We start from the raw sequence: 72,089 nt of genomic DNA on the forward strand, positions 1-72,089 counted from the left end.
GGAAGCGAATTACAAGCTCCCAATGGGACCTGCTAAATCCGACGACCTTACTACGTTTTCAGCCGTTACAGTAGCAGAGGTGAAGCTTCGGATCGGTGACCTCCAAAGTAATAAAGCCCCTGGACCGGACGGCATTCTTCCGTGTCTACTTAAAATATCAAAAGACGTAATTGCTCTATCACTTGCTATCTTATTCAACACTTCTCTCTCGTCTGGTCAATTCCCATCCTTGTTCAAAATTGCAAACATTACACCAATTCTGAAGTCAACTCAAGGCCCCCGCGACTGCCCTTCTAACTACCGCCCAGTGTCTTTAACATCTATCCTAGCCAAGCTCCTGGAGGGACTTGTGTTTTCTCGTATACATCTTTTTTTTAATGATCGTTGCCCATTCCATGTGGACCAGTTTGGCTTTCGGAAGCACCGTTCTACCGGACAGCTTCTCACCAAGGTTACGAACGACTGGCTTGTCTCGCTCGACGCTGGACTGCATGCGGCGGTTGTCTGTATTGATTTGAAAAAAAAGCGTTCGATATGGTGAAGCATCAGCAGCTTCTTCTTGCTCTCGCAGCTGTCGGTATTTCGGGAGCGGCCCTGGCCTGGTTCCGATCATACCTTTGTGCCAGACAACAGCGGGTGGTTACCCACACTGGAACATCTCCGTTGGTGGCAATCACTAGTGGCGTGCCACAGGGCACCATTCTGGGTCCGGTTCTTTTTAACATTTATGTACGGAAGCTCCCATTGACAGCAGAGGCCTTTTCTTGCAAGCTCCCGATGTTCGCTGACGACATGACGTTGTATGCCAGCAGACGCACACAAGCTGAGGCCGTCGCTACCGTTACTGATTCGTTATCTGCAATTTCTGTGGATCTAGACGAGCTTGGGCTGCGCATTAATACAACAAAGACTGTAACTTTGATGATTTCTAAGTCTTCTCAACCCCTCTCAACTCCAATCGTTTTTAACCAACAGCCTCTGACTCAAGTGTCTAGCACGAGAATCCTGGGAGTCATTGTAGACAGTGATGTTTCTTGGTCTGGTCACATAGACTTTATCGTTAGGAAGACTTGCACGAAAATTGGTGCTCTTCGACGGTGTTTTCGGCAACTAAGTTTGAAGGCAACACGGCAGTTTATCCTCTCTGTTATCCTGCCTGACTTATTATACTGCTGCTCTTGCTTTGCAATGAAACTATCCGCCAAGGACCGACAGCGACTCTCGTCCGTTTATCGTCGTTCTGTATGCGCTGCTTGTGGCTCGAAACTACAAGATGACGTCATGCCGCTGTTAGCTAGATTGTCGATTGATCCGTTTGAACATTACCTTATTCGTAGCATTGCTAAATTTATCCATGTTAATCATGTCGTTTTCCCTCTCCCAAATCTGACGGACCTTTTCCCTCAAGTTTCAACCGGCCCTAGGACAACAAGAAGCTCTTTTAATGCTGCTATTGCAATATCTAAATTCCGGACAACTGACGGTGTCAATTCCTTTTCAAATCGTGCTGCCCTGTTCTTTAATTCTTTGCCTGTGGAGTGGCGCACCCCGCACCCCACTACATTTGCTAAGCACCTTCAGACCATGCTAGAAGACGCAGCGTCTTTTCAGAAGTATTTTGATCTTCTTTTCAGCAAACTCAATCATTGATCTGCACCGCCTGTATTGTATAACTGTGTTTACTGCGTTCCTAGTTTAAATTCGTTTTTAAAACCATCTCTTTAATTCTTGCATTATCCCATTATGACCATGCTTAAAGACGCAGCGTCTTTTCAGAAGTATTTTGATCTTCTTTTCAGCAAACGGCCTCATTGATCTGCATCGCTTGTATTGTATACCTGTGTTTATTGCTTTCTGCTTACTGCTGCTTTATTGTTCCAAGTATCAGTTTAGTTTAGCTTAAATATCTCTTATTTTTTCTCACCCCACACCCCTCTACTCTGTTATCGGCCCTCTTAAGAGTTGTGTTCATCACTGTTGAGGCTTCCGATGGAAAACGAGAGAGCTTGGAAGCTCAGGGCCCTGCGCTATGCTTTGTTGCCTAGCTCATCGTGCATGTTGTTAGAACTGATGAAAATGCTTTTTCCTTTGATTAGCTACATCATTGTATTGCAAAAACGTTTCAATGAGATACTGAAGTAACGTCTTCTGCATAGCTATGGGACCGGCGCTGACTCAGCCGATCACGGTCGTTCTGGAGTCGACGGGATGTCTGTCCTGACGTTTCCTGGGACCGGCGCTGACTCTGCCGATCACGGGCGTTCTTCTTCTTATTATTATTATACTGACGGCAACTAACATCCATTCTGATTGCATTTATTCGTCTCCCTACTTCGTATTTCTTTCCAGAAAATCTCCCCATACAGCAGGGAGTCGTTTACATAATAAGACTCGCTGCTATACATCTACATGACTGTATATACGTTATAAGGCCAAAACAAAAAATAGGCTTATTTCCGGTCGGCAACCCCTCAAAAAGGAGACTCGGTCGGCCGGAATGAAACTTTTTCTGGATACTTTTTTTTGGTTCCTCAATCGTTGTGGTATTGATGGACAAGAGCACCCACACAGGTACATTGCACATATATCATGACAAGGTTCAATGTCAAAGTTGACTGACTCACTGTTCTTGTACAGCATGTGGTGTATTCCTGTTTTCGTACATCCTGAGAAATCAAGCAAACAGTTCGAGTCCTTCCAGCTCCGTTATTCTAGCTCGTATCGACCCCGGAGGTTTTCGAGCCGACAGCTGAGAATCTCTGCTACCTTGTTGGTGTTTCGACTGTGGAATTCGGTTGAGATTTGACTGAGTTATGACTCGTTCAGTGCACTTGCACACATGGCATTGCCACCGTTTGTATACATTTGGGACCAAAAAAAGTTTCAGAATTTGGGAAAAAGTGGCCCGGTCGGCCGACCGGAAACACGGTCATTATTTGTTTTGGCCTAATTATTATGCTATCGGCCTACATGCGATTCCCGGGCTGGTCGACAGGCGGCCCAGCCAGCCTGCTAGTGGGATCTCGGCCTCGCACACAAATCCACACAAAATGTTACTGCACTGAATGCATTCCCCCGATACACTTCGCATATATACTCATTCTCTTGATGGTACCGTACTCTTGATGGTACGGGACAGGTACGGGATAGCGCCAGGCATGTCGATGGCACAAACAAACAAAAATATTGTGGCCAGCTGTCTTTGCTGGTACGGTACAGTACGGGACAGATACGGGATAGCGCCAGGCGTGACACAAACAAACAAACACACAAACAAACACCAAATTAAAGCTGTGTGGACCCTGGCTAGCGCCAGACGTTACTGAAGTAACGTCTTCTGCATAGCTACGGGAATAAAAGAATACTACTACTACTACTACTACTCGCACTACCTGTGAATCAACACAGGCGGGTGGGACGCAGCCCTCACTGCAACCCACACCTTTCACGTACAAACTAGCACGCCGGGAGCCCCAAGCCATAAAATATTAACTAGTTTGAGTGAAAGAGACAAACAGGAAAAGTCTGGAGAAAAAATTGACTGTCACCACCAAGTTATTATTATTATTCCGGACGTTTAGCAATGCGAAAATTCGAACTTTTCGTGGTGGCGATATTTCGCGAAAATCTATTTCGAAAAAGAAAACTTGTGAGGTTTAGCAACGACTTTTCTCGAAGCTATTTGAATCTTATAGTACCGTACCGTATATGCAGCTCAGTCTCAAACAGGGGGCTGTAAAATTACCACTCCCTGTAGTGAAATGCGTACCGAGAAAAGAGAAAGTTGCTTTCGCAAATCACTGCAACTTCGGGTCCAAGTTTTCGAAGTTTCGACCTTTGTTTCTGTACTCATTCCCAGACTCGAATTTTCTTTCAACCTTTCGCTTTGCTAAACGTCCTTATTATTCAGACCTTTCCCGTTTGTCTCTTTCCCTCAAAACCAGTTAATATTTTATGACTTGGGGCTCCCCGGGTGCTAGTTTGTACGTGAAGTGTGTGGGTACAGTAAGGGCTGCGTCCTACCCGCCTGTGTGGATTCACAGGAAGTGTGAGTTACGAAGTCTGAAGAAAACATTGAACGGTCTCTGCTTGGATGACGACTACACCATAGCTCAGTGGTTAGAGCATCGCTGGCTACAAGCGAGGGTCCCTGGTTCGAGTCCTGGTGGTGACTGTCAATGTTTTCTTCAGACCTTTCCCGTTTGTCTCTTTCCCTCAAAACCAGTTAATATTATTATTAGTAGTATTCAACGCAATATATAAAGTAAGCTGCGCACTCAGTACAAACACCATTAGCAAAACTTGTTTTTATGCAAATAACGAAGCTTGTTCCTAAACGTTTTCGTCGCCATCTCATCAGAGGATTACTGGCAAATCAACAATAGCTCTGAACTCAATATATATACGCACAGTGCAAGTAATAATTTAGACCCTAACTAGCGCGAGAAAATGAGAGCTGAAAGAAACATTACATCAATCAACGATATCAGGTGACAACAGATGCGATAAATTCACCACTAGAAAGTAACCATGCAACCACAAACGAAGAATACTGATCTAAATTCACAAACAATTTCAACGTTAACAAATTCTTTTTCTGCCTACACAAACTCGGCTTGGTGGGAAAAATGTAGATAGACTCCAATACACGCAGATACCTTTGACTACGTGAACGATACCCAACAGAAAAGCAATCATCAGTATAACTAGAACGACAATCACTATTCTGAACAAGATGGTTAGCAACAGAAGATTCATGCACCCTAACACCACTACTAGAACCAGTACATACTTTGGAATTACGTGACAATGAAACCGACCTCACATTCCTTGCCGCTACTGCCAATCCAAACGAGGCCCATGTAGATGTCAGTACCAAAGGCACGTGCGTTACTGGCACTGCCTGCTGCGATGATGCTCCCTTTGACGTTGCAATGGCCGTTGGTGTTGATGAAGAGGAGGAGGGAGAGGAGGAAGATGCTGACGACGACAATGACGACAACGACGGAGACGATAAAGAGTCTGCCAACCTCGCCCTAGAGCGAGTCACTGGTATCGCAGACACACCCTCCGGTGGTTTTTTCGGTGGCCGGCCACGCTTATTACTTGCATTGTGCGTATATATATGTTGGACTCAGTAGAGCGTCCAGCCCCTATATGATGTCCAACCCCTATATAGAGTCCATTGGTCCAAAATCCACTGTACAGAGTCCAAACTTGGAATCAACTGTGAGCTGAAAGTTTAGATGGACATCACTCCCTGTATAGAGTCCAGCCAATTGGCTTCACCCCTATATAGAGTCCATTGGTCCAAAATCAACTGTATGGAGTCCAAACTTTGAAATCAACTATAAAGAGTCTTTATGTGGACAAAACTCCCTGTATAAAGTCCAGCCAATTAGGTATCCCCTATCCAGAGTTCGAAATTAGACATAGGATCTGCTGTAAGCAGTGAATATTAACCAGAAAACGGCCTCTCCCTTTAATCCTTTACATCATTCACTTCTCAAGATAAAAAATAAGTATTGAGGCGCCAATGCAGCCACTTCATTACAATCATGAAAAACCCTACAAACACCATCCTCAAATCAAGTGGTCTCTTCGCAGACGCTGCAAATTACAATACCTCAATCATGTAGTGTTGCCAAATTATTGTGCACGCACACACACACATGCACACACCCACACAAAACCAAGAAAATACCTAGAAAAAAACCAAGAATCGAAAGAGAATATTATAAATGGAGAGCCAAGGATAAATTATTTGTTTTCAAATTATTGTGCGCGTGCACACACACACACAAACTTATACAACGCCAAGAAAACACCAAGAAAAGAGTAGAGACACAATACACACGCACCTCCAATAGCCATGCAAACGTCCACCCATTTACACGGAAAGTCAAGAGGGATAACAAATAATTATACGAAACGAATGCATACGTGGGCGGATGCACGCACGTTTACATACATGTAGTAGTGTAAGAAAGTAACATAGTGCAGTAGTCAGCATAATACTAGCACATGCTGAGAGTGCAATAGCAAGCTTCACCATTGCTCATGGCCATGCAAATGTTCAGCAGCACTCAGTTCCGCAAGCTTCTGAAGATCAGTACACCTGCAACAAATAAATAGCACAAGGATACGCTTATTACCGTAATGCCGGATGCATGGGGGCACACAACTACCAAGTTCTCAACGAATGTGATGCTCAATGCAAATCCATCCACTCAAAGACCTGTGAACAGGTGACGGTCAGTCTTCCCCAAGATGGAAATGCAATGATTTGTTGTCACGAGGCAGTTTCACTGACACAATGTCATTTTTGTGACATCAAAACGGTTACTTCATGGAATACGAGTACATGTATTAGCTTGAGAAGCTTTTTCTTGTCATCGGCATACAAGAAATCCTCCTACTACTACTACTAGTACACTGGCACTGCGTTTGTGGATCCAATTGTATTTGACATCATACTAGAGCCTAGTAGAGGAAGAGTGTCGTGGAGTTCACATAATTATCACAGGGATAAAAATACATTTCTCATGAAATAAAATAATAATTGATGATAGCTAGACGATCGTATACGATTGATGCAAAGTCCTTGCAGTCCTTGAGGACTATTACGAAGTGGTTGATTACTTTTAGGGCATTCATTCAAGCAACATCAAACAAATGCGATACGATCCTTGAAAATGGAAAAAAATTCAAGCATAACGACAGAACAGCAGACCAATCGAAACGAGTAAAAGCTTCCTTACCTCAGTCATCGTCCTGCCATGTAGTTGGACAGCCTTTTGACACGGTGGTACAGGCAGCTCTTGTCCAGTCAAACAGGGTATCCTTGTGGCGTCGAACGAAAGAGAGTGTCAGTGTATCTGACTCGTCAGATTGGAACTGTGCTGAACTTTTCTCGTTCTCCGCTTTCTGCTTTCATCCCTCGCTCTGATGAAACCGTTCAAACGCCTTACTGGCAGCAATGGCCAGCCAAACAGGGGATCCTTGTGGCGTCGAACGAAAGAGAGTGTCAGTGTACCTGACTCGTCAGATTTGAACTGTGCTGAACTTTTCTCGTTCTGCAATTTCTGCTTTCATCCCGCGCACTGATGAAACGTCTTCAGAGAACCACAAGACGTTTTCCAGATTTGATTTTGAACGTCTCCTTATCCTCCTTGGTTACCTCGAGAAAGATTACTGTCAGCAACTGCACGGCAGAACTGGCAGCCATGGCTGAAGTGAAGAAAGGAATGCGCTGCCACGAGGCAAGCAAAACTGAAAAGGTGTTTGTTCTCTTTCGGGCACAACACATGCACACAGGACGGCGTGACTGGATAAACTGGACTCCTGGACCGTGAATAGGGGACTTGTAGAAAAAGTGTACTCCTTATAGGGATTGCGCGGCAGGATGAAGCTGATCAAAACTGAGTGGACTCCTGGACTCTGTATAGTGGATTTTGGACCAATGGACTCTATATAGGGTGCTGGACATCATATAGTGCATGGACTCTATACTGAGTCCTACATATATAATATTGAGTTTAGAGCTAATGTTGATTTGCCAGTAATCCTCTGATGAGATGGCGACGAAAACGTTTCGGAACAAGCTTCGTTATTTACATGAAAACAATTTTTGCTAATGGTGTTTGTACTGAGTGTGCAGCTAACTCTATTTATTGCGTTGATTACATTTTTATCTCCACGTAAGCTTTTTAATTATTTGAAGAGGAGACATGATAGATCTTAGATTGAAGTTCTCAATAATGCCCTGCGGTGTCGCGGCCGTCTTAACAATGTTCTTTGTAATCACTCTTTTTTGCGTGATTGTCTTAAACTTGGCGTAAAACCTAAACGTATTCAGGCCCGTGTTCGTAAATGTAAGGTGCATGACTACATGAAGATTGAGCGAATAATTGTTAGAGATGAGTTAGCCAAGTCGCTCCTTACTTGTGACCGTTTGAAGCGACAGTTTCACCGTATTAATCTTGAGATTCGTGCGTTCCTTAGTCCATGTGATTTCGTTCGGTTTTGTGGATTGATTGGTGAAGTTGATGTAAAGCAACGTCACCGCTTACATGTGAAGTATGCGCACCAAATTGAGCTGCTGAGAAAGGATCGTTTTGGTTCGTTTCATTGTAATGATAAATTCATTATCAATTTGTCTGACTATACACTTTCGTCTGCTGAGAAAGAGCTGCTTTGCCGAGGTATGAGTTTTGGTTTGCCGCCTAAAACTAACCGAGAAGAAGTTATGGCTGATTTTGAGGTATTTTATGATCGCCTGTCCTCATCACTACCGAAGACAAACAGATCAGCGTCGGTGTGTGCAACCTCTCTGGCTGACATTGCGAACCAATACATCCAGTCTAGCAATGACACGACATATTTTACACTAACACGTGAACATTTTAGAGTCCGGAAAGAATTGCGGAGTAACAACAACATTGTAATAACCAAACCTGACAAAGGAAGGGCTACCGTCATTATGAACAAACATGACTACATCACGAAGACACATACCATTCTAAACGATAGTTCGAAGTTTACTGTCATTGGGCCCATTGAGACACATGATAAAACGGCTAAAATAGAGGAACAATTATGCAACTATTTCAAAGAGTTAGTATTGCTGAAGCAGATCACGCAGACTGAGTCGGATTCATTTAGTCCAATTGGTTCTGCGCGACCGCGCATGTATGGCTTACCCAAAATTCACAAGGCTGGTTGTCCAGTTCGTCCGGTTTTGTCCATGTGTGGTTCACCGCAGTACAAAGTGTCGAGATGGATTTGTTGTTTGTTACAGCCTGTTCTCGACATGTACAGTACATAATAATAGTCAAGGATAGTTTTGAGTTTGCCGACTTTTTGCATGATCACGAATTCCCGGAGACATTCTTCATGTGCTCGTTTGATGTTGTGAGTCTTTTCACGAACGTACCTTTGGATTTTACGATTGATATTTGCTGTGATGCTATGTACCGTGGTAATGTAGGTTCTCCTGTTACTATCGAAGACACGTACTTTCGCCATCTTATGAATATGGTTACGACTGGCGTTGAATTTTCGTTTGAGAATGTTATGTATCGCCAGATAGATGGTGTCGCGATGGGTTCACTGTTGGGTCCAGTTCTTGCAAATATATGTGGGGGTTACTGCGAATCATTGGTCCCCAAATGTAAATGGCCTGCGGTGTATTGTCGTTTTTGTTGACGATAGTTGGTCCTACTTTCAGTCTCGGAGCGACGCGCAGGAGTTTCTTGAATTATTGAATAAGCTGCACCCGTCACTGAAGTTTACTTGTGAGTTTGAATCGGTTAGAAAATTGTCCTTCTTGGACGTTCTGGTAGAGAAGTCTGGTATGGGTGGTGTAATCACATCAGTGTACCGGAAACCAACGTTCACCGGCTTGTACATTGTTTGGGACTCGTTTACTGCGAGGTCGTACAAAATAAATCTCGTTCGTAATCTAGTGGATCGTGCTCGTCGATTATGTTCGCCTTCAAAGTTGGATGAGGACCTGGAGCGGCTACGCACTTTGTTTCGTTTAAATGGGTACCCGGAATATGGGATATCTAAATATGTCGTAGTTAGTACACCGGTTGGAGCGAAGGAAGTGTCCTCCGAGGCCACTCCGGTGTATCTTCGTTTACCTTGGAAGGGTGAAGCTGTTTGCCGTACCATGCAACGTCGAGTTCAGTTAGCTGTAGAATCGAACTTTCGTAATGTCAGTGTCCAGTTCGTCTACACAACAGCTCGTGCCTTCATGGTGAAGAAGGATGTCCTACCCACTCTTAAATTATCACATCCTATTTACAACTTCGAGTGCCGGCAATGCGAGGGCCGGTATGTGGGTAGGACCCTTCAGCACCTTGAGGCACGGATCCACCAGCATGTGCCTCTTCACGTTATGCCTGTTGAGGCACGGTCGTCAAGGCCTAGACGAGGTCGTCCCCCAAAGAATGGTGCTGAGACTGGAGGTGCACCCTCGCTGGGGACGGAACCAACTGGGGTGTCGTTGTCTTCTTCATCGGCATCGGCTTGTTCGTCATTGCCTTCGTCTTTACCATCTCTTCCTTCTGTCCCGTCATCACCGTTGGTATCTGCGGTTTCGTCTTCTTTCACCTCCTTGGTACCGTCATCCGGTGTGTCCACCTCCAGTGGCAAAAAGCGTGGCCGGCCACCGAAAAAACCACCAGATGGTGTGCCTGCGGGACCAGTGACTCGCTCTAGGGCGAGGTTGGCAGAGTCTTTATCGTCTCCGTTGTTGTCGTCATTGTCGTCGTCAGCATCTTCCTCATCTCCCTCCTCCTCTTCATCAACACCAACGGCCATTGCAACGTCAAAGGGAGAATCATCGCAGCAGTCTGTGCCAGTAACGGACGTGCCTTTGGTACTGACATCTACATCGGCCTCGTCTGGATTGGCAGTAGCGGCAAGGAATGTGAGGTCGGTTTCATTGTCACGTAATTCCAAAGTATGTACTGGTTCTAGTAGTGGTGTTAGGGTGTATGAATCTTCTGTTGCTAACCATCTTGTTCAGAATAGTGATTGTCGTTCTAGTTATACTGATGATTGCTTTTCTGTTGGGTCTCGTTCACGTAGTCCAAGGTATCTGCGTGTATTGGAGTCTATCTACATTTTTCCCACCAAGCCGAGTTTGTGTAGGCAGAAAAAGAATTTGTTTACGTTGAATTTTTTTGTGAATTTAGATCAGTAGTTCTCGTTTGTGGTTGCATGGTTACTTTCTAGTGGTGAATTTATCGCATCTGTTGTCACCTGATATCGTTGATTGATGTAATGTTTCTTTCAGCTCTCATTTTCTCGCGCTAGTTAGGGTCTAAATTATTACTTACATTGTGCGTATATATATGGAGTTTAGAGCTAATGTTGATTTGCCAGTAATCCTCTGATGAGATGGCGACGAAAACGTTTCGGAACAAGCTTCGTTATTTACATGAAAACAAGTTTTGCTAATGGTGTTTGTACTGAGTGCGCAGCTTACTCTATTTATTGCGTTGATTACATTTTTATCTCCACGTAAGCTTTTTAATTATTATTATTATTATTAAATCCTAATATACACACACCTTTGGGGTTACGGACTCTTTATAATATATTACAAGTATATCTGATAGCAAAAAATTCAAGAAAGAAGTGTTTTCCTGATTACCGAGCGCAGATGAACGACGCTTAACAATACACTAGCAGGGAGAATGACGCTTAACAATACACTTGAGCTATCCAGTAACACCATCCCAATTTTCGGACCAATCTTCGTCCGGGGAGGTGGATGATGTTTCATAATCATTGGGTCTAGGAATAGGGGATAGGGGGGGAGAGAGGGGGGGAGATAGGGGTGCTGGTGCCGCGGCACTGGCCGATGCTGCTCTGCCGAAATCAGGATAAAATTGTTGAAATGGGTTCGGTTGTCTCGTAGGACTTACAATCGGCTTTCCAGGTTCGCCAGGATCATCCAAGAAAGAATTCTTAGGAGGTTTCACCTGAGGCCTGAACGACTGTTGTCCAACTGCTGGTGCTGGTGGTTCCGCTGAACTGGCCGATGCTGCGCTGCCCAAATCAGGGTAATGTATTCCGTAAAATGGTTCAGATGCTCTCGGAGGCCGACCAGGTTCTCCAGCAAGACTATTCCCTTCTTTGTCCAAGACGCTGCGTGCTGCTCCAGCAAATTCAGGTTGTCCAATATCGCCCGGGCTTAAGTAAAGCGGACGAGGGGGTATCAAATCACGCGGAATCGGCGGTCGTGCAGCCGCTCTACCAAAGTCAGGCCCAACCATATCTGGACGTGGTCCACCTACTCTATGAGGCAGATGTCCAGGTAGTCCAGGGTTGCCCCTATTGCGCAAACCAAGCGCTATTGGATCTGCTCTAGGAGGGTTTAACATAGGCCTGGGAGGTGGTGGTTCAGCTCCTCTACCCCGATCAAGCCCTTCTAGCCGTTGTTCAAGTCTTTGGAATGCGGCCAAACCAAGTGGTGCAAGCGGTTGGTTTACTGGTCTAGGTTCTGGTATAGGTAGTCCTTGTCGTCCACCTACTTGCCTTGTCAGTAGGTCCCATCGTTGGTTGTGTCTGTAGTTCTCCCTCCTTTCCCTCCTTTCCACGATTTTATCGATGTCGTCTGGATCGATGTCTTCTTCATCGTCTGCATCGATGTCTTCATCATCGTCTGAATCGATGTCTTCCTCATCGTCTGCATCGATTTCTTCCTCATCGTCTGCACCTGTCAAGATAACACACAATTATAACGAATTGGGCTTTTAGAATCACTCTGAATTTGATTGCTGAACAACATCCTCCAACCTTTGGCCGGGTATTTCCCCCAACAGTCTAATATTTCCGGCAGCAATTCATGGCGATTTTCCATAGCCAACAGATTTTAATATTATTTTGCTTTGTTTTCCAAGCTTTCTATTGCCGTGGCTGGCTCAACGCCCTTGTCTCAGGGGATTCTGTCCCTGCATTAGCTATGTTTGTCACATGTTATGAAATTGTGTCTAATAACAATAAAAATAAAGATCGGCTCGCTCTAGAGGATATTGAAAGACACGAGATCGTTGACATTAACGCCTGGATTCTGTGCGGGGTGAGTGACCATGAGGCATTATATAATACTAGAGCCATCTTGCCATGCCACGATATTAACCAGTAAGAACAATTATACTGGTATGGTGCTAACATTCAACGGCTAGACGCTCAGCCCCGTCACCAGCCGCTTGCAAGTATTTGTCAGCGGATAACATTATAAACCTTCTGCCATTTCTTTTTGATTTTACCTAATTATAGACTCCATGTACGAGTTTATTTTGGATAGCTAGGTAGTTCATATAGAAAAATCGTCAAAATAAAATATGCTTATGTCAAGAATGCGGATTAGACCTCGGTACCAACCTGGAAGCTCCATGCCAATATGATGATGAATCTCGTTAAAGGCAATGTCTCGTATCCTTCTTCGCTCCTCTGGATCCGCCATGGGCTGTTGTAGAAATGGATTATACTACAAAAAAGGCAATGATAACATACAGCTATGTATAGTCAGCAACAGCCAAGGTGACTTATGTATTTCTGATCCTTACTTGCTTGAATAGAAATTGTGAAAGTAAGTTTGAAGATAGTTTATAGTCGCCATGTGCTACTTTTTGCACCCTCGATGACGGCGTGTATTAAGTATGATCGAGTAGTACCTTTGAGTAAGGTCTGCAAAGGACATTATGCATTTGTTTAAATTGTGTGCGTGGTGTTCATAATTAAAGGAGTGAGTTTTTGGAATAGGGCCATACCAGGCCCAAACGTTCGTTATAGCTGTCGGTAGTATTACCTGCACTTGTCTAGGTGCTCCAGCCTCCAATTGCGCTGCAGGCCATGGTCTATGTACTGGAGGTGGTAGCTGTAGCCGTGCTGCCGGGGCTTGTCTAGGTGGTAGCAGTGGTCCTCCTATCTGCACTTGTCCATTTTGTCTGCGTGGTATCAGAAGTCGTAGTGCCGGAGCTTGTCCTGGTTGTCTGGGTGGTAGCGGTGGTCGTAGTGCCGGAGCTTGTCCTGGTTGTCTGGGTGGTAGCGGTGGTCGTATAAGCGCGACTACTCTAGGCCTTCTAGGTGGAGGCGGTGGTGGCGGTGGTGGCGGTGGTGGCGGGGGTGGGCTCGCTTCTCTCTCCGCCGCAGGATGTCTGGGCTGAAACAGGCCTCGTAGTCTTGGCCTTCCAGGTGGTGGCGGTAGGCCCGCTGCTCCCCTTGCCGCAAAGCCTGCCCATCGGTCTTGGTTTTCCGGATGCTGTGCCTCTCTCACTCGTATCCTATCATTGGTCTCATCGACTGTGAGTGCCCAGAAAACACACAGAAATAAAAATTTGGGCTGGTAAGATCAGTCTGAATTTGAGTGCTGAACAACATTCTGCCGATACAGCGTAGACATAGGCTTAATTCACCGGATAGCTTCCCCAACAAAACAATTGAAATACCTCCGACAAGCGAAACTTGGCGAAATATTTTTGACTTGGAGAAAGTCGACACAACTCGCGCTGTGCAATCCAAAACAAAGACTGAAATGCAACTTTGTATTGCTCAACAAGAACATCAGAGACCTAAGTTAGTCCTAAAATAAATACAGCCAGGTTCTATAAAATTAGAACAGGCATGCCATGGCAAAATGTATGGAGAAGCAGATCCCAAATCCAAATATTTGAGATTTAAAGTGGGTTTTTGATCCTTAATTCGGCCCAAAGCGGACTTTGAAAAACCAGCAAAACTTATTCCGATGAATGGACTTTAATACCTCTCCTATGACCCCTCTGAAATTTTTTATGTCGCTCCTGAGTTCTGTGGTGGAGCCACGATGTCGACGGCAGTGATTTCCGCACCATTCGTCAGGATTCAGTGATAAGAACTGTGCAACACCTCCACACGTGCTTGGCCTCCAACCTTTTGGGTGGGTATTCTCGCTCCCAGTCCAAAATTGTGGGCATCAATTCATGGCGATTTTCAATAGCTACCAAAGACGGCTCTCGCTCCGGAAGCTACTGAAAGACACCAGGTCGTGGACATTGACGCCTGGACACTGTGCTCAGTGAGCGCCCATGGCGAAAGATAGAGAGACACAGAGAGAGAGAGAGAGAGAGAGAAGGAGAGAGAGAGAGAGAGAGAGAGAGAGAGAGAGAGAGAGAGAGAGAGAGAGAGAGCGAGATCTATAGAGAACTCCTCGGTTTTTCTTTGACACGCGAAAGCAAAACGCTTATGCTTCGCAGATTAGAAGCGCGCACCATTGTGCTGGTACAGGAGAGACTGGCCTGCCTCACAAACCTCTGACACATGTTTAACTCAGCTGTAGGCTTCCAGTGCATGGGTGCAAGCAGCTACATGTAGGTCGCACCTCGCAGCTAGCCTGCTGGTACCACAAGAAAAAATGGGAGAAGAAAACGTCCCACGTTTCGGTTACCGGAGGTAGTACAAGACAAGCACATAAAGAAACAGTTAGCTGTAAGGATCAGGGTTGTTTTGAGTAGTTTTTCAATGCTGACAATTATACGAAACCTCCTGGCAATTGACAATGTGCAACAATACATGTGCAGCCGGGGTTTTGACGCTCAACGACAGGACGGTCTGCCCATCAAGTAATTGCAAGTATTTGTCAGTAATGGACCACTGCGGATAAAGGTTAAACTTTCTGCCTTTTCTTTGTGATTTTACAAGTTGACTCTCAGTACGAGTTCGTCTGTGAATAGCTATGTGGTTGACAAAGAAAAATCGTCGCAAGAAAATACATTAATGTAAAGCTTTCGGATAAGACATAAGGACTAACCTTCATATTCCTCTGGGTCCACAATCCGCATTTCAACATCGTCATCCGACATGTTCTGCAGTGAAAATCGAACCCGCTACAAAAGAAGCAGTGGTGACTTATGACTATTTATAAACAACAGCACTCAAATGAGACTTTTGTAGTTCGGATCGTTACTGGTTTGAATGCAAAAAATTGAAAGTAAGTTTCAAGACAGTTTTCAGTCGCCGCGGTGAGCTACGGTTTCGATGTGGGCGTATATCAAGTAGCATCGAGTAGTACCTTTACGTATCTGAACCAATGAATGTGTAAGTATTGTGTGTGATGCGTATATAATATGGGGAGCGAGTTAATGACTAATCTGTTCATTCCCTAGTCACAGAGAATGCCAAGTGTCATTGACAGACCTTAGAACATAGCAAAATCAGCGGAAGACAATCGGGATTACCCTTTTGAGCCCAGCTGGGTTTTCTGATTTCCCAGGCACTTGCACAGCGATGCACGCAACCATGGATGGTCGATTTCAAAAATTTCATAATTCACTTACCAGCGATGTAATTTCATGATCTTGAGCTCCCTGAAAAGCATGTGACATCCTCCCTCCAAAGTTAAAGACTAGACACTAAGCAGAAGCAACAGAAGCGCCTCCGAGTCCCTTGAGTGCAGCTCCATTGCGCCTAAACGAGATACACCACCCACAGCCAAAATTTCCTTTGTTTCTTCAGTGTTACATTATATGACTTTTATCATGCCGCTGGACAATCTTCAGAACACTGAAAAAATGGGGCTGTTCTACTCAGCAGTACCCACATAGTATTACTGTATGTCAACCATGAAACGAACTTGCACAGCTTTGTCACCTCCCAGCAGACCTGGGAAATCGCCACGCCGTCACTGCAGGTGTTCATTGACTGACTGCACGAGTGGGGGCGTACGTGGAAAGTGGTGTTTGATCCGACCAAATCCAAGGCCATGACAGCCACCATCATTACATTTGTTCGCATTCAGGGCCGGTCTTTGGCCTTGACTGTGCAATTGGCTGTGCGGCGTGGTCGGCTGCAGCGGCGGCTGACAGCATGCAGGGTTTATTCGCCGCTCCGTAATACTGATATCATACTTAGAGTTCGTCACTCTTTGCAAATTCTTCATCACAGCTTCTTCAAATTAATTTTATCTTTAGTTCGGCTTAAGTCTTTAGTTCCACTTTCTGGCGAGCTGATCTACTCACCTCCCACCGCTTTAGGAGCTGCATCTGCGCCTTGATCCTTGAAGGGTGGTGGCGCTGCTACTGATGCGAAAAAAAAGGTTCACGCGAGACTCCTGCCAAAGGCCGAGTTTTGCGCAAACCACGGCAGCGCCGCAGGCTATTCAAGTAAGAACTAACCGGGGCAAGTGTGTATCAGCAACAAAAAGGTGATGACGAATGATCATGATAAATAAGAGGGTGACAAAACACATGTAGGCACAAGTGGCAGCAACACTGCACAACCAAAATTATTTGAACAACTTTAAGGTAATAACACTACCTTTCTGGACACTCAAATTCGGATTATGAATGCGTTGACAAAATTAAAAGCTTCCAATCTTTTTTAACTACAACACTTAACCATGACGAGCACGGCACGGAACAGAAAAGCAGGAATCAGAATAAGTAAAGCAAATGTCAGTACTAGAGACCAAAATGTACACTGAAGATTTGCTATCACGAAATGAACGCACACAATTTCGACTCCCACACACACCCTCTCACTCACTCTCATCCTCACTCAGCGCACCTTCCCTTTCACTACTCGCATCTAAGATTGCTCCATCATCCGCACCGGCTTGACTAGCTTCCACATTTGCATCGTCCTGCGTCTCATCATCGCCATCAACGCCAGTCGTAGATTCCGTTGCCTTCATGTCAGTCATCGCCCTCTTCGATTGTTTCCTTTGTGTGTTTACTGTGAATTCATAGGTCCGATTGGAATCAGCAGTATATTTGCGCGGTGTGTCATTTGCTTCCTTCTTGTATTATGGATCATAATGCTGTTGTTGTTAAACGTGAAGCTAGTGTGGTTGTAGCTGCCACAGTTGTTGGTCCTTCTATCGAAAGTTGCACTGGGTCCGGTTGGCAAATCACCCGCCACGGGAGCTCTCCACCAACACAGACCTCAGAAAATGGAGGTTCAGGGGAGGCAGAGGTGATGCCACCACCCGAGGCACAGCGTCATGTAAAGCACCCAGGGGTACTGACTCAGGTACTCCCGAGGGCTGCACCAATGGCGATTCCGCAAGCACCTCTAAAGTGCTGCAAAGCTCAAGCCCCTCAAACACCAATGTCAGAAACGGAACGGCAGGGAGAGGCAGGGAACTTACCGGCCATGTAGATAACAGTTGTTTCCTGGTCCTCCCGGGTTTGGGCCTCTCATATCGTGCACCGGGGGGAAGATTGTGTAGTGGCGTATGTTGTTTGATGCGTCTTACAAAAATACCGACTTACACAATGTCGCCAATGAATTTTGTAGATATAAGGACTGAGGTAGAGGGTTGGTAGGACATCCTTCAGCGCATTGAACACACGCATTGTCGTGAAAACTGGCACAAAGGGTACTGCATACTAATTACAACAGAAGATTGAGTTGATCTCGTAACACACTTTCCTGGGCCTTCCATGGCAAACATAGACAGAAGGGACAGCGTGATGGACCAATCAGCAACGATTTCGGTGACTCCTCCATGTACATAAACGTTTGCAACAAGAATTCTGAACAACCATTCTTCAAGAAAGCAGATCGAAGAAAATCAAGCTCGGTCTGTAATTTCCTGGGCGAACAAACACGTTTCACACGGCCCGCGACGTTGTATATACCTCCAAACTCTGGGTTCACATAGGAACACAGACTCATGAAAACTGAATATGGATCGCTCTGACGACTTTCTGGGACACTACCATCCATTTCCTAATTCTCTTTCTCTCATTGAAGCATTGGGGAAAAAACGGTTAAGGTTTCATGAACATGTAACGTTTTAATGTCCTAGTCAAGAATTCTTCGATTTTTGACTCTTTCGAACAATTATATATAGAGCCAATGTCTCAGTCCTTCTTGTCAGAGTTGTGCCATTTGGCGCAGTATAATATCTGGTCACGTTGGTTTACAGTTAGTCAAAGCTCGTGACATTGTTGTCCTCCTCATATTCCTCCATGACCACCATAATTTAATTGGCTCACCATCCGATTTCTCTGTTTGTTATTAGATGTATTTATCTTTATTATCATTTCAACGACCTGACACGACAATCATTAACATTACTTTCAACAGCAGTTCCTTCTGCACCCAGCACCATATTCATTGCTTTTGGTACTTCTAATACTGTATATTTAGTGTTGTGTGGCTCACTCATATACGACACATAGCATCCTTACACAACACATTATAGTATCTCACCCAATCCCGTTTTGTCCGTCTTGATTATGACACTATGGCTCTCACGAGTTTCAAGACTCCGGCATGTTTGTTAGCAAAAAAGAAAAAAAACGCAAATCACAGTGTCCTCGCTATATCTCTAAAGCCTGGTTCACACTAGGCCGATTTTCTAGCCGATACTCCGACACCGACTCCGACACGGAGTCTGCCGACTGTGTCGGATGAGTCGGACTAGCTGTTCACACACAAAGGTGGGCAATTTCGTTTGCACTTTAGTTGTACATGTAGGCTTGTCTGTTACACACGTACAACGGTACATAGCCGCACTGCCACTAGTCAGTAGACGCTAGCTAGACAGCGGAAATGAGATAGTTTTTACACGAGCCACAAAGCCAAAGCGGCAAAGGTGTGAAAGGGCTAGCGTCTAGTACAGTACTAGTACTAGTACTGTAGTAGCGATCCAGTGCAGCCAGTTCACATGGTTCACGGTCTGCACCAACGCTCTCCGCTGTCATGGTGAAAAGCCTACAGTGATTGTTCCGGTGCATGCTCCATCACGCGCAAGCACTAAAATTCGGCCGGCTTTTCGGCTAAATATCGACCAGTCGATACTTGGCCGAAAACTAGTGGGACAAGAAAATCGTCGCAGATTTGTCGGAACCCTGTACGATAACACCGTTAACACTACGCAATTTTCGCCCCGATCTTGAGGGTTTTTCGCGTACGAGTCCATGTCGGCCGGAAAATCGGCCTAGTGTGAACCAGGCATAACACCAATCACCGTGTCCTCGCAATATATCTAACACAAATCCCCGTGTCCTCACACTACTATCACCAAGAACCATGTCCTCGCTTTATCTCTGACATCAATCACTGTGTCCGGCCTATATCTCTAACACCAATTACTGTGTCCTCGCTATCTCTCTATAACAAATCATCGCGTCCTCGCGGTATCTCTATCAACACACCTTTTCCCTTCAATATTGCAACTGCTGCTGGTGCTGTTTTTAACTAGGTTTTTGTACTCTGACTTTAATATTCTTGGCAATAGTATATAATATGTGTTGGTTTATGGATCCTGTAGATGACGACCTGTTCACTAACTTGAAAATGATTCTTCTGAAATATATTTTAATTTCAATCCACAGCCAATCGCTTGTAGGGTGCTAGATGCAGAAATCATTATTCTTTGTTCAATCTGATAAACTGTACAGGGAACATTTTCTATTCAATCACGACTTCAGTTTTTACTCTTTCGTTTTTCGATAAGTCTGTGGGTACGCATGTGAAAGCAACAGGAGATTGTGTTGGAGCACATGTTGCTGCTGCGCCTAGTGCTGTGGATGGTTGTGCTTGCGTTGGCCATGCTGTGTAAAGTGTAATGGATGCTGCTTCTGGACCTACTGCGGCTGTTAATGATAATGATCCGCTACTTCCTCTTCTGAACAAACACGAAATGTCAAATAGAAAAACACACACATTAGCACTATGATTGCGACCTGAAGCAACAACGAAAGAGTCCTATTATTATAAAAAAGTACTTACCTTCTGGATGGTAGAATTTGCAATTCGCTCTATACTCACATCCCCACCGAGTGGGGAAATATCGGCATAGTCTTGGCCTCCCTGGCATATTGCGTATTGACAGTCACAGGTACCCGTGCCGGGGCCGAGGCGTGTGCTGTGGTGCTTTTCGCTACTTCTGTTATTCCTTGTATTGTGTATGTTTGTATTGCCGTGCATCTTACTGTTTATGGTTATTAGGGGTTCGGTCGTGTTTGTGCTCATGTTGCTGCTGCGCATGGTGCTGTGGATGGTCGTGCTTGCGTTGGCCTTTCTGTGTATAGTTGGAGGGCTGCTGTTTCTGCTGTTTCTGGACATACTGCGGCTAATATTGATAACGGGCCGCTACTTCATCTCCTGAAAAAAAACGCAAATTGTCCATGAGAAAACAAAACAAACGTTAGCGTTATGATAGAGATTTTAAGGAAGAATGAAAAGGTCTAAATAACATCCAACAATTTCACTTACTATTATTATTAGTATTATTAAAAGCATGTCCGTTGCAGCTGTGGCAGAAATGATGGCCGCACTTTACCACTAACATGGGGTGGCGTAAAACCACGCTGCATACTGAGCACATTAACTCTCGTGCTGGAGGCGTGATGAAAGCCTCGTCGTCGAAGCCACCCAAGTTGTTTGACGGTCATATCACCTTGGCCGTGTATTCTAACCAAGACGGTCCTTTTGCTGCTGCTATTATTGCTGCTGTTGTTTCTGCTACTGCTGCTGCTAATTGTGCTGCCGGTGCCTCTGGTCCTGCTGGTGGCGCTGCTGGTACTGCTGCTGGTGCTACTGCTGCTGCTGGTACTGCGATTGTTGCTGGTATTTCTGCTACTGCTGGTGCTGGTACTGCTGCCACTTGTGGTACATGTCCTCCTACCTTCGTCGTCGGATGATAGCACTAGGATTGGCGCGTTTGGTCCTGCTCCTGGTGCAGGTGCTGGTACTGCTTCTGGTGCAGGTACTGCATAATCCTCATCTCATAAAGCTAGTATAAGTGGAGTATAACCGTCGGAAAGGTACACAATGTGATTTGCTTCGTACACCACGACATGCTCTGCTGCCTGTGCCGGAGCTGGACCTTCAGCCATCATGCCGATGTCTGCTAGAACGCTGATCGTCCTGCTGGTGTTGGTGCTGCTGCTACTGGTGCTGCCGCTGCTAGTTCTGAAGCTTCAACATTACACTGCCTGGGGTGGGAACGCTGCCATCAAATGGATCTGCTCTTAGGCTTTGATGTATGCTTTTATCACATCGCTGCATAGATCTTTCAAGTCTTGTCGTGACTCGGCGATGGCATAGAGGTTCTCAGTCTTGCGTTTCTTGAGTGATCACCGATACGCTGCAGGTCCTGGTGCAGACTCAGTGGCAGAGTGGTACGTGGCCGGCCCCGCCAGGTGGCAGCGGAACTTGGGTTTTCGAAGTATGCTGCCATAATAACGCGAACTGTTACATCGTCGTCTAGTCTCAGGACATGGCCAAAGAGCCTCCACCTCACCACCTCGCTGCTGTAGATGCAGTTATCAAGAATATTTTTTCAAGTTCATGAAACAGCAGATGCAAACGATGACACAGAAACTCTCGCCTGCGATTACGACTCCCCGCACGCTCAGAAACAGAAAAATACACTGCTGTTTCCGTGTTTTGAGACTTTGATACCACTCTGACATAATGCGTTACTCAAGCCAGATACACTCAAACAATATCATTTTCTTTTTCTTCGAAAATCATGAATCAAACAAAGAACAGTGGTGGACCCAACTGTATAGCCGGAGACTATACAATCTTACATGATTGTGGCCGACTACAACGGGAGACACATTTGGGGCCGAAGTATATGGCTAAACGAGACTAGGGAGACTCGTCCATGGACTCATTCAGATGGTCCTCAGTGTATGCATACTGAACGTGCGCTATGAACGGCTGGAATGTGTGCATGGGCTCTTCTTTATTCACGGCCACAGGTACCCTTGCCAGGGACGAGGCGTGTGCTGTGGTGCTTTTCGCTGCTTCTGTTGTTCCTTGTATTGTGTATGTTTGTATTACCGTGCATCTTGCCGTGGATGGTTATGAGGCGTTCGGTCGTGTTTGTGCCCATGTTGCTGCTGCGCATGGTGCTGTTGATGGTCGTGCTTGCGGTGGCCTTTCTGTGTATAGTTGGAGGGCTGCTGTTTTTGCTGTTTCTGGACATACTGCGGCCAATATTGATAACGGACCGCTACTTCAGTTCTTGAAAAAACACAAAATGTCAATGAGAAAACAAAAGACACGTTAGCGTTATGATACAGACTTTAAGCAAGAATGAAAGGTCTAAATAACATCCAACGTTTTCAATTACTGTCAACATTATTTTCATTGAAATTTTGCTCAGGATTCCCTCGTCCGTGCTTGAGGTCAAGTCCACCAAATCTTAATTTTTTCCAGTATTAATTGCATCCATGTTACTCTCGCGCCAGGACAAGAGTTTCCCAATTAACTGTAAGTCGCAGCACGGCTGGAAAAATGCCTTCCGCTTCTAAGCAGGACTTGAATATGGTTCCCTCTGTTTCTCAATCATGGCTATGCATAATGGGTTACTCAAGTCAGATACAATCACAAAATTACACTCACACAATATCATTTTATTTTTGCTCAAAACAATCACTCAAACAAAGAACAGAGGAGTACCCAACTGTTTAACGGGGGCCTTGCCCCAGACTATAACATCGTAGGTGATTGTGATCGACTACAACAAAAGAAATATTTCAAACGAGACTAGGGAGACTCGTCCATTCGCTCATGCAGTTGGTCCTCGGTGTATGCATACTGCATGGACGCCATGGACGGCTCCGATGTGTCCATTGGCTCTTCAGAGGCCGTGTGCTGCGGTGCTTTTAGCTTCTTCTGTTGTTCCTTGTATTGTGTATCTTGAAATTGCCGTGCATCTTGCCGTGGATGTTGCTGCTGCGCATAGTGCTGTGGATTGTGGTGCTTGCGTTGCTCTTGCCCTGTATGGTGTGAATGGTGTGAGGGCTGCTGCTTCTGGACATACTGCGGCTGAAACTGATATTGAGCCGCTACTTCTACTACTCCTGAAAAAAACACGAAATTTCAATTAGAAAAAAACACACGTTAGCACTATGGTTGAGACCGGAAACAAGATTGAAACGGTCAAAAGAACGTCCAACGTTCTAAACCACTATGGAAGGTACTTACTTTCTGAATGGAAGAATTTGCACTTCTCTCCATACCTGCAGCCCCGCCGAGTGAGGAAGTATCGGCACTGTCTTGGCCTCCCTGACATTTTTTCTGAGTGTTGTCGAAGAGACTGGACGGAAGCGTAAACAGGACGTTACAATGCACAAGACAAACATTTCAGTGTTGTCTTGGACCTTTTATACTTCCGGCTGGAAGGCTACATGATTTGGTGCGGCAACAAACCCGATCCCGTATGCCATCCATACGTTGCTGACGTGTGATAGGTGTTCGAATAGAAAGGAATTATGTTTTCACTACGCTTTGTGTACAATTAGCTTTCAAGTGCAATATTGATTAAAAAAATTAGCAAGCAGGCCGCTATGACCAAGACTTTGGCTCTACGAGCATTTACATTTTACAAAACATAATGGCTTCTCTGAATCGTCTGCTGATATTCAAATAGAGTAAGCTGCACATTTTGAACAACACTGGAATTCCCTTAGTTCTAAAAGCAAAGAAGCTGGCTAAGGAGATTTTTTTAGATAAAAATTACATATTTGGAACTGCAGAAAATACTCGTTGGTTACAGTGCAGTGTGTTCCAAGACTAAAAACATGTTATATTTTTTTACAAAACCACGTCATTCACGAAACTTTGGCACCAAACCCCTTCAACATGCACAATTCCGTTACAATTTCCGGGCAGTCAAATCTGATGTCTTACCTCAGCCAGTTGCTGCTGTAGATGCAGTTATCAAAAAAAAATTCTAGGTCATGAAACAGCAGATGCACACGATGACACAGGAACTCTCGCCGAACATACGATTCAATGCAGTGGCCCAGTTCACTAACACTGTGGACCGCAACCTTGCTAAGCAAATTTTCAAGCTTGCAACAAATTACAGCCCTGAGACCAAGCTGCAAATGAAGGTTCGTCTTCAGGAGGAGGCCAAGAAGAAGACCGAGGGCAAGGAGACTGCTCCTGGCAAGAAGCCAGTCGTGTTGAAGTATGGCATCAACCATATCACGCACTTGATTGAGCAGAAGAAGGCTCAGCTCGTGGTCATTGCCCACGATGTTGACCCATTGAGATCGTCGTTTGGCTGCCCGCTCTCTGCCGCAAGATGGGCATCCTATACGTCATCATCAAGGGCAATGCCAGACTCGACAAGCTTGTTCACAAGAAGACCGCTACCGCTGTTGCCTTCACCGGTGTCAAGACCGAGGACCAATCGGCTCTCAACAACATTGTCGAGGCCTCCAAGAACTACCTTGACCGCTTCGACGAGATCCGAAAGCACTGGGGTGGTGGTGTCATGGGAGCCAAGACCAATGCTGCCATGGCTAAGCTTGAGAAAGCCAAGAGAAAGACCCTCCCATGCACACTCAGAAACAGAAAAATACACTGCTGTTCACCTGTTTTGAGATTTTGATATCACCAACAGGCTAAATTTTGGTCTACATCTGATCTGATATTTCTCAGCCTCACTATAATTATTGCAGCTAAGAGCTCTATCAGTCTGAACTACCAGTCCTGGCTTCGTTTTGGTCTACCTTTCACGACGACAACAACAACAACAACAACAACAACAACAACAGCAGCAACAACAACAACAAAAGCAGTAACAGCAGCAGCGCGGTGTAGGCTACTCCCAGAAGTATGGGACTGCGACCATAGAAGGCGGGAAAAATCATGGAGTTTGCATATCCAGCCTGCCGGCGTGAAGAGCGGTGTTGCTATGGCGAATTCACTCCAACGGTCGAGTAGGCGAATTTCGCTGGTGAGGGTGTTCCATAGGACGGCCCCACGGTGCGATGGACCATGCTGCTGATTGCGCTACTGGGAGGCGGACGCCATGTCCTTGCTGGAGGCGGGCTGTGAGCACTTTGAAACTTGTTCTGGTGGGCTGGGCTGTGCTAGCAACGCCGTATGCAAACCTCAACATATTCTGCTTGTGCAGCTCTTGAACGCTGTAGAACGTCTGCTGTGCGATAGGGGGCAAATTCGTTCGCTGCTTGTGTGCCTCGAGCGGCAATCTGTGTTATGACTGTTACCTCGGCCGGGAAGGGCACTGCGCCAACCGCATTCCCGGATCCAATACACGAGGAGCACGTCGCACCTTCCACTTGCCGAAGGCGCAACTTCTTAGTTCGTATTGTTGTACCTCATGGGGACGAGCAAGTAGTTGTTGGAGCTGACAGCGTTGTTGAAAGCTCCTGGCTCTCAACATTCTTTTAGCACAACTCCATGAGCGACTCTGACTCACGCTGCTACTGGGGGCTTCACGAGGTGTTTGTTGCGCTGGAAAGAACGCGTCTCCTTAAGCTTGTATCCCTGGTGATGGTTTGGCCTGGAGAGCAGCATATAAGTGGTGCTTTTGAGGCACAATCTTTCTCAGGCTACTGAAGATCACCTGATGAGGGGTGAATTCCCCGAAACACTGTGTATTGAGCAGGGAGTGATGCTTTCTTGCAGGTTTGCCGAGTGCAAGGTGCGACGTGCAGCTAATGTGCCACGGATGGGAGTCGTGAGAAAAACACTTTCAGCAATCTTTTAAACGGGGTTGGACGACGAGTGGACGTGAGTTCCTGTGGCAGGGTGTTCCAAAGCTTCACGGCGGAAACCAATGGGCGGCAGTCGCAAGACGTTCGCCGAGTTAACCGAGGAACCTATTTGTACATGACAGCCTGTCACTCTGACGCACTTTACTCGATTTGCTGTGTGATGCCATAAGCACCCTTTTCGCATCTGACGGCTCATATTTCATTTCCACGTGTGTTACTGGGAGGTTGGAGGGCTACTCTATGTTTCAGAAGAGGGATGATGCTGCTAGTGCGGACACGGTGAATAAGGAAACGGAGTTTGCATTTGGCACTTTCAATTACAGGGGTCAGGAAAAGGCGAGTGTATACAGGAGTGGTATGGGACGCGAAGGGTAGATTGGCTACGCAGCGAACACATCGCTTGTCGAGGACAGTGCGCTGGTGCAGCTGCTGAGCCGTGAGCGCAGAGAGGAACGAGTTTGATCCATAAAGCATGTCAGGAAGTATAAGGGCAGTATAGAAGAGGAGCGACTGGCGTTCAGATAGCGACGGGCGGATGGTTCTCAGGGCGGTTATCTTCTGGGAAGTTTTACGTACTATGCTGGAGACCTGCGCGTCCCACCGAAGACAGGAATCGATCTGTTGGCCCAGAAAACGAGCAGTGGTCTGGATGAGAGGCGTCCCGTTGCAGAAGATGTTGAGTTCCAGGGTACTACGGCGTGATGCTTCAATGGCTAAGACCTGCGTCTTGTCGGAGTTTAAAACCACGCCTTTTCCGTGTAAGTAGTCAGCCAAGTTTGACACAGCAACTGATAGGACTTGATTTAGAGTTGCTACGGATCTGCTGGCGGCGTCGAGAAGGATGTCATCCGCAAACAGTTGGGAGTCCATGGTATATAGTGAAAACAGCAAAAGACCCAGTACACTTCCCTGAGGGACTCCACAATCGCATGCAGTTAGGCCCGAGCACTGCCCACTCACCAGAACTACTCTCTGTCGACGTTCCGTTAAGTAGTTCACAAAACAACACAACGCAGTCGAAGATACACCCAAATCAAACAAATCTTGGATCATGAGCTGGTGCCGTACTTTATCGAATGCCTTGCTCGCGTCCACTAGTACTGCTCCAGTATGTAGCTGGTGGTCTGCTGACGACATACAACGGTCCATGGCCAAGGTCAAGGTATCTTCATGGAGTGTTGTGGCCGGTACGCAAACTGATTGGCGGACAAAAGTGAATGGGATTGTAAGAAGTCACACAGGCGTTTGTAGACTATCTTCTCCAAGATCTTCGATGCTATTGGCAGCGAAAATATGGGACGGTAATTGCGAGATGCGTTCTTGTCACCAGACTTAAATAGGGGGTCGAACATTTGCAATCTTCAGGGAGACGGGCACAATGCCAGACGAACGGGATGCATAAATTAATATGGATAACGACGGGGCGAGGGCTGCTGCACAATGCTTCAGGATGTATGCCGGAATACCATCGCTGCCCTCAGCTTTATGATCATCGAGTCTCATGAGGAAGGTGAATACCTCATCAACACTAGTCCTGGAATTCCCGCAAAGGATACCGTGGTGACGGACCACAAGGTAGGCATAGTTGCGAAGGTCTACTTGGATCGGAGACTACTCCACTGAATTGCTCGCTGAGTGCTGGTATACTGACAGAGGGTAGAGTGGAAGTTTTGGTACGGCCGCTGAGCTCGTTTATTGTCTTCCAAGTGCACTAGACAGCAGTCTTCACTAGACAGCAGGAGGTTCCACAGTGCACTTGAAAGGTAGGTCCATTACGACCGCAAAGTGGTCGCTGATGGTACAAGGAAGAACCGTTCTGCTGCCGTGGGGGGCAATTCGGGTTGTTGTGGAACCCTCGTCCCCCGACGCACAGCTACTCTCACACGACACCAACTCTCAATAGTACAGTTTATACATGGTATTGGAAAAGGAGAGATTAGCAAAATGGACACAAGCTACGCAAATTCGAACTAACTAGAAGAAGGAACAACAAACAAACTCAGCTGCAGTCGGACTTTTGCCAGCCGCCGCAACACACGGGATAGCATGCTGCATATGCATGTGCAAACGGCTACACAACACATCCGGGAACTTGGCTACATGCGCAACCGCATAGACCTACGGAACAAAGACACCATGGCTAGATTACCAAACGAGCACAGAATACTAATAGTAACCATGGGAACAGTGCACAGTGGCGTCTACAGTCATGCATAGCTTTCCATTACATTCCCTCCCTGCAGACGCCACTGCTCATGGACAGTACGGAGGCGGGCGTTGCCGGCTGGGGGGTGGACGCAGCGCATAGCGCGGGGTGGCATCGGCCGCGCCACAGTCTAGCTGGAGGGAGATATTGCCGTCATCGCTGTCGTCGCCATTGTTGTCGCCGCTGCAGGACTCCTGGTGCGAACTGTTGGCGTGCTCATCCGGAGACTCCGTAGTTAGCGGTGCTGGGTCTACTTTCAGTAAGTCCACGTTCACTACCTTCTCGCCGCTATCTGCATGCTGGCTGACAACAGTCGACTGAGATATAATCTTCTTCACACGCCATCCTGTCTCGAATGGCGGGAAGAGCTTCTGGTGTCGGCCAGGGCGCCGGAACAATACCGCGTCACCAGGACCATATGGTGATCTGACGTTCTCAGCAGGCAGTGGAGGGCTCGATGCCGACAGCTCTGCTTCCACGATGTCATGCACACGGTCAGCTTCTCTACCCACTCGCTGAATAGGCGAGCATCTTCGTTCACTTCCACAACGATCGTTCTGGATTCCCAGCCCCATAGCGCAACCATTGGTGAAACGGTCGTCGTTGAGTGCGGCCGCGTCCGGAAGTAGAATAGAAGGAGCTCCAACTCTGCCTGCCAGTCTGCTGTCTCTTCCAAGACCTTCCGCATGAGTGTGATGATGGTTCTCTTCATCCGCTCAAAACCACCCTGCAACTGGGGGTGTCGGACCGCTCCCGTCTTTACTCGTACGCCGAACTGGATGAACAGTGCACGAACGACAGCATTCTGGAACTCAGTTCCGTTATCTAACCGCACTTCGTCCGGTGAACCAATTTGCAGCAGATGCTGGTCATCGCTCTCGCTACGCTCTCAGCGTCATGGCGTCGCAGAGGTACCACCTCGACCCACTTAGTGAAGACGTCGGTGCGAACGACCACGCAGTGGAACGGTCCACTCCTCTCATGGCCGAGCTCCAGAGTGTCGTATTGAAGCGCACTGCACGGTCGCGCGGGTATCTCCAGAGGAGCTGGCGGGACCGTCGCACCTCCACAGCTGTTGGCATCGCTACATGCTTGACAATCTCGGCAGAAGTCTTGGCACCGGGCGTTCATGCTTGGAAAGCAACACATGCCGCGCAGCATCCCGTTCATTTACTGTCCAGCTAGTATGTCCAGATATTCGATGGCTTCTGCCAGCACACGAGGCACTAGTGTTTCCGGGATTAACGGCACGGTGACCCTTTCGGCAGCAGGAAGTCTGAAGCTCCGCGACAGGATTCCGTCGTCAATGACAAGTTGGTCCCGCACTTTCTCATATTCCTTCGAGGATAGCTATCCGTAACTCATCAACAGGGGAAGCGGAAGACAGGAGCATGTCCATAATTGAAGAGTTGCTAACGAGAGAAATGACTATCCATGCACCGAGATAAACTCAGCACGTCTAGCAGCCAAGGGGAAGAGACAAGATACACACCCGTCTCAACAACAACAGCGTAGACACAACCAATTCAAGTCGGTCATCAAACTGCTCTTCATCAACGACTCACTTGCCGCTCGTGTCTCACGACGTGTTCGAAAGTTCAGTCCGCATGTTCGTGTTGTCTTTGTGTCTGGTCCTTCTTTTAAGGATATGTTGGTCCGATCGTCGAGTCCCGTACGTGTGTGTCCCCGTGAGAAACAGCGATCGGAGGTGAAGAGAGGGAGAGGTAGGCCAATGGAGTGTCGTGCATGTGATGCGAGTATGGTGGATAGTCAGTGTTTAGTCAAAGATGTTGCCTTTTGTATGTCTTGCACGTTGTGTGCGGCCGGTCAGGGACCGATTCGCTGAGCACTACCGAGAGGCAAGGGCGATGGTGGCGAAGGCTTCCTGGGGCTACAACTATCGTACCCAGCATCGACAATCTTCGAAGTCTTCCAACTTTCTGCCCTTCCTCTAGGCAAAGATTATCGGCAGGGAGGCTTCGCTACCATCAAGGAAACTGCTTGTAGCTATCGAGATAAGGAAACGCAAACCACCAGTCCGCTGCGATGATGGTCCGCGCCTAATTGACTGATTGAATGTCACCGGATCGTCACTGGAATCGACGCCCATCTACTCGAACTACCACTGGACTTTATCACCTGATACGGTAGAGGTACCGGCTTTGCAGTTAGCTAGAGTACGCGTTTGAGGCATACAGCAGGTAATGTCTGACCTGCTGTATGCCTCAAACGCGTACTCTAGCTCACGGCAAAGAAGGTACCTCGACCGTCTACATTTCCTGCTGAGCAGTAGGGCTCGTGCTGTCTTTGGCCGCCCTCCGTGGTCGTCTGCCCGCGACCTGCTGGAGCGCATGGCAGTGTTCCGTGTGGCAGAAGTCTTCAATCAGAAGCTAGTATACCTGGTGTGGCGCTGCCGTTATGCACTGTCAAGTCCAGAGTTGCAAGCCCTGCTAACACCCGCTGACCCCGGCCCTACTCTGCACCGATCTGCCTGGGCCTGTGCGTGACAGTTTCCCATTCGGTTGCGGTGCGGGGGCGCTTTGCTTGCAAGGGTGCTGTATTATGTAATGCCCTCCCCAGCAACATCCGTGCCATTCATCACGCTTGGCAGTTTCGCACGCAAGTAATCCCCTATACCTGTGCCCTGTAGATGCTGAAGACAAGCGAAATCTGATTTTTTCTGTTCTCTTTCTGTTGTACCCGATCTCCCTCTAATGTACCGCTGACTCTACGCTGAAGATCTAAGTGTTTTAATCCTCATTACAATTTTCATATTCGCTGTCATGTTATTCGGTTCTATGCCCGTTTGAATTTGGGAATCAAAATAAATACAAACAAACAAACAACACAGTACCTACACATCCTGAAGTACCTTGCACGTACACTTTATAATAGATCGCCTTCAGCATTCCCACACTTCAAAGTGTTTTTGTAGGTGCTGTGATAGTCTTATCTTCTTTCTTCTATTTAGGTCACCTTACAGGTGATGATTGTTAACTTGAGTGTAAGTGTTAGTATTCTTGCCTTCTTGCCAAATTGTGTCTGTGTGAGTTTTCTCTTCTTTCGATCTGTTTAGGTCACATTATAAGTGATGTTTATTTAGTTTGCTGGCCTTGCCACTTGTGGCACCACGATGTGTTAGTTCTAAAACATTCACCTGCCTGCATTATTAGTCTTTATATTTCGTATATTTGCCTCCCCTTCCTCAATGCCCTGATGATGCCCAATGGGCGAAATATTGGCAAAGTTATTCATTTGTTGCAGCTGAGAGCCTGTTGCCGGAATGGCGGTATTTTCAAGTCCAAGAAATACGCTGCAATGGAGATTTGGAATTCTGAAGAAACGTATTGTAGATACCAACAAAGAATTAATGCTTCTCGCTTGGTCAATTTCTCGCAAACTGACAACAGTCCTTAAGTTTTTCTGTACATATTTCGGTATGTGTTCAACCTAGATTACATAAACAAGAGTGTGCAACTGTGCATATAAGATCAGAAACAGCGCAGTTCGTGCACTACGTCACTTTGATGAGGTCAGTCAAGCTGCAACTAAACTTGTTCGTGTTTCATAGCCCCGGAAATCACCAAAGTTTGCATGATGTTCGACGTACTGTTTCAGGATTTCCGTTTTTTGTGTGGTTATGTACGCTCCGTACATTGTATTGTATTGTATTTTATTATTTACTTGGGCATTCCCAATAGACCTTAAGGTCTTATTGGTTGCCCAAGATGAATGAAATTTTCAAATTCCTGGCGAAATGAAATGGGGATATGATTTGTGCGAAGGGATTCGGGAAGCGCATTAAAGCGGTTAGCACCAAGGAATGAAATAGATCTGTATCTAGCCCGAGCTTGCACAATGGGTAAGGAAAGGGAATAATTTACTTGGCCACGGGTTACTCTTCATCCTCCGAAAAGTAAATTCAACAGGCTATACATTTCAAAAAACCTAAATCAGGACACTCCTGCACCACCGAGAAGGCCGATTCATTCTTCAGTTTGTTAATGGTAAGCGGAAAGTCATCGGGCGACCATATTTGAGCTTAGATAAACGTTTTCGCAAAGCGACACGTTTCCTGTACGCAAAACGAAGTATGAATAATTATGCCTTTTTGACTAACAGTTTTTTATTCATAATTATGGTGGTGAACACGTACCTGGCAATATGGCGGTAAATACACGCTGGACTGTAAGCATACAACAGGAAGAATGGAGATAGATGAAACTACAGTCTAATGTCGATCCTGACGCGCCTCAGCCTGAACAAGGTCCACAGGCGCGAGGTCGAAGTGACGACAGTGAACAGAGCGTGATCCAAGGACGAGAACATGCCAAGCAGCACCGCAGCCAAGCTACAACGCGACTATAGGCAGCGTTGCGTTTGGTGGCCAAGCCATACGCCAGCCTCTTGACTACTACGGCTGCTGCAGGGCCCATCCCAGCACAGGAGGAGAAGACGGTGTGAAGAAGCCATGCTTGACTTCATTGACACGTTCACCGTAACCACGCTTCTTCCCTCCTTCGAACCTTCGGTAGAGGGAGGGGAGAGACTTGGACGGATAGCTTGACGCGTGGGGACAAAACACCCTTGTAACAAATAATGCGCAGTGGCTATCGGTCCAGAACCCTGTCACCCGTAAATCGGCACGGGCATCAGAATCAATGGTTACGCAACTTTTCACCCCAACTGTGGCATGCCACGCCCTTAGAAATGACGTACTGCGCGAATTACGCTCCCACAGGAACCATGCCGAGTTGCACACACTTTTTTTATATTTATGCTTATTTTATTTTTTTATGTTTATGCTTGTGGCTCTATGTTTATAAGCATACTGTTGGGTAGACCCGAGTATCAGTTGTCTGATGATTGCCTAGCGGCATGAAACTCAGAGTTACAACCAACCTGAACGTCCTCCGCTGAGTCTGCTATGCACTTTTTTTATATATATTTTTACTTGAAACCACGCACCCAATTCGTAAAACAAGCAAGAAGGAGGAAATGACAAAACGACAGACTAACAATACATTGACTAAATGGGGCTGCAAATGCAAAGCAGCGGTGGTGATGGGGGTTTATGTACTCTTGGTCGGACAGTATGTATATATCCAACAGTCCATTATCCCAATAGTTTCCACTTGGAGTTTGGCGGCTGTAGGCCCACTTCGTGGCGGAATTCCAACATTACGACGTGCCGCTGAGGCCCAGCTGTACAAAACTCCGCATTCCGCCGTTCCTTGTCCAGCTTTGTTCTTGATACGTATGACATCATAATTGTTACGGATGACACCATGACCGTTATAGATGACATCATGATTGTTATGCATGAGGTGCTTGGGACCAGGCAGTTGTACAAGCCCAAAGAACGCGTACCTCATTTTTCACCTAGAGTTGGAATTCCGCCGCGCAGATGCCCATATAAAGAGTTGCACACTCTTGGGGTTATGGACTCTTGAGATATAAAATATAATATATTGTTGACATGTATTATGATATACTCAATCTGCGGACAGAACTGTTTCATCCTTTGTGGACTCGTCAGCGCAGCACAGAGGAAATGAGGCCGAACCTGATAGCAATGGAAATAAAAAATTCAAACCAGGTCCGAACGTACCATAATCTGATTTGTACTCAATGATGCAGACAGCCAGACTGCTGATATATATATATATCTGATATAGAAAGAAAAAGGACATAATTATGGATACGAGTTAAGAGCAACTCTCCATTACTGTAACTGGATAATATATACAGTCAGAAAGTGCAATAACTAGGCACAAAACTGACAAGAGTACTGAGACATTCAACACATCTCCGTAGCGCTAACCAACAGCATTTTGTATGGCTCAACATCCGAGTTTAAAATATATCTGATAGCTAAAAGAATTCGACTGTTGCTGCATTCAGTTCATTCCCTACGAACTAGAAAGAACCCTACGAACTAGAAAGAATCCTCGTTTCATCCAAAAAGAAAACTTTTCGCATTCAACCATTTCCTATTTGTTTCAAGCAAAATGTGTTTTCCTGATTCCCGGGCGCAGATGAACGACGCTTAACAATACACTAGCAGAGAAGGACGCTTAACAATACACTTGAGCTATCCAGTAACACCTTCCTAATCTTCGGCCCTATCTTCGTCCGAGGAGTTGGATGCTGTTCCATCATCATTAGGTCTAGGAATTACTGGCGATATTCTTTGACCGGGAGGTAGGGGTGCTGGTGGTTCCGAGGCACTGGCCGATGCTGCTCTGCCCAAATCAGGACCATGTTTTCCTGAAAATGGTTCAAATGCTCTCGGAGGGTCTCTCCTAGGCCTTACACGCGGCTGTCCGGGTTCGCCAAGATTTCCCAAGAAAGGATTCTCAGGAGGTTTCACCTGACGCCTGATCGGCTGTTGTCCAACTGCTGGTGCTGGTGCTGGTGATTCCGCTGAACTGGCCGACGCTGCCCTGCCCAAATCAGGGTGATGTATTCCGTAAAATGGTTCAGATGCTCTCGGAGGTCGACCAGGTTCTCTAGCAAGATCTCTTTCTTCTTTGTCCAAGACGCTGCGTGCTGCTCCAGCAAATTCAGGTTGTTCAATTTCTCCAGGTCTTAAGTGAAGCGGACTAGGGGGTTTCAAGTCACGCCGAATCGGTGGTCGTGCAGCTGCTCCACCAAAGTCAGGCCCAACCATATCTGGACGTAGTTCACCTAATCTATGAGGCAGAGGTCCAGATTGTCCAGGATTGCCCATATATGGTCGTGCAGCTGCTCCACCAAAGTCAGGCCCAACCATATCTGGACGTAGTTCACCTAGTCTATGAGGCAGAGGTCCAGGTTGACCAGGATTGCCCATATTGGGCACACCAAGCGCTATTGGATCTGCTCTAGGAGGGTTTAACATAGGCCTGGGAGGTCGTGGTTCAGGTGCTCTACCCCAATCAAGCCCTTGTAGCCGTTGTTCAGGTCCTTGGTATGGGCCCAAACCAGGCTGTTGTTCATCATCTCTAGGTGGTAGCAGTGGTCTTCTTTCTGCAGCACCCCATTCGTTTCCAATCACCCCACCCCGACGCTGAAATTCTCCAGGTGGCATAGGTAGCGGGGGTAGATCAGCGGCTTCCCTTAACTGTCGGTCTCTTGGTCGGTTGAGGTCCATCACGACTCGTCGATGGAACTCCCTCCTCCTCTCCCCCGCTCTCCTCTCCTCCGCTGCATCGATGCCTTCTTCATCGTCTGCATTGATGCCTCCCTCATCGTCTGAACTGGTGCTTTCCTCATCGTGTGCAGCTGTCAAGAAAAAACACCAATATAACGAGCGGGGCTTTTAGAAGCACTCTGAATTTGATTGCTGAACAACATTCTCGAACCTCTTTACCGGATATTCCCGCCAACAGTCCAATATTGCCGGCAGCAATTCATGGCTGTTTTCCATAGCCAGCAGATCGGCTCGCTATGGAAGCTATTGAAAGACACCAGATTGTTGAATTTGACGTTTGGACTCTGTGCCGGGTACGTGACCACGGGAAAGATAAAATTACGTATCTATTATTGCACGATTAAAGAGGTCAATATATGAAATATAGAACGAGTAAAAGACCGAGGTCCCCCAAGGTCTTTTACGAGGTCTATATTTCATATATTGACCGATTATGAGGGCAATAATAGATGTATCACGACATAGCATACCTAAAACTGTTTTTGCTTTGCTATAGGAAGAAAGGAATACTATTGTAATGGTATAATAGTATGTACATATGCCGTTTACATTGGACATTACTTCTGTGTAAACCGAAGTTTTCAGTTGTCTCTTGTAGTATGTTCCCCAAGTTCTTTGACTGAGAATCTGACAGTTTGGGTTCAAATCCTAGCATTTGACTTCAGATTTTTCTTCTTTCAGTTCTGATTTTTTTCTAAGTTGAGGAAAAAGTTCTAAGTCCTCGGGCTAAGTGGTCAATAATAAGTGGTCAATATAAGCGGTCAATTTTTATTATGCTGATATTTGACCGCTTAGAGATCACAAGTTTCTGTGGGGGTCAATAATAAGAGAGTGATAAATTATAATATATATATTAACTGGTTTGAGGGAAAGAAACAAACGGGAAAAGTCTGAAGAAAAAATTGACTGTCACCACCAGGACTCGAACCAGGGACCCTCATATATGCTCAAGTACGTGGACAGCAACTGTTTCGCTCTGTATATATATACTCAATGTGCGACAAAACTGTTTCGTCCTTTGTGGACTCATCAGCGCAGCACAGAGGAAATGAGGCCGAACCTGAAGGCAATGAAAAGTAAATTTTCCAAAACCAGATTTAAACCAGGCCCGAACGTACCTTGCCAGAGTGCTCAAACTGGCAAGTCAGTGAGCCCTGCATAGCGCAAACAGCAAAGGCACTACCCTACGCAAGAGTGCTCAACTGCTACAAGAGCAGGAGCGAAAATACTCAATCTGCGGACAAAACTGTTCCGTCCTTTGTGGACTCATTAGCGCAGCGCAGAGGAAATGAGGCCACATGAACAGTTACTCAAATCTGTGGACAGCAACTAGTTCGCTCCGTTAGAGCTCCTCAGCACAGCTCAGATGATCGAAGCTCAGCTCTTCGCAATGAAATACATTTCCGTGAAGCAAAGCATTTTTATAAAGAGCTGCAAACACCGCCAGTAGTGCTGGAAATGCTCCAAGCAGTGAATGGTGAACAAGGCGAGCGGCAAGAGTTCGCGCTCAGGTAAGTGTATGTATATAGAGAGAACAGTTTTTTGTGATGTTTTATCTTTTTTTCTCTCTCTTGTAATAGTGCTTCAGGTGTGATGTGGCTTTGAAAAGCAGCTTCTTGAAAAGATCTTGGGGTATTTGCGGGGCTGATATTTCATTATCATGGTCAGCAGCAAGCAGAGAACTCTGAATCGCTGTTCCTGTGCTCTTTCGATTTAGTCAGCCTTTTTACAAACGTGCCTCTCAAGGAAACGATATCTGCATAAAGTCGCTATACCATGATGATGAAATGTCAGCCCCGCAAATACCCCAAGATCTTTTCAAGAAGCTGCTTTTCAAAGCCACATCAGACGTGCAATTCAGTTTTAATGGCAATACGTACGCAATGCGAGACGGAGTAGCCATGGGTTCACCCTTGGGCCCAGTGCTAGCCCATATCTTTGTTGGATATTTTGAGAACACAATTCCAGATAGTCATTGGCCCGAATTATATAGGCGTTATGTGGATGACACATTCGCAGCATTTCACCACCGTAAACTGGCATTGGAATTCTCTGAGCGTTTAAATAATCTTCACCCAGCTCTCAAGTTTACAATGGAGGAGGAGAATAATGCAGAGTTTCCGTTTCTTGGTGTATTGATAAAAGCGTTCGTCCACAGAATTGCTCACCACAGTATATAGAGAACCGACGCTCACAGGTCTTTACACCTGCTGGGACTCTTTTGTGACATTAGAAACAAAATAAATTTGATCAGATCATTAACTTTCAGAGCTACACACATCTGCTCGCCATCACTATTACCAGCTGAAATTGCTAAACTAGAGGGTATTCTGTGTTCTAACGGTTACCAACTCACAAGTACTCAAGCGAGTCATGACAAGCGTTCTTGGATCTAGCCCAGATATAGCATCTGCAAACGCGAATCTGCAACGCGTATTATCACAAAATGGCCATGGAAAGGGAAAAATTGCATTGCCTCCCGCAAAAAGATTAAAGCTTCAATTTTGAACTGCTATCCTATAGTATCCTCCATTGTAATTTATACAACCAGGCCCGCATCTAGGTCTATCGCGAAGGATGCTTAACCAAATCTTGAGAATGGTAATAATTATTTAGTTTATAAGTATACGTGGCGCTGTGATCAGACGTACGTTGGTGATACATGTAAGCAATTCTCGGAAAGGATCAAGCAGCTATCCCAGACAAGCTGTACGAGAAACCGCCTGACAAACGTGTGGCAAGTGATCGCGCGATCACCAAGCATTTGCAAGCGCCACCCAAGTGCATCCCGCTGGAACACAACAGCAGCTTCAGTGTCATCACACCAGCCCGGAACAGCGCGCACCAATTGACGCTGAAGGCGCCATACATTCGCAGTTTGAGGCCAGAACTATTTCGACAAAGGAAGTACATCAAGGTGCTGCGGCTGTTCAAGTCGAAACCGGAATGACAACTTTATCACGTGCTTGTTCTGGTACTGCATTCCCTTCATGTGTTGTTGGTCGCATTTTTCGACTGCTCCATACATTCTCATGGTAGTGTAGTGTGAACGTGAGGCGCGTAAGAATATTCTTGCTGATTCTCTACCCCTAGTATAAATTCTTGCTTCGTTTTCGTTCTTGCTCATTCCCATGCAATCACTGATGAAAGTGGGTGAAAAGCTTTTAGTATAATGAAATTGATAACCTTGTTGTTGTGTGTATATATATAATTATATTACTCAAATCTTTTAACAGCAACTCATTCGCTCAGTTAGAGCTCCTCAGCACAGCTCAGAGGACCGAAGCGCAGCTCTTCACAATGAATTACGTTTCCGTGAAGCAAAGCATTTTTTAGAGATAGAGAGGTAGGCGAACACAATTTATATACACACAGCTCGTAGCTGTACTGATGAGGCCTTTATGGCCGAAACAGCTTGCTGTCTACAGCATTGGGTATACACACAACAACAAAGTTGTCAATTTCATAGTACTAAAAGCTTTTCACCCACTTTCATGGTTAGAACTGTGTCGACAAAAGAAGCACATCAAGGTGCTGCGGCTGTTCAAGCTGCAACTGGGCTGACAACTTTATCACGTTTTTGTTCTGGTACTGCATTCCTTTCATGTGTTGCTTCCCGGATTTTTCCACTGCTCCATACATTCTTATGGTAGTGTAGCGAGAAATTGAGGTGCGTAAGAATATTCTTGCTGATTCTCTACCACCAGTATAAATTCTGGCTTCGTTTTCGTTCTTGCTTTTTCCCATGTAACTACTGATGAAAATGGGTGAAAAGCTTTAAGAGATCATGTCTGAGAATACCAAAGTATGTGTGCAAGTGGATCTCTCCGATTTCGCTCAAAATTTGCAGGTAGGTTCCCTTGGGGCGGTGGATCGATTGTGCAAAGCCCTTGATTAGGTTTCTGAAGTGAACCTTGAAATTTGCATACCCCTCAAAAATGGCCGAAATATCACATTATTCATGGGTCTAGAAACGAGTCACGCCACACCGTATACGAACAAGCTATGAACAAAACTCCATCAAGCCAACATTGCCTCACCTTAGAAGAGTTCCTGGAGAAGTACCGCTTAGCCATGCCAGCATCCCAGAAGACGAGGTCCATCAGCCCCCTGACGCCACAAATGATCGTCTTGAAAATTGCCAATTTACAAGCGCTGGCAAAACAGCCAGCTACGTCCTCAATTGGCCAGAACTATACACCGGCAGATAGTAGAACACCTCTTCCAGCGCTGAGGACAAGTCCCCCATCTTATTATTATTATTATTATTATTATTATTATTATTATTATAGACAACACCTCATGGCATGAGAAGAAAATCAGCCAGTACGGGAGATGTTCCTTTTGGGGTTTTCTTGAAATAAACTTTTTTGAATTTTTCCACTCGACCATGCTGAAATACGGCCAAAGCCATACCTGCGCAGGAAAGCTCGCCCCTCCGCGACGTCTCCTCTGCAATTTCTACTCCAACACTACTCCCAAGGCCGCAGAACAAAGTGTATTGATTCTGACAAGGAAAAGCAGCAGTGATCACTTGTCACTCCAAACGACAAGCTTCTCCTTGCGCCACCAATATTTTTTTGTGCGACTGTTGATGCAAAAGTGACTGAAGGCCTGAGCGCAGTTTTTGAATTTTATTGCAAGAAGCACGGTGAAATCACGTGCCTAGTGACGCAAGAATGCCAAGTCGCGTGGCCCACGGCTCACGAGATTTCAGAGTCACCTTTGTCAAGTCCGCTTGTTACTCGCCTTGATCGAACGCCGTTGGTATGGAAGTGATCACACTTGTGTTGTTACTGCGCTCAAGAACACGCTGACCGTGTTGTAGGCCTACGACCCGGGACTTTCCCTGACCATGTAGGTCGAAGACCAGTGAAATGATGATGAAATCACATTCTTAATGACGTAAGAAATCTCTCATGCAGTTCACGCGACAAGTGCGTGCAGCCAGTGCTGCTCGCGTGCCAGTCAACACAAAGGGACCGAGCTAGCCGCTTTTGTCGAGCATCGAAATGAAAACAAGGGACATTTACTGTTGGACAATGTTCGGGGTTGCAGGAGGTAAGTGTGAAAGACGAAAAACTCTCCATGCTGTACGGGGCATATTTCAATGGCTTGCTGCCATTGCAACACTCCTAGGACAGTTTGTGGGGGTTCTCAGCAGTTCAAGCAGGAAATGAAGCTCATCTTACCTCTGCCATCATGGTCTGTTCCGAGTAGCGTTCCAGGCACATTCGCGATCGATGGCCGCGTATCGTGATGCAGGAAGCGTCACCCTACGTCACAGAGCACGCGATCTCTGCATCTTGCAATTAAAATTCAAAAAATGCGCTCAGGCCTTCTATTCAGTCACTTTTGCATCAACAGTCGCACAAAAAATTATTGGTGGCGCAAGGAGAAGCTTGTCGTTTGGAGTGACAAGTGATCACCGCTGCTTTTCCTTGTCAGATTCAACAATACACTTTGTTCTGCGGCTTTGGGAGTAGTGTTGGAATAGAAATTGCAGAGGAGACGTCGCGGAGGGGCTGCGCAGGTATGACTTTGGCCGTATTTCAGCATGGTCGAGTGGAAATATTCAAAAAAGTTTATTTCAAGAAAACCCCAAAAGGAAGATGGGGAACATGTCCTCAGCGCTAGAAGAGGTGTTCGACTATCTGCCGGTGTATAGTTCTGGCCAATTGAGGACGTAGCTGGCTGTTTTGCCAGCGCTTGTAAATTGGCTATTTTCAAGACGATCATTTGTGGCGTCAGGGGGTGATGTACCTCGTCTTCTTGGATGCTGGTGTGGCTAAGCGGTACTGCTCCAGGAACTCTTCTAAGGTGAGGCAATGTTGGCTTGATGGAGTTTTGTTCATAGCTTGTTCGTGTACGCTGTGGCGTGACTCGTTTCTAGACCCATAAATAATGTGATATTTCGGCCATTTTTTTAGGGGTATGCAAATTTCAAGGTTCCCTTCAGAAACTTTGTCAAGGGATGTGCACAATCGATCCACACCCCAAAGGGAACGTGCATGCAAATTTTGAGCGAAATCGGAGAGATCCACATGCACACATACTTTGGTATTCTCAGACATGCTCTCTTAAGAACTATGAATTGGACAACCTTGTTGTATATATATAGAGAGAGAGACACAGAGAGAGAGGGAGAGAGAGAGAGAGAGAGAGCGAGAGAGAGAGAGAGAGAGAGAGAGAGCGAGCGCGAAAGCACGACGGTGCTCCTTCGCAAATTAGGAGCGCCCACGAGTGTGCTTTTTCAGTAGGGACTGGCCCGCCTCACAAACCGTCTGCCTCTGACACATGTGCCACTCACTAGCTCGTATCTAGGCTTCCTGTACCTGGATTAAAGGAGCTAGGTGGTGGCTAGTCTTGTGGTTTCACAAGGAAAACGGGAGAAATATACGCCAAATTCCGCTTGAGGGAGGCTACACAAGATAAATATTTGAATTAACAGCTAGGTGAATGGGTCAAATTTTGTTGAGTTCAGTAGTTGTTCAACGCTGACCAATGCAAGCAAGCTACTGGCAAGCTCCTGGCAAGTCACGATGTTAACCAATTAGACAAAATTATACTGGTATGGTGCTAACATTCAACGGGTAGACGTTCAGCCCCGTTTCCAGCCGCTTGGAAGTAATTGTCAGTGATTGGCCACTGCGGATTACAGTTTAAACCTTCTGGCTTTTCTTTGTGATTTTATATATTGGCTCCAAGTGTTTACCTCATTGTGGACAGCTAGCTAGTGAAAAATCGACAAAAGAAAATATGTTTATGTAAGGAATGCGGACTAGACATAAGTACCAACCTTGATGGGCCACCATTCTTTGATTATGAATGTCGTTATGCACTCTGTCTCGCCACTCCACCATGGGCACTTGCTCCTCTCCAACCACCATGGGCTGTAGTTGAAATGGAGCATACCACAAAAAAAGGCAATGATAACTTACAGCTACGTATAGTCAACAACAGCCAAGGTGATTTATGTACTTCTGATCCTTACTTGCTTGAATAGAAATTGTGAAAGTAAGTTTGAAGATAGTGTTTATAGTCGCCATGTGCTACTTTTTGCACCCTCGATGACGGCGTGTATTAAGTATGATGGAGTAGTGCCTTTAAGTAGGGTCAGCACTTGACATTATGCATATGTTTAAATTGTGTGCGTGGTGTACATAATTTGAGCAGTGAGTTCTTGGAAAAGGGCCATACCAGGGCCAATCAGTCATTATTGCTGTAGGTCGTGTTACCTGCGCTTGTTCAAGTAGTTGTATGAACGGGAGGTTTCTCAATGGGAGGTTTCTCAATCCCGCTGCCGGCCATGGTCTATTTACTGGAGGTGGTGGCTGTAGTCGTGCTGCCGGGGCTTGTCCAGGCTGTTGCTGATGTTCTATTGCCCGAAATTGTACAGGTTGTCCAGGTTGTCTAGGTAGTATCGCTCGTCGATTTAGGTTTTCCCCACGTTCTGCATCTCTCTCTCGTATCCTATTTCCATGTACTGGAGGTTGTAGCTGTAGTCGTGCTGCTGGGGCTTGTCCAGGTTGTTGCCGTGGTTCTAGTACCCGCACTTGTGGAGGTTGTCTAGGTTGTCTAGGCAGTTGTATGAACGGGCGGGGTCCTCTATATCGTACCGGTGGTCCCAATGCCTCTAATCGCGCTGCCGGCCATGGTCTATATACTGGAGGAGGTAGCTGTGGTCGTGCTGCTGGGGCTTGTCCAGGTTGTTGCCGTGGTTCTAGTACCCGCACTTGTGGAGGTTGTCTAGGTTGTCTAGGCAGTTGTATGAACGGGCGGGGTCCTCTATATCGTACCGGTGGTCCCAATGCCTCCAATCGCGCTGCCGGCCATGGTCTATGTACTGGAGGTTGTAGCTGTAATCGTGCTGCCGGGGCTTGTCCACGTTGTTGCCGTGGTTCTATTACCCGATATTGTACATGTTGTCCAGGTTGTCTAGGTAGTATCGCTAGTCGATTTAGGTTTTCCCCATGTTGTGCACCTCTCTCTCGTATCCTATTTCCATGGACTGGAGGTTGTGGCTGTAGTCGTGCTGCCGGGGCTTGTCCAGGTTGTTGCCGTGGTTCTAGTACCCGCACTTGTGGAGGTTGTCCAGGTTGTCTAGGTAGTTGTATGAACGGGCGGGGTCCTCTATATCGTACCGGTGGTCCCAATGCCTCCAATCGCGCTGCCGGCCATGGTCTATATACTGGAGGAGGTAGCTGTATGCGTGCTGCCGGGGCTTGTCCAGGTTGTTGCCGTGGTTCTAGTCGGTTTAGGTTTTCCCCATGTTGGGCCTCTCTCGCTCGTATCCTATTATTGTTCTCATCGACTGTGAGTGTCCAGAAAAAACACAAAAATAATAATATGGGCTAGTAAGATCAGTCTGAATTTGAGTGCTGAACAACATTCTGCCGAAACAGCGTAGACATAGGTATAATTCATCGGATATTCCCCCCAACAAAACATTTGTAATACCTCCGGAAAACGAAACTTGGCGCGATTTTTGACTGAAAGAAAGTCGAAAAACTCACGCTTTTTCAATCCCAAACAAAGGCTGACTCAGCAACATGCAACTTTGTATTCTCAACAAGAACATCAGAGACCTAAGGTAGTCCTGAATCTCTCTCCGCTGATTCAGAGATAGCAGCTTCTTGTGGATTGTCTCTGAAGCCAGACGAAAGTGCCACTAGATCGGATTCAGTTGCAGCTACAATCTAGTCATTGGAAACTGGCACCCTAAGTCTTTCGTGTCTCTCGCACATAGTTGTAGATATCGTCAAGACATCAGTACATCCTGCATTGTATTATCGATGCAATTACTCCTTGCCACACAAGAGGCCAGAAAAGTCCAACAACAGAGAAATACAAATTCAGCCAGGTTCTACAAAATTAGAACAGGTATGCCATGGCAAAATGTATGGAGAAGCAGATCCCAAACCCACATATTTGCGATTTAAAGTGGATTTTTGATCCTTAATTCGGCCCAAATCGGATTTTAAAAAGCCAGCAGACCTGTTTCCGATGAATGGACTGTAGAACCTCGCTCCTGTGTTCTGTGGTGGAGCCACGATGTTGAGGGCAGCCACTCTCCAGGATGCAGTAATGAGAACTGTGCAACACTTTCACAGGTGCTTGGCCTCCAACCTTTTGGCCGGGTATTCTCGACATCAGTGCAACAGTCTCGGCAACATATCATGTGGATTTTCAATGGGCACCAAAGACGGCTCTCGCTCTGGAGGCTAATGAAAGACACTAGGTCACGGACATTGACGCCTGGGCACTGTTCTGAGTGAGCGAACATGGCGAAAGATAGACAGATAGAGAGAGAGAGAGAGAGAGAGAGAGAGAGAGAGAGAGAGAGAGCGAGAGCGCGAGATCAGTAGAGAACTCCTTGGTTTTGCTTTGACACGCGAAAGCACAACGCTAATGCTTCGCAGATTAGAAGCGCGTACCGTTGTGCTGGCATAAGAAAGACTGGTCTGCCTCATTGGGGTTTTGACATTCAACGACAAAACGGTCTGCCCATCAAGTAATTTCAAGTATTTGTCAGTGGTGGACCACTGCGGATAACATTTAACCCTCGAACTACCAAAATTTCAACTACCCTGGAATTACTGGAAGCATCATATGACTCCACCAGACTTAAACATACCTGCTGGGAATTATTTTTGGCAATATGTGTAGAAACAGAAGTCCTTGGGGTAAAGGGTACCTTTTAAAAGGAAAAACCAATGACAGGTCCACTATCTTGGAGACCAGCAGCTGGCAATGCGTGCAGCGAAATCGCGATATCTCGTCAGTTTACAGCAAAATAAAAGAGCTTGCCATGCTCACCCTGCATACTCTGCATTTCAGTCCTATACCCCGGAAATGGCTACTGCTGGGCCAACTTGCTGGATTTTTCTCAGCCAGGTTGGTCATTCTTTGACTGCTGTGATAAATACATTTTACGAGTGAAAGGAGAACGTGGTGTCGCGACTCATAGCAAAGGAATAATTTCCGTTCAACGTCGTGTCCGGAGACGATCTTCGTGATAAAACCTCAAGTTGCAGAGTAATTCCTGGAAACTATTTTTAGGGATTTTACTTGATTATATGGCGTCCATTCCTATCCAGCCGAAGTGCCGTCACCAGATTATTGCGGGTACAGAGGACGCCTTTTGTGTACATTTGCGAAACGAATGCCATGATAATGCCTTCACACAAAGTCGAGTCCTCTCCAATTTTCAGTTTTCCCTCCTACCTTGTGCACTTGATCATGACATGAATCATACTCTGGACAATGAATGCAAATAATGCATCTGCTCCATCTTCCAAATTGTGAATATCTCGGTAAAGCCTGCAAACTTCGGAAGCAACAACCGGTTGCGCGCGTTCGCACTTGCTTGGTGCAGCACATTTTCCACTATCTACCAACTTTGCCAGAGAACCCAGCTTCATGAAGGAATTCCTGCCCGAGTTTTGGAGATTGATGTTCTGTTATGTGTATGGCTCCATACCTTTATCACCACCATTATCCACTCACTGTACTGATACATGGTGATATTTGTGCTTTGCTTTGCCCGTAAAAGAGGCCTTCCCCGCACCATTATCCACTTGCCTCCTCGACTCCGGTCCCATATCAGACTGATCGAAAAGCCGGAGCAATTAGTATTTACTCATCTTCATCTGGAGTATATAACTATGTGTCTCTGTGTTCTGTCACTTCTAATTGCTCGCGCACAATGCATCAGGCACTCTCCTCGCATTCATCCCCAAACTCCTGCCCTAAAAATTTCAAAATCAAATGAAATGCTTTATCGGCAGCGATACTGCGCCTACTGAACATGGCTTCCGCCAGACCAACGTAAACTCAAAGGACGTTCCTAGAATATTATAACTTCCATGGCACTTCATATCGTTATAATATTATGCTCAACATGACATAATGAATCACGTTCCAAACTTAGGACAAACAAAATTGTCTGTTTCGGCAGAATTCGGGATTACGATATTGACAATAACGGCACGTGAAATGTGCATATTAGCGTGTCCATACGTACAAATCACCACCTTCATGGTCCCCAATCTCCTTGCTCCCAAAGATATTCCTCTTCACGTTATTCACGTGTGGTTCTAAGCCAAATTCGCCCTTTTATTGATGCCTATGGTATGTGGAGTCATATGATGCCGCGCGGTTGTTCTAGGTAGCACCCCCTGGCATTTCGGAACTGTACTAAATTTGTGAAAACAAAACCCACTGCCATTAACAAAATTCAAAATAAATAAAAGTCAAAAAATCTGGGGAGATTCTAAGCCCCCATATAACAGCAACCCCATTTTGAAATTCGCAAATGCATCATATCCCTTCGATAGGCATCTATTTGCCTCTCGAGGATCCGTGAAATAAAAATCAATCGATCAAAAAAAATATATGATGCCTCCGGTAGTTCTAGGGTTAAATCTTGAGCCTTTTCTTTGGCTCTCAGTACGAGTTGGTCTGTGGATAGCTAGCTGGTTGACAAAGAAAATCGTCACAAGAAAAGATGTTAACGTAAAGAATTCGGATAAGACATAAGAACCAACCTTCCTCCTCATCTGCGTCGTTGGGGTCCAGATTCCCCATTTGCACATCTTCATCCGCCATGTTCTGCAGTGAAAATGGAACCCGCTACAAAAGAAGCAATGCTGACTTATGTCTATTAAACAGCAGCACTACTCAAATGTGACTTTTGTAGTTCGGATCGTTACTGGTTTGAACGCAACACATTTGAAAGTAAGTTTCAAGACAGCTTTCCGTCACCGCGGTGAGCTACCGTTTCGATGTCGGCGTGTATCAAGTAGCATCGAGTAGTACCTTTACGTATCTGAACGTATGAATGTGTAAGTATTGTTTGTGATGCGTATATAATATGGGGAGCGAGTTAATGACCAATCCGTTCATTCCCGAGTCACAGAGAATGCAAAGTGCCATTGACAGACCTTAGAACATAGCAAAACCATCGGCGGACAATCAGGATAACCGTTTATTTTCATGCCGCATGACAATCTTCAGACAATTGAAAATCGGACGGTTCTACTCAGTAATACTCACATAGTCTTATAAAAACCACGACACGACTTTGCACAGCTTGTTCACCTCTCAGCAGACCTGGAGAGGCGCCACGCAGTCACGGCAGGTGTTCATTGACTGACTGCACGAGTGGGGCCGTACGTTGAAAGTGGTTTTTGATCCGTGGTTTTTGATCCGACCAAATCCAACGCCATGACAGCCACCATCAGACGCGCAGCGTCGGCTGAGACCTGAACTCACTCCTATTCCGTGACACACTGGTACCCGAGATAACACTGGTACCGTAGACAACCAGCTTTTCCCTCCTTGGTGTGAAGGTGGATAAGTTGACCTTTACCGCTCGCATACGCTCCGTGGCCACACGGGTATGCCAACGGCTCGGGGTGCTAAACAGAGCCGCCCCAACACCAACCCCGCTGGCAGGATTACCAGAACGAGGCGTTCATACGACCAGTCATGAAGTATGCGCCTCTCGTGTTGATGGAAGCTGCGCAGATTCACCTCCGGCGAATGAGCAATGTTCAGCGCCGTGCACTTCAGGTCATTGACCCTGGCGCACACCTACCAAGCTTGGCCATCCGCCGTACTGTGGCCTTGCTTGGTTCTAAAAGCTGCATTACCTGACCGGTTCTCCGAATTTGCTCTCCGTATTGCCACCACGCCAATTCCGCTCCTCCTGGCCCAGAACTCGAGGCGAGCATGGTATTGTACTGTCATTGGCCATGGCCACTAGCTCCAAAACCTGCTGCCTGCATCCGCCCTGCTGGCACTGAAACGCTTGTTCCAACACTGCAGCAACAGTGAATGCAACTCCCTCCCCGCCGCTCGACTTATCTCCCCCCCCCCCCACACACACACAAAGGGAATGCAATCATTCAAAACGAACGTGTGTCCCATCTGCGAAGCGCAAACTGACTCTGGCCAGTTGACTCCATATGAACAATATTATGGTTTCGTGTACATAGCACCATGGTTTACCCCGTACACTCGCTGTAAGGGGCCGTTTACATGAGAAAAATAAGCCCGGGCTTATTGGCCTTGGGCTTATTTTCCGACCGTTTACATGACGGTTGTACGGGGCTGAGTTCAGGTGAGTGACTGCGAGTTCTGCGCGCATTTTATTTTTCAAATCGCACATGAAGGCAGTGGTAAATGTTCGTGTCTGATGCAATTTGGATCAAGAAGTGCCGGCTCAGGTTTCTACTGACTTTACAATTGACACTTATTTTTCGAGAAGGTGAAGGATGGGCTAGGACCTTCCACTGGACAAAAATCAGAAGAAAACATACCAAGAAATAAATAAAAGAGAAGCACTGTCCACGGCCACATTCTCTCAGGTTCACGAGGCAAAATCGAAAAATACGAAAAACTCGCTTATAAGCCCAGGGCTTATATTCTTGACCGTTTACACGACAAAAAAAGCCCTGGGGGTTGGATAAGCTCGGGGGACAAGGGTAGGGCTAGTTCAGCTCAGGCGAGCTGAATATGCCCGGCTGACCATTTAAACGCGCGCTTTAAAATGATTGGGTGACAGGTCAAGGCGGGCTTTTCGTAAGTCTAGGGTGAATAAGCCCGGGCTTATTTTTCTCATGTAAACGGCCCCTTACTTTCTTGCAATATTGCTGACCAGTGCATGCCCATATTTTGTTTCTTGGTGCGCGGTTTTTGGCGTGATGCGGAGACCTCAGGTCAGCAACGCCATCAATGCTCCACCATTACTGTTTCCTCTCGGTGCAGGCTTATACTAGTCTCCGTCACACTGTCTTCATTTTTTGTTTTCGAGCTGGGCTTGTACACATAGTGAAAAATAAATGATAATATATTTTTGCAATTTCAAATTTGGACTTCACGGAGAATTTCAACGTTTTAGGAAATAATAAATTAGAGGAAATTAGAGGCCACATGCCACGTACTGCTCTTTTCTCTCCGAAACTCAACACTTGCAAGCCAGATATGAAAGAAGGAAAAACCATCAGTCACACCACCGGGACTCGAACCAGGGACCTTTCTATTCGCGAGCAATGCTCTAACCAACTGAGCTACAGTATGACTCTTATCCACAGTGATAGTAAATTAATTAATCAATCCTTCTTCGATCAGTCCATATCTGGCTTGCATCATACTGGCAAGTGGAGAGAAAAGAGCAGTACGTGACATGTGGCCTCTAATTTCCTCTAATTTATTATTATAATTTATATTATTTAAAGATGAGAAGAAACACATGAGAACGAGTTATACAACAACTATCCACGACTATAACAAGATGATAAACAGTCAGAAAGTGTGATAAAAGGGCACAAAACTGACAGACTACTGAGCCAATCAGAGACCCGAGATCTAGCTCTAATACATCTCTAGTGCGCAAACCAACAGCCTTCCAACTTTGAAGGTTTATGGTTACGTAGCACCGAAGAGGATGTTTAAAACTGGTCTCGTCATCGTCCTGTAACAGTCGGCATTCTTTGTTGCCGAGGGACTTAGCTTGTGCACATTTTCGCTGCGCTCACCTTCCCCTCTTTGGTCCTACGTAGCCATGAACCTTCCAAGTTGGAAGGCTGTTCGTTTGTGCACTGGAGATATGTTAGAGCTAGGTCTCGGATCGCTGAATGTCTCAGTAGCTTGTCACTTTTGTGCCCTATTATCGCACTTTCTGACAGTTTATCATCTTGTTACAGTCGGTGATAGTTGCTGCATAACTCGTTCTCATGTGTTTTTCAAACTCAGCTAGAGAGCCAAGGATTAAAATTAAAACAGAGGACCAAAATTTACACGTTATCCGTTTTGTCCAACACTAACGGTTATAAGCAAAATACTGTTGAGTCACAATGTGTTTCATGTGTTTCTTCTCTTTTTTACATTACTGGCTGATGCTCAATATCCGAGTTTAATTTTTTATTATTATTTTTAAAAGAGGTTGGAGGCGGATAATACTTTAAAAACGATTGTAAGTTTTCGGTTGCAAGAATCCACGCAAACACACATCCAGTCACAATATGGCACTTGACTAAAAAAAGTATCCGATCGTTTTCGGTCACTTCTCATCAAGGATTTTGCAGGGAATGGCTTGTTGTTGTTGATTTTTTATTTTACTTCGCAAGGCCAAAGCTGCTCAAGCTGGAAAGACTAAATCTTCTATAGCGTAAAGATAGTGAGATAACAATAGTCGTGAGAAGGTGGAAAAATATCAAGTTCAGAACGATACAAAACTCGAAGGAAAATTATAATAGTGAGAACAACATGAACAGCACATTAAGTCACATTATTAACACCTCGACGAGGAGTACTTGTAACACCAAAAAATTGTTGCGACAACACATTTTTTTATTATTATTTTTAAAAGAGGTTGGAGGCGGATAATACTTTAAAAACGATTGTAAGTTTTCGGTTGCAAGAATCCACGCAAACACACATCCAGTCACAATATGGCACTTGACTAAAAAAAGTATCCGATCGTTTTCGGTCACTTCTCATCAAGGATTTTGCAGGGAATGGCTTGTTGTTGTTGATTTTTTATTTTACTTCGCAAGGCCAAAGCTGCTCAAGCTGGAAAGACTAAATCTTCTATAGCGTAAAGATAGTGAGATAACAATAGTCGTGAGAAGGTGGAAAAATATCAAGTTCAGAACGATACAAAACTCGAAGGAAAATTATAATAGTGAGAACAACATGAACAGCACATTAAGTCACATTATTAACACATCAACGAGGAGTACTTGTAACACCAAACAATTGTTGCGACAACACATTTTCTTTCTGTAGGCAAAGTTCAGGATCTAATTTACGGATATACAAATCTTCTAACACCGCCAAATGCAATGCTGGTACCAGTTACTAGTGGCGTACATCAGGGCGCTATTCTATGCCCTGTGCTCTTCAATATGTGCAGAAGCTCTTTCCTGCAAGCTGCCGATGTTCGCGGACGACATGACCCTGTATGCCAGTTGAAGGCCGCCAGATGAAGCTGTCGACGCCGTCAACAAGGTACTTTCAGTGCTTGGTCTAGATCTTGCGGGCCTAGGGTTGTCAGTCAACTCTGTCAAAAATGTCTCTATGGTCAGTTCTAAACTCCCCCCGCACCTGTCTGTTCCTGTGATACTTAACAATCAAGTATTGACCCGCGTTGCCAGCACCCGAATCCTGGGGTCATCATTGATGACCGCCTAACGTGGTCGCCTCCCAATGACTTTGTAATTCGCAAAACAGGTGCTACGGTTGGCGCTCTTCGTCGGTCCTTTCGGCAACAGAGCAGGAAGGCCAGGAGACAATTTATTGTATCAGTCAGTCTACCTGATCTTTTGTACTGTTGTTCGTGTTTTGTATTGAAGCTGTCCGCTAAGGACCACCAAAGGCTCTCTACTTTGTTCCGCCGTGCTGTGCGAGCTGCCTGTGGTGCAAAGTCACAGGACGACATCACACCATTATTGACAACATTGGCGTTTTATCCATTTGAACCCTATGATTCTCATCTTTGCCCAGTTTATTCATAGAAATCATATCATCATCCCACTGCCTACCCTAATGGAATTATTTCCACCGATCACAGCACGCCTTAGAGTTAGAAGCCACTCTAATCCTTCCACTTCCATATCTAAGCACCGGACAATGATAGAGTAAATTCTTTTTCTAATCGTGCCGCGATTTTCTTTAATACACTGCCTGCCGAGTGGCGTAGACACCACCGTACCTCTACATTTGCAAACCAACTCAGGGATCTTTTTAAAGACCCAGTGGCGTTTAAGAAGTATTTTGACCTTCTTTTTTGAATCTGTTGAGTTTCTCGATCGTCTTGATAGTTCTTGTACTAAGCTTGAAGTCGACTTCGTGTTTGATTACTGTACTGCTTGATGTCTGGATTCCAATATTTTTCTATTTTTTTCTTTTCTTTTCCTTTCCACTTATCTCGTTGTCGGCCCTCTTCAGAGTTGTGTATATCACTGTTGAGCCATCGGATAAGAAATAAAAAAATACTACTAAAAAGCGAGAGCAATAACGAATGCGTGTGCTAACAATAAACTTGCAAATGGAACAAATGAACGAACAAGAGAGAGAAAGAAGGAATGACAAAGTGATAACATATAACAGTAGTACATTTCATCTAGAGCATTAACGGCCAAGCTTGGCCGCACCAACCACGACACGTTACTTGAGCAATATCAACCCAATTATACGATCTTTCTGTACACACAAATTAGGCTTTGGTGAACTCACAGGAGTGAACACTTCCGTGCTCAACGCAATCCATGTTCGTTAATCACAGTCGAGAAATGTTTTTTTATTCCCGTAGCTATGCAGAAGACGTTACTTCAGTAACGCCTGGCGCTAGCCAGGGTCCACACAGCTTTAATTCCCGTAGCTGTGCAGAAGACGTTACTTCAGTAACGTTTGGCGCTAGCCAGGGTCCACACAATTTTGGTATTTGTTTGTTTGTGTGTTTGTTTGTTTGTTTGTGTCACGTCTGGCGCTATCCCGTATCTGACGGCAAAAAATCATAGGGATGTTATAAATTTTCCAATTCTCCGATTTTTTTCAGGCATATCCTGAGATTCGAACCCGCACTATCGCCCTACATGCATTCCCCATACACTTATTTATTTATTTATTTATTCAACATCTTATGGCTTCCGATGGCAGCCAAAACGGGAAGATGTGGGTGATAGCCAAGCATGGTAAAAGAAGGAGAAGATTATATACATGAAAAGGAAACAGCCGAAAAGTTATATTGATTAGTTTTTACAGTCAAACCTCGTTAGGACGAACTTCAAGGGACTGAACACATTTGTTTGTCTTACCGGGAGTTCTTCTTATCCAGATCTGACAAAAAATCGATATGCATATCAGATGGATTGTATTTACGTGAAGGTGCATGCTGTGGTACATGGGAAGCATGTTATTCTTAGCATAAGCCAGAAACAGGTAAGTACAATGACAAAGTGCATTGAATCACGACTGTGTTGAAAGTTCGTACAACGCACTGATTATTTTGTTCAAAACACGCTTGAAAACAATTTGCACTGTACAATATGACCTCGACTATTGAAAAAAGAAGAAGAAAAAAGGCAGCCAGCGCACGCGCACGCTCGTGGTCCGAAAGTTCGTACTACCGTAAAGTACCGCCAGAGCGCCCCGTCTCACGAGAGCGCCCCACCTTGATTTTACCAGGGAGTAGTACAATATACTACTCCCTGATTTTACAGTCAAGGGAGGAAAATCGTATCGCAGAATGCTACTAAGTGTGTACGATGTGAGAACCTTCGTGTACTGAGGTCACACTTGGTATGCTTTTATGTGGAGCTCGAAGGTAAGCTGGGTACGGATTGACTGCACAATGTGCAATGTTCGTACAAGGTCCGTGTCGTATGACCAAGAGTACATAACCAAAGAGTACATAACCAAGAGTGTGCAACTGCCTGCACAACCTCTATGCTGTGCTGCGACCAGGGAGTAGTACAATACGGTATTGTACTACTCCCTGGCTGCGACGGCAGAACTTCACATCACGTGACATGGTTCAAAAGGTTATGCTGGCAAACAGTGCAAAGTGACCACAAGAGAGTTGTACCCAAAGCTGGGCTGCGTACAACCCAGTATCTATCATGAACTAGAGTGCACGGGTTCATCACGTGATGTGAAGTTCTGCCGTCGCAGACCCCATAGCTGGAGTTGCACACTCTTGGGTTATGTACTCTTGATATGACCTACAGACAGGAATCCACCTCCACAAGGCGGCCACGAAGGGACGGGATGGTGGGGCGCTCTGGCGGTACTTTACGGTACATGTACATGACCACACTGACTTTGTTCAAATCACACTTGAAAATAGTTCGTCTTCGCGAAAGTTCGCTGTACAGAAGTTCGTCGTAAACGAATAATTTTGACTTGAATTGATGCCTGGCCAACCATAGGATTGGCCTTAGTTCGTACTAATGGAAAGTTCGCCTTATCAGTGTTCGTCCTAACGAGGTTTGACTGTACTTGCAAGTATTATTATTATGGTGCACTCAGTCATCAGCAGGCCCTCAGATTCACTTTAAATTCTTTCAATGATGCAGAAGTCTTCACTGAGTCGGGAAGTTGTAGCCATGCACAGTAGCCCTGGAAGAATGGCGATCTTGTGAATTGCGTTGACTTGGCCTTGGGAAGAGACCCTTTGTTTCTGGTTGAGCGGCCCGAAACAAACCAGTTATAAGGCTTTATATGTTCAGGAACACAACCCAAGAGCATTCGATGTACCAATATACAGAGGCAAGTTAGTCGGCGTTGTTCTAACGCAGTAGTCTGAGCTAATAAGTACAACTTGTTGTTGTTGTTGTTGTTGTGTTTATTTTAATTCGCAAACCAAACCGGCAGATCTGCCCAATGAAAAGGTGGCGAATGCAGATAGAAAGCAGTAATAAATGAACTCATTGGAGGGAAAGGAAGGTTTCTTCGAGAACAAAATTTTTAGAACTTTCTTATGATGAACTTCAATGGAATCGGATAAGACCTTAGCTAGGCCACACCAGGCTGTGGCAGCATATTCAAAAAATGGAAGGAGATAAATTTGATATATAGCGGACCGGCACGGAATAGAGAGATGTTTACAATGACTTTTAATATAGCCAAGAGCACGGCTGACTTTATTACAAATGTAATCTACATGAGCCGACCAGGACATGGCTGAATCGAACATTAGTTTGTGCTCCTTTACCGTCTGAATTTCTGTGGGTGAATTGGGAAAGGTGAACTTAAACATTGAGCCAGAATCTGTTAGAAACAGTACTCTGGTTTTTGAAACGTTTGCCTGAAGCCTCCAACTGGACATCCAGGTGACAATCATATTTATCGCGTCTTGCAACTCTGACTCAAGCTGTTTTACAGTGGCGCAAAGCAGCTGTATCGTCAGCAAACAATGACATTCCAGAAACATGACTTGGTAGATCATTAACATACAAAACAAAAAGCAATGGTCCAAGAATTGAGCCCTGAGGCACCCCCGACAGCACGGGTAGCTTTGGAGAGTCTGCTCCCGACACGGACACAAACTGGCTTCCCCCAGAAAGATAGCTGTCTATCCACTTCAACGGTGTGTCAGAGATGTTAAAATATGACTTGAAGCTTCCTCAAGAGACCTCTATGCCACACACTTCGCATTCATACCCATTCTTCCAAGTTGCTTCACGTTATGATCTTGCGTTTGAAAGCCCTATTTGAATATTGCGGGCAGCTGTATGTGGCCAGCTGTGTTTGATGGTACGGTACGGGAGACGGTGTCGTATTACCCTCGATCGTACCTGTCCCGTACCTATCCCTACCGTACCGTACATTCAAAGACGGCTGGCCACAATGCAGATTCAAATAGGGCTTTTTGTATTTGTATTTTGTATTTATATCATTATCTCATGGCACATCATGATGACCGCCAATAAAACTGAGACAAGGGTGAAAGCCAACCACAGCAGTAAAACCGATAAAAGAATACAAATAAGAGGCAAAGAAGGCAAAGGAGGAGACAAACCAGCAGGATATACATGAAACCTATAATTGAGCAGAGATTTTAGCAACAAAATTATCCATCGACGTGCTGGTCTTGGCCTGCGTTGGTAATGTTGCCCAAAACACATAGCCAGCAAAGATCGGGGATCTAGTGAATAGGGTGGAGGCAGCGCGTGGGAGACTGAGTGAGTTCCGGGTGTTCCGTGTTTCGGAGAACCAATTATAAGCCTGCATATGCAAGGGTATTTTATTTAGTAATATTTTATGTATGAGAACACAGAGGTGGTACTTATGTCGAGTGGAAAGGGGACTGATCTTGGCAATTTCGTAAAGACTAGCGGAGGGAAAGCGACGATCTTTGCTAAAATTAATAAGATTTTAAGGAGCATGCGGTTATGGGTTTCTAGCTTGTTCAATACAGTAGTAGTTATGCCACACCAAGCAGCATCACAGTTGTCAAGTAAGGGCAATATATAGCTTTCAAATGCAAGATCATAATGGGAAGCAACTTGGAAGAATTAGTATGTATGCGAAGTGTATCGGGGGATGCGTGCAGGGCGCGATAGTGCGGGTTTGAATCCCAGGTTATGTCTTAAAAAAATTGAATTTTTTTAAAGACCGGGGGATGCATGCAGGGCGCGATAGTGCGGGTTCGAATCCCAGGTTATGTCTTTTAACAAAAAGGAATTTTTCAAAGACCGGGGGATGCATGCAGGGCGCGATAGTGCGGGTTCGAATCCCAGGTTATGTCTTAAAAAAAGGAATTGTTCAAAGACCGGGGGATGCATGCAGGGCGCGATAGTGCGGGTTCGAATCCCAGGTTACGTTTTTACAAAAAAGGAATTTTTTAAAGAATTTATATCATTCCTATGCTTTTGTTTGTCTAGGTCATCAAGGCAAAAAGCATAGCGTAGGGCCCTGAGCTTCCAAGATCTCTCGTTTGGTATTTGTGTGTTTGTGTCACGCCTGGCGCTATCCCGTATCTGACGGCAAAAAATCATAGGGATGTTATACATTTTTCAACTCTCCTATTTTTTCAGGCATATCCAGGGACTTTAACCCGCACTATCGCCCTACATGCATTCCCCCATACACTTCGCATTCATACCCATTCTTCCAAGTGTCTTCACGTTATGATCTTGCGTTTGAAAGCCCTATTTGAATATTGCGGGCAGCTGTATGTGGCCAGCTGTGTTTGATGGTACGGTACGGGAGACGGTGTCGTATTACCCTCGATCATACCTGTCACGTACCTATCCCTACCGTACCGTACCATCAAAGACGGCTGGCCACAATGCATATCCAAATAGGGCTTTCAAATGCAAGATCATAATGTGAAGCAACTTGGAAGAATTAGTATGTATGCGAAGTGTATCGGGGGATGCATGGAGGGCGCGATAGTGCGGGTTCGAATCCAAGGTTATGTCTTAAAAAAAGGAATTTCTTAAAGACCGGAGGATGCATGCAGGGCGCGATAGTGCCGGTTCGAATCCCAGGTTATTTTTTAAAGAATTTATAACATCCCTATGCTTTTTTTGTCTAGGTCATCAAGGCAAAAAAGCATAGCGTAGGGCCCTGAGCTTCCAAGCTCTCTCGTATAGGTATGATCAGTGTAGTTTGCGCAATAATTCTTCAGATCAAGGGGAATTAGCAGGTAAGTGTTCAAATTGTCAAAATGATGCGTTCGAGGGGACAATAAATCAACGCTTCTCTTTCTGTGTGTCTAAGTCTCTCTCTCTTTCTCTCTCTGCTATTGGCGCGTCTTGTTGTGATAAAGCCGAGACCCAAGGTCAGCAGAGCATCCCAGACCACGCCACCACTTCCCTTATTCATGGCTCACACATGACGGATTTACGTGGCTCTAGTAAAAAAAAAACCTGAATGTCATGCATGACTTGCTGTAAGGATTGCCAAAAAGCCACCGGTGCGGACGGTGGCCTGTAAGGACAGCCAATGAGGAATGATTCATCTTCTTCTCGATTTTTGCAACGCAACCAAACCATTTCCAGGTCGATGTGCTGAATCAACCTCAGCTTAAACCCAAGTCGCAACCTTCTGTAAATCACTTCAACGCCGCGCTTCTGGCAAGGTATTCTATTTGTACATGAGCAGGTGTAGTTGCGCTTTCGGTCGAGACGGTGCATTGATAATCCCGGGATGTCGACTTCTGGGTTCGAGATGCTGTTGTCGAGCCATGTTCTGATACTGCTAAAATGTCTAAGTTATGGGCCCGGACAAGCTTGGAAAAAAAGAAAAGGTTATTTTCGCAAACTACAAAATATTATTATGACCAATAGAAAAGAATAATATGTAATGCAATGAGGGGAAGGGTGTGATGAACTTGCTTGGGGCAGAAAGGGTTCGGCAGAGGATTTAGATATGATCTGACTTCACTCATTGCGCTGCTGCTGACTTGAAAAGCCACTCTCTTGCACGACTACAACAGAAAGCACATTTGTGGCTCAAGAACATGGCCAAACGAGACTACGGAGAATCGTTCATGGGCTCGTACATGTAAACCTCAGTGTGTGCGCACTGAATAGGCTCCATGTACGGCTCCGATGTGTGGATAGCCGCTTCTTCATACACGGTCACAGTTATTGGTGCCGTGAGCTGCGGTGTTTTTCGGTGCTTCTGTTGTTCGTTGTGCTCACCCTCATAACCATAAGGATGTGGCTCTTTCTTAGCAGTTGGCATCGGGTGTTTTTGTATATTCCAGTGCATGGTGCCACAGATGACTGTGAATGTGTCCATGTTGCTGTTGCTGCGCATAGTTCAGTGGGTGATGGCGCTCGTGTTGGCCTTGCTCTGCATGGTGTGAGGAATGCAGCACATGAACATTCTGCGGATGATAATCGCAATGAGCCGCTACCTCCTCTTCTCAACAAATACGAAATGTCAATTAGAAATAAGCACAAGGTTGGGATTGGCACGTGAAGCAGCAATGAAAGGGTCTGATTAACGTCGACCCTTTTCTATTCTTGAAGAAGGGCTGTGGCTTCCTGCAGTTTCATCTGTGAAAATAATTCGGGAGGACACAACCATTCCTATAGCGCTGCACATCACATACGAACCAGTTATTGTGAAATTTCTCAGCTTCCCCTGCTGCTACTCAATATCTCTGAAGATAATATGAGGCGGGTCACTCAAATCCATTCTGTTCCTGAAGCCTGGTCGTGTCCCTGGTGGTAACAGTTTGGCATGGAAGCGTGAGATTTCGCAGTTGTCTGCTTTTCTCACACATTCTGTGATTAAACTCATAATGCATTGGCGCATGGGCCTCGGTGCTCCCCTCCTTTAATGTGCTAGAATTACCACCATCATTATTTGGCATGTACCCTCACTTCGCAGAGCACAATGACGCGCTCTTCTTCTCCGTGATGTCCACAGTTGCACCTTCTCTCCCCCTCTGCATAGAGGTGACATAACTCGCATCATTATTTCTGTTTGGCGCTACACTCTGCTTAACACCGTGGCACGCGCCCTCACTTCACAGTGCGCGCTACCTTCCGCTCCTTTGTCTCCGTGATGTGGTAGTTGCACCTTCTCTCTCTCTCTCTCTCTCTCTCTCTCTCTCTCTCTCTCTCTCTATCTCTCTCTCTCTCTCTCTCTCTCTCTCTCTCTCTCTCTCTCTGTCCCCTCCCCCTTCTGCATACTAGGTGACATAATTCGCTTCTTTTTTGGCGCTACACTCTGCGTATATACAGCTCTTGTGTGGCTTCCACGGTAATCATTGTTATTACCTGACGATGGCCGAGTAGCGAAACGTTGTAAAAATAACGGACCTGCTTCGGGTGTGTTGTGCAGCGCTATGGGAATGGGTGTGTCCACCCAAATTACTTTCCCTCTTCTATTGTTATGGAATTACATTTAAATTCTGTTTGGTAGAATTTACACTTCTGTTCATACATGCATCTACGATTTTATTATAACCAATAAATTAAGTTTTAGTCTACATCCTATCTTCTACGATTCGACCCTGACTGTAAATTTGGTCTGAACCGCGCGTGCTGGCTTCGTTTTTGATGTAGCTGTCGCAGCCATCTCTTTGAAATTTGATTTCCTCACGCTGCTTTCTTCCTTGCGTAACGTTGAATCCACAACGTTTTACATTTGTTTTAAAGAATAGACCAATCCCGAAAAGATTATCTGGGTTCGTGAAAGGGGGCACGCGTGCAAGCCAGCACGTGTGAAGTGCATCGTTTTGTATTCAGTTTGTGTGTGTCAGCTCATGGCGGAGGAGAGAGAGACTTTTGCTCGCCGAGCTGAAGCTAAAGGATTTGATGGAGTCCTGCCAGCAGCTAATCAAAGGACCTTCGGTACCTAAGGCAGACCCTGACGGAGTTTGGAGGCCAGATAGCTCTCGGTGAGGAGAGAAACATTCGCGTGGCGATCGACTCTCCGTAAAAAATGCAAGCTACATAGCGCCGACATACTGCAACGGCTACGATTTCAGCTAACTAACGTTACTTCTCGATCTGCTGCTTCACAAAGTTCAACTATTTACTAGTCCTGACTGTTGTAGTCTGAAGCTGGAGTCTCATCGCCCACCTCCAGGTAGCTTTTGGAGCTGATGGATTTCCCGACTTGGACTCCTTCCGCAAACTCTCACAACATTACTACACTGTATGCTGTGTTTCCGCACGCTCGTGTCGACATGTCACCTATACTGTACATACTACATGTACCGGGTCGCGGAGGAGCTTGACGACCTCCGCTGACTCCAGGTTTCCGAAATACTGCCGTCGTCTTCGTTGATGTCGCTGGTGACATTCTCCCCTTGCAGGACGTGCACATAGTTGTCGTCCTGGGGGTAAAGACTGTGTTGTCTTTCGAAATAGTTCTTCAATCACGCTCGCGCGAATGATGTTTCTCATCATGTACTCGTTCCGACGGTGTGACACGGCGATGGTCTTTGGCGGGGCACTGGCTTGGCCAAAACGATATCTTCTTGTGCAATATAACATTGATCGGCTGCAGATGAGTACAGTCACTTCGTGGTTGGTCCTATAGGAGGGCAGCTGCCAGGAAAGAGGCAGGACTCATCGAAGACGAAGCGCTCGCGACAAACAATAGCCCTCGAAATATCTCGTAAGATTTAGGGCCTATCGCTTTGAGCCACAGCGCTCACAGCCTTGCCTACTTCATCAAAGTGAGCTCTACATGTTCGTTGACCTCTTCACACTACACAGAAGAGCGAAACAAGCGAAACAAGGATTACCTCTAAGCATTTCAACTCCAACAGCAGACCATTACCAGAGCGAGAGAGAAAACTACAAAGGGCTTCGCTTTCTGTCGCATCGTCTCTCTTGCATGCAACTTACGAGAAAATCGTGTACTTACCCTCGCATTCACACGCGAACTATCAAACACGTCCTGTGCCGCATGCTGATCAGGTAGTGCCATGTATGTGTTGTACAGTGCACTCTCAGTTGACATGCCCCCTTTCGAACCCAGACAATCTTTTCGGGATTGGTCTATTATTTGCCGTTATGATCCCCATAAATCCTCGTATCTGGCAGGGCAGGACTGAGCATGTTTTAACCTTTATCCTTCCGTTCAATCAAGGACTTGTCCCATCATCACGAAACTTTCGACACAACTGCTGTTTTGTGGTGGAACGTAGGTGTGAAAATAATATTTTAATACCCGGGGCAATGAAAAAGAGGTTTCTTCTGTAACCTCTGTCGCTATCCAGGGTCAACACAGCTCTACTTCCCCTAGCTATGCACAATGAGTTAGATATGCCAGATATACTCTCAAATAAGATTTCATTTTTTTTTTTGAATCATGACGATAACAAAGAACAGTGGTTAACCCAACTGTTTAAAGGGGGCCTTGCCCCAGACTAGAACAGCGAACGTAATTACAGCAGACTACGTCCATAGAGTCATTCAGATCGTTTTGAGTGTATGCATACTGAATGGGCGCCATAGACGGCTCCGAGGTGTCCATGGGCTCTTCGGAGGCCGTGTGCTGCGGTGCTTTTAGTTGCCTCTGTTGTTCCTTGTATTGTTCATTTTTGTATTGCCATGCACCGTGCCTATGATGGTTGTGTTGGGTGCGATGGTGTTTGGGCCCATGTTACAGCTGTGCATAGTGCTGTGGATTGTCGTGCTTACAATGGCCTTGCCGTGTAAGTTGTGATGCGGGCTAATTCTTGACGTACTGCGGCTGATATTGATAATGAGCCGCTACTTTCTCTCCTGAACAAACACGAAATTTCTAAAAGAAAAGAAAAACACACATCAGAACTATGATTGTGACCTGAAGCCACAATGAAAGGGTCTTATTAATGTCGAGCGTTTTCAATTATTTTAAATTAGGTACTTAACTTCTAGATGGTAGAATTTGCAATTCTCTCAATACTTGCAGCCTCACTGAGTGAGGAAGTGTCAGTGAACTGGGGCAGCAATTCGGCTACCGGGAAGTCAATTCCGATGTCTTTTCCCTAACAGTTGGTTCAGAAAGATGTGGTTATCAAGAGTACATTTTTCTACTTCATGCACAGCAGATGCGCATGATGACATTAAGACACAGCATTTCTCGCCTAACACACGATTCAACGCAACCTCAGAAGCAGAAAAAACCCTGCTGTTTCCGTTTTTTAGATGGATTTTTGGTCTTCGTCTCATCTGGTGTTCCCCCCCCCCCCCTCTAACTATGATACTGCAGCTAAGAGCTCTGTGGGTAGGAACTAACCGTCCTCGTTTTTCCAGTATTAACTGCATCCATGTTACCCTCATTCCAGCACACGAGTTCCCTATTAACTGTGAATCGCAGCACGGCTGGAACTAATTCCTACCGCTTCCAAACAGGTCTTCAACCTGGTACCCTCTGCTTCTCAATGGTGGCTATGCATAATGCGTTACTCAAGCTAGATACACTCACACAATATTATTTTATTTTTGCTCAAAACCATGACTCAAACAAAGAATAGTAGTGGCCCCAACTGTTTAAGGGGGCCTTAACCAGACTATAACCTCGTATATAACTCTGGATGACTACAATAGCAGACACATTTGGGGCCGAAGTATATGGGCCAAACGAGACTAGGGAGACTCGTCCATTGGCTCATGCAGTTCGTCCTCGGTGAATGCATACTGCATGGACGCCATGGACGGCTCCGATGTGTCCATGGGCTCAATATTGGCACGATTTATGGGTCTACAAACGAGCCACGGCACAGCGTACAAGAACAAGCTACGAACAAAACTCCATCAAGCCATCATTACCTCACCTTAGAAGAGTTCTTGGGGCAGCACCACTTAGCCACGCCAGCATCCCAGAAGACGAGGGAAATCATCCCTTGACGCCAAATTACAAGCGCTGATAAAACAGCGAGCTACGTCCTCAATCAGCAAACACTAAACACCGGCAGATAGTAGAACACCTCTTCTAGCACTGAGGACATGTCCCCCATCATCCTTTTTGGGTTTTCTTGAAATAAACAATTTTGAATTTTTCCACTCGACCATTCTGAAATACGTCCAAACTCATACCTGCGCAGGAAAGCTCGCCCTTCCGCGACGTCTAGTCAGCAATTTCTACTCCAACACCCCTCCCAACGCTGCAGAACAAAGTGTATTGTTGACTCTGACAAGGAAAAGCAGCGGTGATCACTTGTCACTCCAAACGACAAGCTTCTCCTTGCGCCACCAACATTTTTCGGTGCAACAGTTGATGCAAAAGTGACTGAATTTTTGCGTGTAGTTTTTGGATTTTACTGCCAGAGGAATGATGCAATCACGTGCTTCGTGACACAAGAATGCCAGGTCTCGTAGATCACGGTTCAGCAGTTGTTCCGAGTCACCTTGATCAAGCGCACCTGCACTTGCATGGATCATCCGTTGATCAAGATCGGATCAAGTGCATCTTGATGTCCAGCTCAAGAGCACGCATGTCGTGTTGTAGGCCTTCCAGCCGGGACTTTCCCTCAACATGCAGCACAGAGACTAGGGCGAGTAGGGTCAAATCACGTTGTTCATGACGTAAGAAATCTGCCATGTGGGCGCGCTACATACCCCATGCAACCAGTGTAGGCCGCGCGCTGGTCAACTCCAAGCGACCTTGATGGCATATGCGCATGGACAATGGTCATTCCTTGCTGTTGCAGATCTACGTGGATCATCAGCATGTAAACTAGCCGTAGTTCCTGTTGAACCATGTTCGGGATGAGCGAGGTTAGTGTGAAAAAATGCATCCCTGTTCTTACTGCAAGAGGAAATATCTCAAAGAATTCTTGCCAATGCAATACTGCTAGTGCTATAACAATAGTTTCTGAATGTTCGGAGCAGAGCATGCAAGAAATATAATGCATCTTACCTCCTCCCTCATGGTCCGTTTCGAATAGCGCCTCGGGAACGATCGTGATCATGTGCATTGTGTCGTGCAACAGAAAGCATTATCCTACGTCACGATGCACGTGATTTCTTCATTCCTCTTGCAGTAAAATCCTGTGCCGTGGCTCGTTTGTAGACTCATAATCGTGCCAATATTGGGCCAATATTGAGGGGTATGCCAATGTCATGGTTCCCTTCAAAATATTTCGCGTGGGCTTTGGAATATCGATCTACACCCCAAAGCAAACTTACCTGCAAAATTTGAGCGAAATCTGAGAGATCGACTTGCACATATGTTCTGGTTTTCTCAGATATGCTCTCTTAAGTTCTGTTTGGTAGAATTTACACTTCTGTCCATACATGCATCCACGATTTTATTATAACCAATAAACTAAGTTTTAGTCTACATCCTATCTGCTACGATTCGACCCCGACTGTAAATTTGGTCTGAACCGCGCGTGCTCGCTTCGTTTTTGATTTAGCTGTCGCAGCCATCTCTTTGAAATTTGATTTCCTCACGCTGCTTTCCTCTTTGCGTAACGTTGAATCCACAACGTTTTACATTTGTTTTAAAGAATTATTTGCCGTGATGATCCCCATAAATCCTCGTATCTGGCAGGGCAGAACTGAGCCTGTTTCCGTTCAATCAAGGACTTGTCCCATCATCACGAAACGTTCGACACCACTGCTGTTTTGTGGTGGAACGTAGGTGTGAAAATAATATTTTAATACCCGGGGCAATGAAAAAGAGGTTTCTTCTGTAACCTCTGTCGCTATCCAGGGTCAACACAGCTCTACTTCCCCTAGCTGTGCACAATGAGTTAGATTTGCCAGATATAATCTCAAATAAGATTTCAATTTTTTTCAGAATCATGACGATAACAAAGAGCAGTGGTTAACCCAACTGTTTATAGGGGGCCTTGCCCCAGACTAGAACAGCGAACGTAATTACAGCTGGCTACGTCAATGGAGTCATTCAGATCGTCCTGTTTGTATGCATACAGAATGGGCGCCATGCACGGCTCCGAGGTGTCCATTGGCTATTCGGAGGCCATGTGCTGTGGTGCTTTTCGTTGCTTCTGTTGTTCCTTGTATTGTTCATTTTTGTATTGCTATGCACCGTGTCTATGATGGTTGTGTAGGGTGCGATGGTGTTTGGGCCCATGTTACAGCTGTGCATAGTGCTGTGGATTGTCGTGCTTACAATGGCCTTGCTGTGTAAAGTGTGATGCGGGCTAATTCTTGACGTACTGCGGCTGATATTGATAATGAGCCGCTACATTCTCTCCTGAACAAACACGAAATTTCTAAAAGAAAAGAAAAAAAACACATTAGAACTATGATTGTGACCTGAAGCGACAATGAAAGGGTCTTATTAATGTCGAGCGTTTTCAATTATTTTAAATTAGGTACTTAACTTCTAGATGGTAGAATTTGCAATTCTCTCAATACTTTCAGCATCGCTGAGTGAGGAAGTGTCCGTGAACTGGGGCAGCAAACCCCTCCAGAGTGCACAATTCGGCTCCCGGGAAGTCAAATCCGATGTCGTTTCCCTAACAGTTGGTTCAAAAGATGTGGTTATCAAGAGTACATTTTTCTACTTCATGCACAGCAGATGCGCATGATGACATTAAGACACAGCATTTCTCGCCTAACACACGATTCAACGCAATCTCAGAAGCAGAAAAACCCTGCTGTTTCCGTGTTTTGAGATGAATCTTTGGTCTTCGTCTCATCTGGTGTTCCCCCCCCCCCCCTCAAACTTTTATACTGCAGCTAAGAGTTCTGTGGGTCGGAACTAACCGTCCTCGTTTTTCCAGTATTAACTGCATCCATGTTACACTCGTTCCAGGACACGATTTCCCTATTAACTGTGAGTCGCAGCACGGCTGGAACTAATTCCTACCGCTTCCAAACAGTTCTTCAACCTGGTACCCTCTGCTTCTCAATGGTGGCTATGCATAATGCGTTACTCAAGCTAGATACACTCACACAATATTATTTTATTTTTGCTCAAAACCATGACTCAAACAAAGAATAGTCGTGGCCCCAACTGTTTAAGGGGGCCTTAACCAGACTATAACCTCGTATATAACTCTGGATGAATACAATAGCTGACACATTTGGGGCCGAAGTATATGGCCAAACGAGACTAGGGAGACTCGTCCATTGGCTCATGCAGTTGGTCCTCGGTGAATGCATACTGCATGGACGCCATGGACGGCTCCGATGTGTCCATGGGCTCCTCAGAGGCTGTGTGCTGCGGTGCATTTAGTTGCTTCTGTTGTACCTTGTATTGCCGTGCCTCTTGTCGTGGATGGTTGTGATGGGTCCGGTCGTGTTTGTGCCCATGTTGCTGCTGCGCATAGTGCTGTGGATGGTCGTGTTTGCGTTGTTCTTGCCGTGTATGGTGTGAGGGCTGCTGTTTCTGGACATACTGCGGCTTGCATTGATAATTAACCGCTACTTCATCTCCTGAAGAAACACGAAAGGTAAACAAGAAAGCAACACACGTCAACACTATGATTAAGACCTGAAACAAGAATGAAAGTGTCTAAATAACGTCCAACTTTTTCAATCACTGTGGAAAGGTACTTACTTTCTGAATGGACGAATTTGCACTTCTCTCCATACTTGCAGCCCCGCCGAGTGAGGAAGTGTCGACAAAGTCTTGGCCTCCCTGACATGTTTTCTGGGTGTTGTCGAAGAGCCTGGACGGGAGCGTAAACAGGACGTTACAGCGCACAAGACAAATATTTCAGTGTTGTCTTGGACCTTTTATACTTCCGGCTGGAAGTCTACATGCTTTGGTACGGCAACAAACCCTATCCCGTATGCCATCCATACGTTGCGTGGGTGTGATAGGTGTTCGAATAGAATAGATTTTTCGTTCGAGGAAAACGAACATGCACATGAATCCAAAAAAGAAGAACGCTTCTTCTCATTGATGTTTTCATTTTGTTTTAGTCATTTCTTCACTTTCACCCTGTTGTTGACTTGTTCAGCTGTTTTAAATATTTTTCCACACGTATAGCGTGAGTTCTCAATCTATGTTTTTGCTCTATAAGTTGCTGTATTTGACATTTTTTCCATTATTCCCTGTATTTACCTATGATGAGAACGGAACGAAAACGTTCGGTTAAAAAAATTGGCCTACCTGACTGTGTGCATCGCGTCGGTGTTGACACCTTTCTTTCGAAATTGGATACGCCTCCAATTATTCCTTACAATAATAAAATAAGAATGGCGTACCTCCTCTGTAGCCCTGTCATGATTTTAAAATTTTTACCGCCCACGTCCGCAAGTCCTTGGCTACAAAAAAAATTAAAATCTCTCCAAATCTCTCCTAACCAAACTTCAAATTCCTTTCCAAATTTTCGCCCAAGATGGCGTCTTCAGGGATATGTGACTCCTGTGAACAAAACAACAATATAACTACAGAAAAATGTAAATAATAAACAGTTTCCTCTGAGACAAAAATGCGATAATACTCATAAAAAGGACACACTTCAGGCTCATTACAAACATCTTGAAAGTTTTTGTCTTCACAAGTATACTTTCAAGCCTTCTCATCAGGTGAAATACAGGCAAGGGAAAAGGAACAGGAACAGTGGATTAAATACAGTAAGAAGGTGGTAAAACAGCGCAAAAAAAAGAAAGAAAGAAGATAGCTAAAGTAAACAGCGAAAATTGCAATAATGACACAAAGGTGCAAATGCGAGAAAACTCAATAAGCGTGACATGTAGTGCGACAACAAGAGACAACCACTGGACATACATGTAACTAACGAGGTTTTGACGACCTACGTAACAGCCTAAGTGTGAATTTGATTTGTTTCTGCTTGCAAAGGTTGGGTTCCTTTGTGTGGATGTATACAGCTTCCAAAACATTCAGCAATCTAGCACTGCGTACACTTGACACAATCGAAAAACAATCATCTGAATACACAGCACGACAATCAGGATGCTCAAACAAATGACTAGCAATGGACGACTCATACTTATCAGAACTAACATCAGAACAATCAGCATGTGCGGTGGACACATCCGATTTCACATGGCTAGTCGAGTGGACCCTAGCCGTTGCCTCTGTCTGTGCTTTAGTCGCTGCCATCGCCGCCGTTGCCGATCTTGTCATTCTTCTGGTTGATGCGGTTCCTGTGACTGCCACGCCAGTAGGTGTCTTGTCCGGTTGTTTTTCTGGTGGTCTAGTTAATTGTGAAAATAATAATAATAATAACGTGGGAATATACCAGGAACATCATAACTAGTATAAATTCGGAACGACGCTTCACGCAGCTTCATTATAGCAACTTGTATTGTGGCAACACTGGCCAACACTCCCGAAGATGGTCAGAGTGACCGAAACGTTGAGAAGAAGGAAGAATTGTTCAGCTGTGTGAAGAAGCAGTGCATCTAAGTGTTGGCCAGTGTTGCCACAATACAAGTTATCATAACTAGTGTTATGATTATCTCTTTGTGGGTCTTACTCAATGTATGTGAGGTACAGCCTGGTCCCATAGCTCAGTGGTTAGAGCATTGCTCATGACAAGCAGGGTCTCAGGTTCGATTCCTGGTGGGTCTGGCGAATTTTTCTATTTTCAGGCAGTTCACTTCCCCAGCTGATCCTTTGTATTTGAAGTTCTCCCAATCCGTTCATGCAGCACATGAACATTCTGCGGGTGATAATCGCAATGAGCCGCTACCTCCTCTTCTCAACAAATACGAAGTGTCAATTAGAAATAAGCACAAGGTTGGGATTGGGACGTGAAGCAGCAATGAAAGGGTCTGATTAACGTCGACCCTTTTCTATTCTTAAAGAAGGGCATTGGCTTCCTGCAGTTTCATCTATGAAAATAATTCGGGAGGACACAACCATTCCTATAGCGCTGCACATCACATCCGAACCAGTTATTGTGAAATTTCTCAGCTTCCCCTGCTGCTACTCAATATCTCTGAAGATAATATGAGGCGGGTCACTCAAATCCATTCTGTTCCTGAAGCCTGGTCGTGTCCCTGGTGGTAACAGTTTGGCATGGAAGCGTGAGATTTCGCAGTTGTCTGCTTTTCTCACACATTCTGTGATTAAATTCATAGTGCTTTGGCTCATGGGCCTCGGTGCTCCCCTCCTTTAATGTGCTAGAATTAACACCATCATTATTTGGTATGTACCCTCACTTCGCAGAGCACAATGACGCGCTCTTCTTCTCCGTGATGTCCACAGTTGCACCTTCTCTGGCCCTCTGCATAGAGGTGACATAACTCGCATCATTATTTCTGTTTGGCGCTACACTCTGCTTAACACCGTGGCACGCTCCCACACTTCACAGTGCGCGCTACCTTCTGCTCCTTTGTCTCCGTGATGTGGTAGTTGCACCTTCTCTCTCTCTCTCTCTCTCTCTCTCTCTCTCTCTCTCTCTCTCTCTCTCTCTCTCTCTCTCTCTCTCTCTCTCTCTCTCTCTCTCTCTCTCTCTCTCTCTCTCTCTCTCTCTCTCTCTCTCTCTCTCTCTCTCTCTCTCTCTCTCTCTCTCTCTCTCTCTCTCTCTCTCTCTCTCTCTCTCTCTCTCTCTCTCTCTCTCTTTCTCTCTCTCTGTCCCCTCCCCCTTCTGCATACTAGGTGACATAATTCGCTTCTTTTTTGGCGCTACACTCTGCGTTTATACTGCTCTTGCGTGGCTTCAACGGTAATCATTGTTATTACCTGACGATGGCCGAGTAGCGAAACGTTGTAAAAATAACGGACCTGCTTCGGGTGTGTTGTGCAGCGCTATGGGAATGGATGTGTCCGCCCGAATTACTTTCCCTCTTCTATTGTTATGGAATTACACTTAAGAGAGCATGTCTGAGAAAACCAGAACATATGTGCAAGTCGATCTCTCAGATTTCGCTCAAATTTTGCAGGTAGGTTTGCTTTGGGGTGTAGATCGACATTCCAAAGCCCGCACAAAATCGTTTGAAGGGAACCATGAAATTGGCATACCCCTCAATATTGGCCCAATATTGGCACGATTTATGGGTCTACAAACGAGCTACGGCACAGCGTACAAGAACAAGCTACGAACAAAACTCCATCAAGTCAACATTACCTCACCTTAGAAGAGTTCTTGGGGAAGCACCACTTAGCCACGCCAGCATCCCAGAAGACGAGGGCAATCATAACTTGACGCCACAAATGATCGTCTTGAAAATAGCCAAATTACAAGCGCTGATAAAACAGCGAGCTACGTCCTCAATTAGCAAACACTATACACCGGCAGATAGTAGAACACCTCTTCTAGCACTGAGGACATGTCCCCCATCATCCTTTTTGGGTTTTCTGGAAATAAACAATTTTGAATTTCTCCACTCGACCATTCTGAAATACGTCCAAACTCATACCTGCGCAGGAAAGCTCGCCCCTCCGCGACGTCTAGTCAGCAATTTCTACTCCAACACCACTCCCAACGCTGCAGAACAAAGTGTATTGTTGACTCTGACAAGGAAAAGCAGCGGTGATCACTTGTCACTCCAAACGACAAGCTTCTCCTTGCGCCACCAACATAATTCGGTGCAACAGTTGATGAAAAAATGACTGAATTTTTGCGTGTAGTTTTAGGATTTTACTGCAAGAGGAATGAAGAAATCACGTGGATCGTGACGTAGGATAATGCTTTCTGTTGCACGACACAATGCACATGATCACGATCGTTCCCGAGGCGCTATTCGAAACGGACCATGAGGGAGGAGGTAAGATGCATTATATTTCTTGCATGCTCTGCTCAGAACATTCAGAAACTATCGTTATAGCACTAGCAGTATTGCATTGGCAAGAATTCTTTGAGATATTTCCTCTTGCAGTAGGAACAGGGATGCATTTTTTCACACTAACCTCGCTCATCCCGAACATGGTTCAACAGGAACTACGGCTAGTTTACATGCTGATGATCCACGTAGATCTGCAACAGCAAGGAATGACCATTGTCCATGCGCATATGCCATCAAGGACGCTTGGAGTTGACCAGCGCGCGGCCTACACTGGTTGCATGGGGTATGTAGCGCGCCCACATGGCAGATTTCTTACGTCATGAACAACGTGATTTGACCCTACTCGCCCTAGTCTCTGTGCTGCATGTTGAGGGAAAGTCCCGGCTGGAAGGCCTACAACACGACATGCGTGCTCTTGAGCTGGACATCAAGATGCACTTGATCCGATCTTGATCAACGGATGATCCATGCAAGTGCAGGTGCGCTTGATCAAGGTGACTCGGAACAACTGCTGAACCGTGATCTACGAGACCTGGCATTCTTGTGTCACGAAGCACGTGATTGCATCATTCCTCTGGCAGTAAAATCCAAAAACTACACGCAAAAATTCAGTCACTTTTGCATCAACTGTTGCACCGAAAAATGTTGGTGGCGCAAGGAGAAGCTTGTCGTTTGGAGTAACAAGTGATCACCGCTGCTTTTCCTTGTCAGAGTCAACAATACACTTTGTTCTGCAGCGTTGGGAGGGGTGTTGGAGTAGAAATTGCTGACTAGACGTCGCGGAGGGGCGAGCTTTCCTGCGCAGGTATGAGTTTGGGCGTATTTCAGAATGGTCGAGTGGAAAAATTCAAAATTGTTTATTTCAAGAAAACCCAAAAAGGATGATGGGGGACATGTCCTCAGTGCTAGAAGAGGTGTTCTACTATCTGCCGGTGTTTAGTGTTTGCTGATTGAGGACGTAGCTCGCTGTTTTATCAGCGCTTGTAGTTTGGCGTCAAGGGATGATTGCCCTCGTCTTCTGGGATGCTGGCGTGGCTAAGTGGTGCTGCCCCAAGAACTCTTCTAAGGTGAGGTAATGTTGGCTTGATGGAGTTTTG

General features: G+C 45.7%; 3 protein-coding genes across 3 annotated transcripts; 1 reads left to right on the plus strand and 2 right to left on the minus strand.

Moving 5' to 3' along the window:
- Window positions 1–11,131: 11,131 nt before the first annotated feature.
- On the minus strand, window positions 11,132–13,608 carry LOC135818987 (uncharacterized). Its single transcript, XM_065332148.1, has 3 exons — window positions 13,331–13,608; window positions 12,904–13,009; window positions 11,132–12,235 (listed from the first exon to the last, which is right to left on the minus strand). Exons 2-3 carry the CDS (start codon window positions 12,983–12,985, stop codon window positions 11,235–11,237), a joined length of 1,083 nt encoding a protein of 360 aa, XP_065188220.1. The 5' UTR covers window positions 12,986–13,009; window positions 13,331–13,608; the 3' UTR covers window positions 11,132–11,234.
- Window positions 13,609–24,206: 10,598 nt separating this feature from the next.
- Window positions 24,207–24,865, plus strand: LOC135820273 (large ribosomal subunit protein eL8-like). Its single transcript, XM_065333590.1, is given in 2 exon segments — window positions 24,207–24,516; window positions 24,519–24,865. Coding segments are annotated over 2 exon segments (657 nt in total).
- Window positions 24,866–34,315: 9,450 nt separating this feature from the next.
- LOC135820274 (proline-rich protein 2-like) lies at window positions 34,316–48,158 on the minus strand. Its single transcript, XM_065333591.1, has 3 exons — window positions 48,060–48,158; window positions 46,948–47,011; window positions 34,316–35,469 (listed from the first exon to the last, which is right to left on the minus strand). The coding sequence occupies exons 1-3, from the start codon at window positions 48,156–48,158 to the stop codon at window positions 34,316–34,318; spliced, it is 1,317 nt and encodes a 438-aa protein (XP_065189663.1).
- Between the last annotated feature and the right edge of the window lie 23,931 nt (window positions 48,159–72,089).

Source organism: Sycon ciliatum, chromosome 6 (genome assembly GCF_964019385.1).
Source record: "Sycon ciliatum chromosome 6, ocSycCili1.1, whole genome shotgun sequence".
Taxonomy (NCBI): domain Eukaryota; kingdom Metazoa; phylum Porifera; class Calcarea; order Leucosolenida; family Sycettidae; genus Sycon; species Sycon ciliatum.

Bases quoted from the DNA above. Each gene is read 5' to 3' on its own strand.
- LOC135818987 (XM_065332148.1), bottom strand. From the start codon at position 12,985: ATGGCGGATCCAGAGGAGCGAAGAAGGATACGAGACATTGCCTTTAAC. The intron at 12,236-12,903 runs GTTGGTACCGAG...TTATCTTGACAG, and splicing joins TATTGGCATGGAGCTTCCAG to GTGCAGACGATGAGGAAGAA.
- LOC135820274 (XM_065333591.1), bottom strand. From the start codon at position 48,158: ATGGCCAATGACAGTACAATACCATGCTCGCCTCGAGTTCTGGGCCAG. The intron at 47,012-48,059 runs GTCAGGTAATGC...TTTTCACTGCAG, and splicing joins AGAGCAAATTCGGAGAACCG to AACATGGCGGATGAAGATGT. The intron at 35,470-46,947 runs GTTGGTTCTTAT...TTTTCTTGACAG, and splicing joins CGACGCAGATGAGGAGGAAG to CTGCACACGATGAGGAAAGC.